Source organism: Panthera pardus, unplaced genomic scaffold, assembly GCF_024362965.1.
Source record: "Panthera pardus isolate Hobbes unplaced genomic scaffold, ASM2436296v1 HiC_scaffold_10, whole genome shotgun sequence".
NCBI lineage: Eukaryota > Metazoa > Chordata > Mammalia > Carnivora > Felidae > Panthera > Panthera pardus.
The window spans coordinates 60,559,726-60,631,814 of NW_026526655.1; positions in this window are offsets into that span (position 1 = coordinate 60,559,726).

A 72,089-nucleotide genomic window follows, 5' to 3' on the forward strand; every position below is an offset into this window, starting at 1 on the left:
ATAAATAAACGTTAAAAAAAATTTAAAACAAAAACAAAAACAAAACAAAACAAAAAAAGATTACTGGGGGTCCTGTTCAGTGCATCCTATGGAGTTACCTTCGTCTTTCCTTGGTTTTGCGCTATTTTATGTCTCTAATTTGTAGACTATATTTTATTTCGATAAGCTGTAGGCTATTTCATATTTCACTTCTAAAATGTGTACATTCCTGAAAGTGAGGCAAATGATTCTTGGCCATAGAAGTGCATACTGTGTCTCTGGAGATGCAGATTTTTGCCTTGTGGATATTGACCAGCAGCTTTGTATCTATTTGTAAATTATTTTCAGGCCACTTACATATGAATGTTCTTTGAATTATCCTTTGAACCATGTGTAACATCTTTACTGGTTTCCTTATTAATTAATGAGGTAAATGAAATCTTTGATAGACACTCAATTTATAATTCTATGAGAGTCATGATTTTATTCTTTAAAAATTTTTTACCTTTCAATAACTCCTGTGTTTCTCTGATTGGACCATGCTCTTTCTTGCCTCTCTTTTGTACAAGCTGCTGGCACTTTCCAGAGGATTCTTCCCCATCTTTGTCTATTTGGTGAACTCCTAATCATCCTCCAATGCTCAGCTAAAGGTTGCCTCTTCTGTGAAGTCTTCCCTGATTACCCATTGAATACTCCTGAGTTCCCTAGCACTTTTCTGCTTTTCCCACTGAAGTTGGAACCCCTATAAACAGGGGTTGTATTCTCCTAGCATATAACAATGTTACTGAATATTCTGTGCCTTTACCTGGGTTTCCTTTTAATCCTTCATAATGGCCTTATGAGGCAAGTAATATTTGTGTCCCCCTTTTACAGGTAAAGAAACTTAAGAAGAGTAACTTGCCCAGGATGACATCTTTGGGAGGATCTGGTCTAGTGGATGTGTCTTCAGACTCAATGTTCTTAACTGCAGTGTTAACACTCTTTGTTGATTCAGCAAATCCGTGGTCCTCAGTCCCTTTATAAGTTAGACTTCAACAGAACAGCCATGACTGAGAAAACTAAGAGGAAACCTTTGGGTTTTGTGCTATATCAAAGGATGACATATCTTGCCAGCGTGGGACAATGAAGAACAACATGATTTTCAATGCCTTAATTTCTCCGTCCTAAGAAATTAGCCAAAACCTAACAACCAAAGATAAACTAGCTATCCATATGAATTCCTCGTTAATACCATAGACACAGCTTAAATGAAAACTGTAGTTTCTTGCTCACACAGTAAGCACAGCAGCTGGCAAATGCAGGCACCCGGCAGGTATCTGTCTACAGGTATCTTGCACAAGGGATATTTACAATGCAGGGGCCAGCTGCCCCACCGAGGAGCCAGAAGAGCCCTTGCCCCTGTTTTACCGGGTCTGACCCTCCTGGCCAGTGTGCTCCTGCCAAAGGCAGTTCTGCTATCAGGAGTGCACCTTGGGTTTGGAGTTCACGGAAGCCTCTGGAACATTCCAAAAATGCACCCGATTGCTCAATGTTGCTAAGCAGGTGACAAGTGAAATAAATACTGCTTCACTACCTGGATAAGTGCTCAGCCTCCTTCCGCAGGGTACCTTGGGGCGACCTGACCTCCTGCCACTCACAGGGTTGAGATAAACAGTGCATATTGCCATAATAAGGGAAACAAAGGGCAAGGCTGCACTGGGCTTTGATTACCAGGAGGGGTGTGTGATTAGGATATCTTTGATGTTTTTAAGTCGTCCAAGGGCCCTTCCTCTCGGCGCCCCTGTCCTTGGAGGTTTGGGCTCCGGCAAGCCCATGGAATCACTACCTACAGCTCTGGATTGTACCGGAGAGCAAGCTGGAGGACAGCAAGGCCAGGCCGGCCACAGATGCATTTCCCCCCAGTGCCAGGAAAGGTTCTGGTTCAAAAACAAATGTAGTTATCACTTCCAACTGCTCTGCAGGGCAGGGCATCCTGCCTCAGGGTGGAGCGTCAGCGTGCATTGGGAACGGTGGCAGGCGGCCAACGGAAACTTCTCGTTTCACCAAGGTTCCTGCCACTCTGTAGTGATCCTGCAGGCCCGGCGTCACCTGGGAGCATCCAGCCTCTCTGTCCGCCCTAGAGACACAGGCACCCGGCAAGAGCCAGGCCCTACACCCCCAGCCAGTCAACCCTGCCATGGCAGGCTAGACGGTGAGACTCACTGAGACATCCCCACTTGGGGGCTGAGGCCCCTTCTGAACCGGGAGTGTGGGCCAAGGGGGAAGTCCAGGAGCAGGCAAGGGGGGACTTATCCAAACCCCCAGGACACGCGCCCCATGCGGTCCCAAAACCGGAGCTAGGGGATTCTTCTGCTCTAAGGCAATGCCACCTTTGCCTTGTGGTCCAAGGGGCTGGTTGGACATTTTTCAGAGAGAAGAAAAGGAACTGCAGACAGTTGTAGTTTCCCAACGGACCTGGACTCCACACTACCAAGCACTCCTTCCTTCTCCTCTCCAGACTCCACCACTGCTGGAGTTCTTGCTAAAACAGACTAGACCTTGTCGCTGCCCCACTGAAAACTCCCCTGGAAGAAGTCCACACCCCTGTGGGTGCCACACCAGCTTCTTCCTGGTCGTTTCTGTACCAACCTGTCCTGTCTAACACTTTCTCTTTCATGTGCTCTGCTCACCAGCCCACGGCTCCCCAAACAAGCCCTTTGCTCTCACTGGAGAAGGCTCTCCTCCCCTGTCTGCCCTCCTCCAGACAGAACGTGAGTGCCTTCCTCCCTTCACGGCGTTCAGAGCCTTGTATACTTACCATCACTGTAACATTCAACCACATGGCAGCTGGCTTATTTGAATTTATGTCGATCTCTATGACCTGATGATGAGCTCAGTCCAAGAAAGGGCTCCTTTTCTAATTCATCTCTTCTCAGTGACCAGTGCAGTCCCTGGCATACAGGGGGTGCTCCACAAGTAAAAAGAATGAATGAACACATGCCCAAAATTATCCCCTTCTCCGGAGAATCTCTTTCCTTAGGAGGAAGCAATCCAATTCTGAGTCTCCTAGGGGTCAAAGGACATGTATCTGTGGAAAACCATTTGCTCTGGACAAATTCTGCTTTTCCCACATCCCTAGGGAAAGTCCAAAGCAAAGAAGGCAATGTGCAAACTAACCGCTTCCAGATAAAAGTACTCCCAGATGCTAACAGTCTTACTGTGTATGAAGAGCAAAGCCAAACCACACACAGAAGCGAAACTTCCTGAACGTCCCACGCCAGGCATTTAGTTTACTTCTCTGTTGGAATTTTGATGACAATAGACATCTGAGTGAAGATGCCCTGTGTAAGAACAGAGAGACTGTACCAGTTCTTTCATGCAAAATATCTCTGTCCTTTAACTTCTGGATGCATTGTGCCCTATGAGAAGGTAAAATGGCGTGATATCCTTGGCTTACCACCTGGGCTGTAACCATTCCTATAACGTGGTGAACCTTCGGTGTCAGAACTGTTACTCCCTTCAGATTTCTTTTGCTTTAAAAAGGACTGTTATCACAATGATCCTTATTAAGATTGCTGTTACTGAAAATCACCTCCTCTAAAAAAAAAAAAAAATAGGCTAAAATCTGAAGCAAATATTCCAATTTTCCCAAACATGGAATTTATAATTGCGATATTCTTATACAAAGATCAAGGGCCAACTGAGCATAATAAATAAAGTGGTATTCATACAGGACCATCACATTTACAAAGCACTTTCATTTATACACTCTCATTGATAAGAATTGTTCTAGGGGCACTGGGTGGCTCAGTCAGTTAAGCAGCCAACTCTCGATTTTGGTTCAGGTCATGATCTCACGGGTTCGTGAGATCGAGCCCCATGTTGGGCTCCGAGCTGACAGCACAGAGCCTGCTTAGATTCTCTCTCTCCTCTTCTCTCTCTGTGCCCCTCCCCCCATCTCAAAATAAATAAATAAAATAAACTTTAAAAAACTTAAAAAAAAAAAAAGAATTGCTCTAGTTCATCAATTCCACACTTGGCAAAAGGGACAAATATTTAAACACGTGTCTCCTACCCCCAATGCTACTGCTGAGCATTTCCTCCCCCTCCACTGCCCATCCCAGATGGAAAGGAAACCCAATATCCATTTCCAACAAAAGGAGGTCAGAGCTCTCCCTCAGCAGAGTGCCCCCTCCCTCCCCAATTCCCAACTCCTTCTCCAGGCAATTTCTCCCCCACTCCTACTAGCCAGTTACAGCCTCCCTGAACTGCTTATAGCTCCCCAAATGCACCACACTCTGTCACCTCCGATACCCCTCACTACCTCACTCTGCACCTCCCTGCTACTCAGCTTTGGGGTCTCAATTAGATATCACCTCCTCCAGGAAGGCTTCCCTTAGCTCCCAAGGCTGACTTAGGGCTCTTTCAAACTGCTCCCAGCTCACCATGTCCTTCCACTATCCCAAAAGTAATCACGTGGCTTTATGGTTGTAATCGGTTATGTGTCTTTCCCACCCTCCAGAGCAGCACTGTCCAATAATAATATAATGTGAGCTTTATATGTGATTTTTAATTTTCTAGCAGACTCATTTTCAAAAGTCACAATAAATAGGTAAAATCAATTTTCATAATGAATTTTAGTTAACCTAACATATCTAAAATACTATGATTTAAACATGCAATCAATATAAAACAATGGTTAATGAGATATTTCACCTGTTTCTTTTTTTTCTCCTGAAGTCTTTCAAATCTGGTGTGTATTTTACATTTCCAGCACATCGCCACTGGAATATTTCAAGTGCTCAGTAGCCTTGAAATACACCAGCACGTGTAGCTGGTGGCTGCCATACTGGACAGTGGGGGGTCTCGATTAAATACTTTGATGGTAGGGCATGTGCTCAACCTCTCACACTAGTGTATCTTGTACAGTGCTTGGCACAGAGGCAACAATGGGTCTTAGCTCAGGTTGCTGTAACAACAGTGCCACAGGCTGCGTGGCTTAAACAACAAACATTTATTTCTCACAGTTCTGAAGGCTGGGAAGTCCAAGATCCAGACGCAGGCAGATTCAGTGTCTGCCAATGGCTTGTTTCCTGGTTCACAGATGGCTATCTTCTTTTTTTTTTTAAGTGTATTTATTAAATATATTTTTTAAGTGTATTTATTTATTTTGAGAGAGGGAGAGAGAGAGAGAGAGAGAGAGAGAGAACAAGGGAGGGACAGAGAGAGAGAGGGAAAGAGAAAATCCCAAGCAGGCTCTACACTGTCAGTGCAGAGCCTGACGCAGGGCTCGAGCCCACAAACCACGAGATCATGATCTGAGCTGAAATCAAGAGTCGGACACAACCAACTGAGCCACCCATGCACCCACATAGACGGCCATCTTCTTGATGAGTCCTCACAGTGGGCAAGGGGCAATGGAGTTCTCTGGGATCTCTTTCATAATCCCCATTCATGAGGGCTCTACTCTCATGACCTAATTGCCTCCCAAAGGCCCCAGTTCCAAGGACCATCACGATGGAGGTTGAGATTTAACATATGAATTTTGAGGGGACACAAGCATTCCCTCTACAGTAGTGAACAATGTCTATGAATGATGTCACCCCCCAAGGGATGGAGGCTGAGTTGTATAAGCACTGTGGTCCCAAGCAATGGGTATCTGCACATGTGGGCTCAGCTAAAATTCCGCTCCAGTGAAACTCTCTAAATAAAAGAAGGGTGGCCAGATATGGGCAATCACATTCATATTTCAAGCATTACTCAAAATGACAGAAATACCAGTTCAACAAAGCAAGCTCATCAGCCCCTTGGAATTTAGGATAATGTAACTTAACCTTCACATAAGATGGAAGCTGAAATGGAAACAGAGTGTCTCCAGAAGACTTCCTTGAAAGGGATTCAGCCTGAAACACTCTACCACAGGACTAGGAGGCAGGAAATGAGCCTGAGGCTGAGGAGGAAGGACAAGTGTGGCATTATGAGTCCGACCCACTCTTTGTTTCAAGATTCCTAGAGTTTTTATCCTAAAAGCTGATACTTTTAAAAGTGCTTTTTAGAAACAGCAAAGCAGTGGTGCCAGAAAAAACAATGACATCAGCCCTTAGCCCCAGAGAAGCAGCCTTCAGGAAGGCTTCAAGGACACACGAGATGACACTGTAGAGCTCAGAGAAGCCATGGTCTGTTTTTCCTCTGTCCAGTCAGATAGCCCTAGATTCCCAAATATGGCAGATCCCAAGGACTTCTGACAGAACAGCTGCTAAGCCAGCAATTCGTGGGCTTCGGTGGGCATTAGAAACATCTAGGGGGCTGGTTAAAAATCCCGATTGCTGGGCCCCACCCGCTCTTCAGAGAGTTTAATTCAGTTGTTCTGAGGTGGGTCCCAGGAATATGCGTTCTTGTCAAGTACTTGAGGGGAGGCTGATAGGGCGCTCTGCACTTTGAGGAAAACTACCCTAAATAATGGTAGAGCCATCAGCTATCAATTCACTTTTCTTTCACCTCTGCTTTCTAAATTTCCCCAACATTATGCCTTCTGGGCCACAGGTATGGTTGCACAATTCATGTGCTGCATCATGGATCCCAGCTGAGAAGCGAAGTGGGAGCTGAGATCTAGAGGTCTGGCCTGGCGATGTGCCCACCCAGAGTAATGAACACTCTTTCTTTGGACGGAGGCACCTCCAACTTGCAAGGCTTGTGCCCAAGTGTGGGGCTGTGTCAGCCCAGAAGGGGCGCTTTTCTCCTGATTCATACAAAGACACTACATAGCCTAGGAGCAGCCCTGAATCTGTTGACCAACATCAGAGACACCGCATCTTCCTCAGACAGACCCCAACACGAGCATCTTCAACCAACCACTGCTCTTGAAGGCCGAAACCAGAAATGGGTCTGCTGGCTCATCATTTTCCTTATGCATCATTAGCCAGGTCTTTTCCTGTGATGTCCCAGCAGTGGCTGACCCGGCAGTGGGTCAGCTCTTCCCTGAGCAAGCCCAGCCAGCTTTTCTGAACGAGGAGTTCACTGTTGCCTCACCACGTCTCTTTCCTGGAAAGATACTGCCTCATTGATTTTCTGTGCAGATGGCAGATTTCTCCTGGGCCAGGTAATCATTTACCAGGAATGAAGGCTCTGTGGAAATAGCTCTTGTTCAAGTCTCCAGGTTACCGGGCTTACCAAGTGGACAGACTGCTGGACGGAACAGATGTGCAAGACTATATTTTACGATATAGACACATTGCATATATACGTACACGTATACAGACAAATGCTCTTCTCTCTTTCCTATGCTTCCCAGCTTTCTCAATTTATAAACTGGATGAACACTTCATGACAGACTGCATACGTAGCAGGGCAGACAAAGAGCAGGTCATTGGACCTGCTGTGAATCTCAGATGCATCCCTGGTGAAGTGAAAGAGGACTCTGTTGAGCTACTAAGAGTGAGGAAATGCAATCTGTTCTGGGCTCGAAACTCTCACTCTGCTACAACCTGGCTAAATGCTACTAGGCAGAGAGATAAAAGAATAAATGAGAATTTGCAGCTGCGAGAGAACGGAAATCTGAAAGGGAAAGCACAACCTAGCAAAAAGACAGCTGGTATCTGAACTTATCTCCATTTGTTCTTGGAAAAGCTATGAGGTGCCTCTTCCAATCATGTCACTGGCACTGACCGTCCTAGATCCAGTCAATGGTCTCAAAGAGTTCACTCACAGATAAGCAAACAATTACAATAAACTGTGGTAGGTAGCAAGACAGGGAAAAGCACAAGGCCTGTTGACGTTCCCAAGAAAGAAGGCCCCAGAGGATGACAATAGTCCTTTGTGGAGTATGGGGAAGAGCAGAACAGCATGTGCAAAGGCCCAGAAGCCAACACGCATGCTTTGTAGGATAAACCTCTGACAAACCTGCCTTGTTGAAATGCAGCATGAAGGGAGGGAGCAGCCAGAGACAAGGAGAGATGGCAGCAGAGGCCAGTTGTAACCTTTGCATGATGTGCTCAAGTATCTAGAATTTCTCCATGAGGAGTAGTTAAAGGGTTTTTTGTTTGTTTTTTGTTTTGTTTTGTTTTAAGCAAGGGAGTAACTAAGATCAAACCTGTGTTTTGGTTTGCTTTCTTATTTAAATGAAGGTTTTGAAAAAGTAATTTGCATACACAGTAGCAAAATTCAAACACCCCTCAAGTGCAGTACAGAAGGACAAGACTCCTTTCTGCCCACTACCACCAAACTCTGAGTCTTCTCTTCCCATAAGTAACGTTTATTTCTAGTTTTCCATATACTCTACCAGAGATCTAGACATCTAGACATCTATTGATCTATATACATCTATTGATCAATACATCTATATTGTTGTATAGGTTGTGTACTGCACAAAGCCACCAAACCCAGGGGATAAGTCCACTCACTGACCAAGTTGCTCCCCGGCATGCACCAGATGCACCAGAGAGGGTATTGTTTCCTAATTTGTTCAAAGACACTGCACCGGCTAGCTGAGACCACTTATACACATGACACACAGACACACAGACACACACATACACACACACACAGGCACTTACTCTCACAGACTTTTGTTTATGTAGAAGGGAATATAGTCTATATTCATTGTTTAACCTTCATTTCACAAAGTATCACAGAGATAATTCCACATGGACGAAAGTAGATCAACCTCATTTTCTTCCATGGCTGTTCAGCATTCTTTAGCACTGAGGATCATTATCGTTGCAAATAAAAGACAACTTACCTCAAACCAGCTCAGACAAGTCACCTAGATTGCCATCAGTAGACTCCTTCCTCCAGCCACAAATCCTTGGATTAGCACCTTCAGCAGGTCCCCCAGAAGCTCCAGGCTTTCCTCTCACGGGTACAGCTATTCCAAGCTTCATATTCATTCTGATGGGACAAGATTTCCTTTTACACGAAACAGTCCTGAGGGCAGGGAAATGTGATGAACTGATTTGCTTCCACCAATTGGGTTCACCCTCGGAGGTGGGAGTGGGGCCAATACCAACCACCCATTAGGAGGGGGCGAAAAGGAATGGATTCTAGGGTAGCAACCAGCAAATGGCCCTTACAAACTCCATCATCCAGTTACCATCATCCATTTCAATGGCTCCTGCCAATGGTCCTTTAGCTCATGTCTAGTACCCTGTCCTTATAAACAATGCCTTGATTGACATCCTCACACATACATCTTTGCATATGCAAAGATGTCTATAGGATAAATCCCTGGAGGTGGAATTTCAAGTCAAAGCGTATGTTTTCATAACTCTGATAGATACGACCATATTGCCCTTCCAAGGGGCTGCACCATCCACACCACAGCATCTCTGAGATAACTCAATTGTACACACCCTTGCCCACGTGTTGTCAACTTTCTTAGACCTGTAGTTTCAAAATTCAGTTTGACAACCGTGTGGCTGATGAATAGGAGGGGGAATAAGAATGAAGGTAAGAAAAGCAGTTATGTAATTATAATAATAAAAGGGAGAGATGATAAGGATCCCACCTACTGTGGCAGCCATGCATTTGAAAAAGTAGAGGCAAGGTCACATGCACATTCCGATGTGGCAACAGAAAATACAGCTGCTTTGCGAAAAATTTACCATTGTGTAGGGCTTCGTTTTGACAAAAAGAAAAAAAGATTCTGTTATTAAGACTTTTCCAGCTAGAAATATAAAGTAAACATGCTAAGTAGCAAAGGCCTAAACACAGACCCTACACAGAGAATTTGAGTTAAACATGCTTAGATCCTAAAAATACACGAACCTTGAAATGAAATAATGTTACCAGAGCACACATTAAATGACATTCTAAAGACACATTTTGTAAACTAAGTAGTCTACACTGTAAAAAAAAAAAAAAAATATGGCAAGAATGGTCTCACTAAAGCAGAATAAGGCACTGAATTCTAAGGACTGCCGTTCAACTCTTTTAAAAAATCTTTCCTCTCTGGATCCTTCCCCTTGGATGCTACAGACCAGAGCATTCTCAGCTCTGTCATCAAGATGCCTTGTACACTGCAGGCATCATAGTAAATGCTAGTTGTAGCAGTCCAAGGTCAATCTGACACCCTTCCCTGATTCAAAATTATATTCTTGATTATGTATAAAATCTTGTGAATATAAAGTACTATACATGATGCACTTTCCTACCAAGGTGCATTAAATCCTTTCAATGCTCACACTTCTTGGAATGGCTGAAAGTATTTCCCAACTGGATGCAGTGACAAGGGAAAAGAAGTCTTTCTTCTTCTAGATCCCCTGACCCTGTAACTACCCATCCAATCCTGCTTTTCTCATTATTTGCACCAACCATTCTGAGATTCTTCTTTGCTATAAAATTCTTGAAGGAGAAAACAAAAAGGAGAACATTCTTTGAAACAGTTGCAAAGTGCGATGGGGGAGGAGGTTAAATACGCCCATGGGACAGAGTCAGGTCAACAAGGTGGGGTGGGCATTGGTCTTGGGTAGAAGAGTCCAGATCACATGATGCTGTATCTGGTGGACGTCCCTGGAGGAGGGGCCAGGAGGTTTGCGGACTTGAACGTCAGAACCAGAAAGGGTACCAGGCTCTGCAGACCCCTGTTCTCTGTCGGCTGTAACTCTTGGGGCTGCGCTCCCAAGTAGGCACCATGCTTATTTCTCCAACCAGCAAAACCTCCCTGAGCTTGTCCAGGGTCTCCCTCAGTTCAATTTCCCTTATTTCCCAGTACATATGTATCACTGGGGCTTCTTTGCCAGGATGCCAAAGAGCCCAGAGTCCAGAGACTTCCCAGAGTCCCAGATCCAGTCCTTCATACTGACTGGTCAGGGGCCAGTAATCCCTGGCAGGAAGGAGGATCTGAAGGCAGGGAAGAGTTTTCCCTCAAAGACTGTACTACAGCCGGGTTGAAAAGCCAGCTGTGGAATGTTGTGTGCTTGGCCCAACCCCAACTCCCACTCCCTGCTTCTGTCCTGTCGTCCCTCAGGGCCAGGAGATCTGCCTCCTCCATGGCTCCTCCCTGGAACATCACCTACAAGAGGCTCTTGCTGCTCCTTAGATGCTGCTGTTTTTGATCGTAATTACAGGCACACCACCCCTGCAGCAGCAACACATTTTTCGATCTCTCCTGGGCAGGAAGCACGGTGCCAGCACGTGGCAAGCACTTGGGCCACTGCATTAAGGTAGACGATGCTGTTTACCCTCCCCTAAAACAGTCCAGTTCCAGAAAGGATCCAGTGTTTCTCACAGCTGATCGCAGGTAGCTGGGAGTCCAGAGAATGACAAAATCATCTATTTACTGCCAATAAAGTCATTTGGCAGACCCTACAGAGTCAAACTCTATATGTGACTACGTTCCCGCTTTCGCAGTTTCCCTCCCTCTTGCCTTCCACCCTCTGCCTTGTACCTCCATTGCCAGCATTGCTAAGGCTCCAGAGCCATGAGACCTCTGGCGCCTGCCCTTCATTGTCAAAGAGATGCATGAATTTCTTTTTCGAAGGGCAGCCCTCATTAGACAAACCTCATTCTTGCTACTACCATAACCTTTCACAGCATAATTGTGATGCATCAGTATGCCTTAAAAACCCCTGCCACCACAGATGACGGTGACTGGAATGAAGTTAGTAAAGAAATAGATAGTTCTTCACAAACAGGCAAATTTCTTCTCAAAATTACTTAAGCAGCTGAAAGGCTTAGAAGAGTTAATGGCCCTCCCTAAAAAGTACCCGGTGCGCCCAGGAGGTGGTGTCCATAAGGCTGGCGCCTCTGAAGGGCCTGGAGTAACACAGCTGGCCCTAAGCCCATGCAGGGCGGGCACTTGGCACTGAATTAGAAGGCAATTTGTAGGTGGCCACTTGGACTCCGTCAGGCCCACGGAGGACCTTGCCTAACCCATGTTTTCCCTTTCCTTACAAAGCTGTTTCCTCAGCGGGTTCAGTGAGGAAACCCCTGAGTAAACAGAGCGTGTGCTGTTGGCCCCAAGGTTTCTCTGAGTGTACCCCAGGGACACAACCCCGGGCTAAGACCACTTCCAGCCCCCCGGCCCGTCACCACTGTTGTTTCCATGAAGTAGTTGCTTTCAACTACATTCACCTCAGCCTCTGAAGGAAAAGCTTACATCTCCCAACAGCAAGGCAGAGGAAATCTCTGAGGCAGATGTCTGCTGAAGCCACTGAAGCCCTCTGCCTGCTTCCCCTGCCAGGGGGCCCTCCCCAGTGGCAGAACAATGGCTCCAATCGTGCCGGGGAACTCCACATGCTTTTTGGCTCATTTTCAGCATCTGTGTGGTTCAGGGGCCTCATCGTTGAGGGGGGTGGGGTGAGCAAGAAGTAGCTGACGTGTGAGGCCACAGAGGCATAGGTACGGCTGTTATCCCTATTTCTTAGGTTCAGAGAACCTCTTATGGCTCAGAGGTCAACGGCTAAGAATGGATGGGACCAGAAGTGCAGCCCACGGCTGTCTAATTTGAAATCCCATGTCTTAACCATTGCTCTTTATCCACGCTGGGCTGTTTGAGTACCTGGGGCCAGGGCCACAAGCCAGGCTTACCATCTGTACGGGAAGGCTCTCAACGTACCGCCAAGATCAAGGACCGGCTCAAGAAATAAATGGACGGCACCACAGGAAAGGGGCCAAGGAAAGCGGTTTGGGCAGTAGCCAAAGACCCTATTCTTTCCCAGTATTACTGTTGCTGTTTTTTGGTCCAGAAACCCAAGAAATAGCAGATGATGTCCACCCCTTCCTAGTATAATCTTGAGCAACTTATCTGGTTTCTGTAGGCCTGAATCTTCTCATCTATAAAATGGAAATAATAAGAGCCCCTACTTCATGGGGTGGTTGTGAGGATTGAGTGAGTTGCTATGTATAAAGCACCCAGGAGAATGCCTGGCACGTGGTAAGCACCGTATATTGGTAAGCAGCGTCATCACCATCCTCGTCCTCAACATCACCATCATCTTGCTCTGACACCTCTCTCCACTTGTCTCCGGGCAGAGGTGAGCCTTCTCGCCCGTAGCTCCCATAGCCCTTAATGACACCTTCATCATAGTCCTTACACTTTGTAGCAATGCCTCCAACCTGAGCAGCAATCGTGACTTCTCATCTGTGTACTTCAGTGTCTTCTACCATCTTCCACGGGCCCGTGATAGATATGCGATAAATGTGTGTTGAATGAATGAAAAATGGTGCTAATTCTAAAACTAAGCTTTCAGATAAATCACAAAGGCTATCTGACTTTTATAAGATTTTTAAATATGGCCCCCCAGATCATGTCTTGGAGATCAGAACGTAATAAGTGACTAGAAAACTGAAAGGGCTTTAAATTGTGTCATGTTAGACACGTGTAAGAGATTTCCACTGTGACAATCATCGTATCAAATAGTAGTAACAAACTCCATCTGAGACACGGAGTGCCCCTGATGCCCTAGAGACCCCCTGCTCCCTTCAGCTTTGGAAGACTCAGAAACAGGCAATCCCCAGAAGTATCCCCATGAGTCTTGCCCTAAATTAAAACTTTTCCAAGGAGTCACCTTTTTTTTTTTGGAAGGTTTCACAATGAACTTTCAAAGATAGACTCCAAAAATAGGTTCATGAAATACTGATTGAACACTTCCTATGGGCCAAACACTGGATCTACAAATACGAGTTAAGATAGGGTGTCCAGGAAGGGAAACTGACACATGAACAGATAACTCCTATATGGTGAGTAGTACACAGAGGCATGCCCCATGTTCAAAAAGTGCAGAGGATGGGCCAATGTAGGGGGTTGAGATTTTTAAGTGGTGGCAGGGACCGACCTAGAACAGTGGATGCATTTTCAGGTTCTTTCCAGGGCAGCTATGGTGCAGAAATACCAAGCACTGCCAAGCACATTGCTGCACCTTCTAAGAAGGTGCAACTACCACTCGTGTAACCCATATTTAAAGGCTGGGAAGAGAAAGCCCCCCCCCAACCCCCGCCCCGGGCAGACCACCGCCAGAGCTGCTGGTCTGCCTGGAGTCCTGGGGGGGGCATGCCCTCCCACCACCTGGCACAGAGTCCCCTTTGCTCAAAGCCAATGCTGTCCCTGACTGGCTCAGGCATCGGCGGCTTCCCCACTGAGCCTGCAAGTAATGCTCAATGTCCTTCACCTCACCTTGAAAATGCTGACCACCTTCAGGACCCTGGGAGGAGCATGAGGAGGAGCTTTATCCTGTTTTGGTGGCTTCCTTTCTTCAAGTCCAGGCCTGTGCACGCACTGGTCGTTGTGGGTGTGCTTCTGGTTTTCAAGAGATGGCTACTCTTTGTACTTGGATAATTTTTTTTTTTTTTAAATGAGGTGCTATGAGAAGCGAAGCCAAGTGCCTGTTTGTGAGTGCTAATCTTTCATTCACCTCATGCAGCTAGGTACTCCAGACTAAAGGTACGCATGAGAGTACAAACAAGGTTTGGGACACAGAGTAACCCTCCTTCCAAAGAAAGAATCTTACAGCTCAGGCCCCTGTGGGTCCATATGACTGCAGGGCCATGGCTTCCTCACAGCACTAGCAGCCCGCCCCCCCCCTGCAGGTGGAACTCGGGAGCTAGGCCCTACAGTTAGGTCTCATAAGGGGATTAACAAGCCAGCCTACCAAACCAGGTTTCTCTGGTTCTTGGCTAATGACTCCCAAGTAACCTTTTCTTCCCCTTGGAGGCCCAAGGACCTGTGACAGGCCACTCCCTCAGGCCTCCAGGCACCTGGCAGTGCAGGGCCCAGGAAGGAACTCGAGGAAGAGTCTGGGCTGGGAGGAGGGGGAGGGGGAGAAGGAAGGGTGACGAGGAGGAGGAGGTGGAGGAGGAGGTGGAGGAGGAGGAGGGGGAAGAGGAAGAGGGGGAGGAGAAGGGAGGCTTGGCAATTCTCAGGCTGGCACCGGGCCAAGGACATGGGATGTGGAGTAATACATTGCTGTTGTAAACTGAAAAGTGCCCCCAAAGTAATTCCTCGTCACTGAGGTGCTTGTTGCAGTGGAAGGCAGAGAGGAAGGAAATACCAGGAGGCAGTCAGTAGCTGATAAAATATAGCCCTGTGGAAGAGTCACTAGGTTTGTAAAGTGGAAAAAGTGAGAACTTTAAAAAAAAAAAAAAAAGAAAGAAAATCCTTCTATGCTTTGGAACATTTGGCCGGCTAGGGTATTGAGTGATTTTAAAACTCATGGAATTTTGAAGTAATAACAACACATTATCATAACATATGTTTATGGCAAATAGTTGCAAAAACACAGCAAAGCTTAAAGAGGTAACAAAAGTCACCAGTAGGCTGGACACACAACAATAACCACAGTTAATATCTGGTGGGCCACATCCTCATCCTTTAGAGCAGTATCTACCTAAAACCTAAGGTCTCTGTACAAAAGTCATATAATATTGTTACTAGAGTTATTTATTAATCTCACAAATATTTATTGATGACCTACGTACTATTCGCTGGGGATGCACCAATGAGCAAATCAGACAAGTTGCCTCTCCTGCGGCTGGCACTGCTCGTGGGGAAACAAACAATAAATAAACATGAAAATGTGCCATGTGCCAGACAGCAGTAAATGCAATAGAGAACAATCAGGTAGGGTAGGGGATAGGAAGTATGGGGTGGCAGTGAGTGGGGGGAGGGGTGGCCACTATTTTTTTATGGGACAGCCAGGGATGATCTGGCGGACAAGGTGATTCAACCAGAGTATGAAGAAAGGGAAGAAGCAGTTGTGAGGTGTCTCAGGGCAGCGTTTCAGCAGAGGAAAGAGAAAGTGCAAAGTCCTGGAGCTGCAAGTGTCGGAAGAAGATTCAGGGGGCGCCTGGCTGGCTCAGTCAGTTGAGTGTCTGACTTCGGCTCAGGTCATGATCTCAGGGCTCATGAGTTTGAGCCCCACGTCGGGCTCTGTGCTGACAGCTCAGAGCCTGGAGCCTGCTTCAGATTCTGTGTCCCTTTCTTGCTCTGCCCCTCCCTCGCTCATGCTGTGTGTGTGTATCTGTCCTCAAGAATAAATAAAAAACAGTAAAAAAAATATGTAAAAAAAAAAAAGAAGAAGATTCAGGAGTCCAGGGTAGCTGGAGTAGAATGAGGCAGAGGGGTCAGAATGGGGAGTGGGTGGGGGGAGTCAGATTATGGAAGGCCTGTAAGCCATTGTGTATCCTGTTTTGTTTGACTCATCGTTAGATTCTGAGCGTTTTCCTACTTCATCAGGTTTTCTTCAAAAACATACTGTTGTAATGGCAGTATAAAATTCCACCATGTGGACCAAGCAAAAGGTATTCAAACAATATCTTTTGTGGCTTTTAAAATTATTTTTTTCTGTGATTAATAGCATGATGCCTAACACATAAATCTTTAGGAGATCCCTGGTTATATCTATACAGTAAATTCCTAGACATGTAATTGTTTCATCAAAGAATATAAATATGCAAAAGATTTTTGATACAAATTGCCAAATTTGTCCAGAAAGGGTCTGATGAGTTATAACTCTATATGTGTAAGAATTTCCATTTCACCACTAGATATGACTTTTTTTATATTAAAAAAAATTTTTTTTATGTTTATTTATTTTGGAGACAGAAAGAGACAGAGCATGAACGGGGGAGGGTCAGAGAAAGAGGGAGACACAGACTCCAAAGCGGGCTCCAGGCTCTGAGCTGTCAGCACAGAGCCTGATGCGGGGCTTGAACTCACAGACCATGAGATTATGACCTGAGCTGAAGTTGGACGCTCAACAGACTGAGCCACCCAGGCGCCCCTAGATATGACTTTTAAAAACTTTGGACAATTTGATAAATGAAGACCTATACTACACTGTTATTTTAATTATCATTTACTTGATCACTAAAAGTTGGAGTTTTTCATATATTAATTGGCTGTTACAAATTATCTAATCAGGTCCCTTGTCCATTTTTATGGTGTTTTTTCTTATTGCTTTGAAGAGCTCTTTACATGGAAAGGCTCTTAGTTGCCGGGTTTTGGGGGTTTTTTTTTCTCAATTGTCAATTATCTTTTAGGTTTGCTTATGGTTTTTTTTTACTTAAATTTTTAAATTCTTGGGTAGTCAAATATATCAACTATTTCTCTTATGATTTTATCTTTTGCTTTCTTGCTGCAAGATCAGATAAATATTTACCTATAGTTTCTTTATTTTAAAAATGTTTTTTAAAAATATCAGTCTTATTTTTAATGGGGATCAATATGTAACTTTTTTTCTATTTAGTCAACCAATTATCATCCCATGATCATTAATTGAGCAATGTTACTTTTTCCTACTAATATAGAGCATACATTTATAATGTGCAAAACTCATATAAATGTGTATGCATGTGTACACAATTATCAGGATTTTCTCTTATATCCATTAACTTGCAAGTCTATTCTTGAAACAATGTCAGATTGACTTATATATTATAGCATTTTAATAATGTTGATGTTTGGTAGGGAAAACCTTCCCCCAAATTCTTATTTTTCTATATTTTCTTGGTTATTCTTTTCCATTTATTCTTCTTACAACTTTAAATCATTGTTATTACAATCCATAAACAATCTCATAGAAATTTTCATTAGAATGACTTAACACTTGCAATTTAATTGGCAGAGAAAGTACATCTTCAGAATTGGATCTTTCATAATGTGCTATGTCTCTAAATTCAGCCTCTCTGATGCACCTCAAAAAATTGACCATTTCCACATGTAAATTCTGTACATTTCTTTTAAGATGCTTCTTCCAAAGTACTTTACTTTTTATCACTACTTGGAATTCTTTTGGGCTGGAGGGGGATCGTTTTTTTTTTTTTTTTTTTAAAGAATGCAATTGAAAAAGCTGGACAGAAATATGTTTGTGAGGTAGGTCACAAAGAACAACTTCATTCTCTGCTGGTGGATTAGAGCACGCAACCCTGATCAATAACTTCCCTACCCATGGTCCCACGCTTGGGGGCTGCAGAGACCCTGTGGGAAGTGTAGATTAGTTAAGCTAAAAGGCTAGCTTACTATATCCAAAAGACCTAACAATAGAGTAGAGTAGAGAGCAAAGAAGTTTCTTTCCCTCTCATGTGATAGTCAGAGATGAGCACACCAGCCTGGTGGGTAGCTCTTGTCTAGGAGATAAGACACAGAGACAGTCTTCTTGTTTGCCACTCCCTAAGGCATTATTGTTGTCTATTTGGTCAAAGCGAGGTTGCCACTGGTACAAAGGGAGGAGAGAGTGTTGGAGGGGCACCCAAACTCTTTGGGTCTAGGCCTGGGAATGACACACAATGCTCAGAATTTGGTCACACTGCCACACATACGTCTAAGGTGGGTGGAAAGTACAGTCTAGTCACGTACCCAGGAAGAAAGGGAGGACAGCTTTGGTAGACAACTACCAATAGTGACCCCCTCAAACAGAAAACGTGCTAAGACAGGGCCTGATCACTTAAACAGGGACATGTCCAACCACACAATTACACGAGTCTGGTGCACTATTTCTCCCCTTCACATCACTATTGCTCTTATGCTCGTGACGCAGAGGCATGTTTGATCGGCCACTTCCTCTCTTAGAAGCAGACGGAAGATTTATAATGTCCAAAGCAAACTCATGAAAACATGCCACTGTTCTTTGCATTTGAAAACAATGCTCATTTTCACGCTGTCCTCACGTAATTGCAGGCTGTGGCTTTTAGCATCAATGTTGACACATCTGTTCAAAATAAATCCTTTCTATTTGTGAATCACCAGGTTCTTCTGTCTGCAATTGTGTCTCACATCTGTGCTACATTATATGGCAGAAATAGCAAGCTGTTCGCCAATATCTAGTCTCTCTTTCTATAGCTAAGATAATAATTAACTCGGCACTGGCTGTCAGAATAGACCGCACATTTCCAACTTCCTTTGCAGCTAGGTATGGCCAAGTGACTAGGTTCTGGCTAATGGGATGTGAGAAGGCATACGTGCCACTTTCAAGCTGTGCCCTTAAACACAAGGAGCAAGCAAGGCGCCTGGGTGGCTCAGTCGGCTGAGCATCTTGCTCTTGAGTTCAGCTTGGGTCATGATCCCGCATTTTGTAGGTTTGAGCCCGTGTCCAGCTCTGCACTGACAGTGCAGAACCTGCTTGGGATTCTTGCCCTCCTTCTTACTCTGCCCTTCCCCTGCTGGTGCGCACTTTCTCTCTCAAAATGAATAAATAAACTTAAAAAAAAAAAACACAGAAGGAGCATGTCCTTTCCTTCCTTCTTTCCCCCTTCCTTCTGCCTAGAATGTGGATGTAATGGGGGATCCGTGGATATGGCAGCACTCTGGGGGGGCCGGGGGAGTGGGGGAACGACAGAGCCCAAGGAGCCTGGGTCTCTGACAATTCTGTAGAACTGAGCACATACTGGCTTGGACTATTACATACGAGAGAAATAAACCTCTATCTTGTATAAGCTGGGTCTCTGTGACAGCAGCTGAGACTGTATCTTCATTGGTCCAGACTTCCAGAAACTCTTTCTGGTCTCTCGCCAACTCAGCGTAAGGCAGCTATCTGGGCACCTTGTCTTGGCTGTCCTGTGCACAGTTGTGCCGTGACAGCCACCGTGTGCAGCTACAGGGAATTCATTCTTTCATTTCCTTCCAACGTCCACTCACTCATCCCCCAAATGTGTGTGGAGCACCTGCCTTGTGCCAGGCATGGGGCCAGGCTCTGGGAACATAACCATGAACAAGGCAGGGCCTCCATCCCTGAAGTACTTTGGAGAAGACTGGTCACATTAAGAAGCGTATAAGCATGAGCTGCTGGAGAAATTCAGAGAGCCAAGAAATTCTGCTGAGAGTAGTTGATACCAAGCTGGAGACCAACAGCCATGTCTCTCAGGGTCTGTACACAGGCACACGCCGTGCCAACTCCACAAGAGGGGAAAGTGGCTCTGGAAGAGAAATCCTCAGCTAATACATTTTTTTTGCAACCTCCTAAATTGCCTGTGATATGAGGTTCTGCAAAGTTCAGAAACCTGGCCAGAATACAGGGATATAGACTTCACGTTAACATTTTCAAAGATAGTTAAAGCAGGAATGATTTTAACTGACTCCCCCCAAGTTTTCCCCCTGCATTCCCTGCACTCAGCGCACGCGCACGCACACACACACACACACACACACGCGCGCGCGCAAACACATACACACACACGCGCGCTGCGCGCGCGAGCTCACCCCACACCTCTGGTGGCCATTACTGCTCTTTCCCAGAAACACTCCAGCCTGGACTGGTGCAGCGTTATCTGCTACAACCTCACACCTGACCTTGCTCCAGTCAAACTCAAGGTCAGTCTGGCTGTGTCCTAAACGCAGCTGTACTTTCCAGCTTGTGTGCTTTTGTTCAGGCCGTCCTTGCTCCTAGAAAGCCCTTCCTCCCGGGCTGCCTGGTAGAATCCCAAATATTACAGAGATTTTCCTGATACCCTAAGTGGACGCACACATCAACACATAGGACTCCACCTTGTCCCCTGGCCAGATTGTAAGCTCCTCAGCCCAGGGTCTGTGTCGCTGTGTCTTACTCATCCTGGTGTGTACTTAGCACAGAGCTTTGCGTGTGGGAGGTGCTTGATAAATATTTGCTGGATTTGATTCGGCTGAATTTTCTCTCTTAAGGCACGGTCCTAAAGGAAAAGGGCATAGCAGGAGGAGCTACGGCATGGAGACGAGGTACTCGCCCTGGCAGTGTAACACTGAATTTTCTCGTGGGTGAAATTGGGATGGTTATGATACTTCCCACTTCATAGGGGAATATTCTTTCGGGAAGAATATTGTAAACCCTAGCTCTTCACACAACCTATAATTCACTGATTAGCTGTGTGAACTTGATCCAGTCTCTTGATTTCTCTGAGATTCGTTCACGTAGGGAATTAAAAAAAGAAAACGGTGGGGTATCACAACGGTTTATCCATTTGCAAAAAAGACTGTATGACTTGTGACCATCATAACAGTCACTGCCCAGCAGATTAAAGATCTAAATGTGAAAAGGAAACCTTGGACACTTTTGGAAGAAAACGCAGACAATGTCGGCGTGACGTCATGAGTCTAGGCAGCTAACCGGAGCGCTGCAGGTGCTGGGAGAGCCAGCCTAGCGGCAGCTCCAGCGACCTCAGGGTGAGGCTCCCCGGGCTCTCTGGTTGGCACCGTGCTGGCCTGCTCCAGGGGGAGGCGTGGACATCCAGAAACAAAGGTTTTCTCGGAAGCAAGTGAGGCAGGTGCTGCCCATATCACTTGTAGAAGCACTCCACAGCACCACCAGCACAGAAAAGAAAGAAGATGCGGATGTTGGCAGGCAGCTGGCAGTCTCCACCAGATTAAACGCGAAGTCCAACCGACACATTTGATCATATGAACTTAAAAATTCTGTTCGACAGGGGCGCCTGGATGGCTCAGTTGGTTAAGGGTCCCATTCTTGATTTCGGCTCAGGTCATGATCTCACAGTCAAGGGATCGAGCCCCACGTCAGGCTTTGAGCTGAGTGTGGAACCTGCTTGGGATTCTCTCTGTGCACCTCTCTCTGTCCCTCCTCTGCTCTCTCGCTCTCTCTCTCAAAATAAAGAAAAAGCATTAAAAAATATCTCTGTTCAACAAAGAGGAGCACCTGGGTGGCTACATTAGTTAAGTGTCTGACTCTTGATTTCAACTCATGTCATGATCACACGGTTGTGGGATTGAGCCCCATGTCGGGCTCTGCACTGAGTGTGGAGCCTGCTTGGGAATCTCTCTCTCTCTCTCTCTCTCTCTCTCTCTCTCTGTCTCTCTCCCACTTGTTCTGCCTCTCTCTCTCTCTGTCTCTCAAAATAAATAAATAAACTTTTTAAAAAATTCTGTTCGACAAAGACAACAGAAAGGTAAAAAAGACAAATATTAGGCAGGAAAAAAATGTCAGCGACATGTATGATTAATAAAAGTTAGTATTCAGAACCTCTGAGGAACTCTTTCAAGTCAATAAGAAAAAGAGTAGTAACTTGATAGAAAAATTAGCAAAAGAGGGGCACCTGGGTGGCTCAGTCGGTTAAGCGTCCAACTTCGGCTCAGGTCATGATCTCACTGCTGGTGAGTTCAAGCCTCTTGTCAGGCTCTGTGCTGACAGCTCACAGCCTGGAGTCTGCTTTGGAATCTGTGACTCCCTCTCTCTCTGTCCCTTTCCCCTTCACGCTCTATCTCTCTCTGTCTCTCAAAAAATAAATAAATGTTAAAAATTTTTTTAATAAAAAACATTAGCAAAAGATATAAATAAGCAGTGCTCAGAAGAAGGAAACCAAACATGTTTTTTAAAAAATGATAAACCTCCATGGGTAGTCAAGGAACGGCAAATTAAAACCATAAATGGACATCATTTCACATCCATCAGCTTGGCCTGAAATTTTTAATTTGATAGTATAGAATAAAGAATAACTACTAACAATCATTGTTAGTAGTCATATAAATTAATCCAGCTGTTTTAGAGAATTTGACACTAGTGAATAAAGTTGAAATGTGCATACCATACATGTGATCTATCCATGCTACTTTTGGATTTATACCCTGGAAAAACTTTTTTTACCCTGGAAAAACCTTTGCATCTGGGCACAAGGAGAGTTTGCAAGAACTGTCATAACAACATTGTGTAATAGCCAGACAAAACAAAACAAAACAAAAAAACAAGCTGAATGCCCATCAACTGGAGAATGGATAAACAGATTGGGATGTATTAACATGATGGAGTGCTACACAGTGACTAAAATAAATGAATTGGAGCTATGCAGATGAATATAGATGGATCTCACAAATACAACTCTGAAAACAAAAGAGCAGGTTGCAAAAGAATCCTACAGGATGATGCCATACATGAAGTTTGAAAATATGCCAAACAACTCCACATGTTGTTTAAGGACACGTAAATTTGTAGTGGAAATATAAAAGAATGCATGGAAGGATAAACATGAAATTCAGAATACCAGTGTTTTAAGGACAGTGGGACAGGGGAGGAAGATATGCACTCGGGGTGAGTCAATGCCCAGGGGATGTCAATTGAATTGATAGTATTTTATTTCCTGAACTGGGTGGTAGGTACATAAGTATCCACTTAGTTGTTTTTATTCTTTTTATATGTCTGAAAATATTTCATGATAAACTTTGGTCACGTTCTAAGAGAAGGGGTTTGTGGTAGTCAGGATCTGAGGTAAGTCCCCGTGATCCTGGCCACATGGTATTCATGCCATGTTCTCTTGCATCATTTGTTCTAGGGGACGCCGTCTGCCATGCTGGAGGACACTCATCCATCTCTGCAAAGAGGCCCACGTGGAGAGGACCTAAAACTTTCCACCAAGGGCCTGCACCAACTCGCCAGCCATGTGAGCAAGCCACCTGGGAATCAGACCTTCCAGCTCCAGTCACCTCTCTGGATGACCGCAGCCCAGGTGACATTTGACTGCAACTGTATGAGAGACCCCCAGCCAGGAGCACCCAGCCAGGTTGGGTCTAAACTCCTGACCCACAGAAACTATGAGAAAAAATAAATGATTACTGCGTTAGGCCACTGAGAATTGGAGCAATCTGGTATGCATCGTAGACAGCTAATACAGGATTTTACTGAACGATCACCAGGTTCCCTTGCACATCTAGCACTCTAGTCTCCTAGGATTGTTCTCTCTTCACTCCATTCATCCATTTCCTCAGTCATTCAGCTACTAGTATGAGAAAGTTCAAAAGTCTCAGGATCACTTCTGGCTCCCTTTGGGATCCAGCCCTGGGCTAGAAATACTCTAAATAGGTTAATCATTCAGGGGTTCAATAATTCTCAGTTTGATCTGGAAAAGATCTGGCTCACAAAAGAGATTCCCCCATCCTTAATTTAATGCCATTGCAGAAGGTACAAGAACAGTCTCAAGAGGGAGAGAGGGCCTATACTTTAATATGGGATTATGAGTTCCCAGAGGTAAAATGCTGGAATTTTATGTAGTATGAAGAAGGAAAAAGCTGGATTCTATGTTTTAGCACATATACTGCACCCAAAAGTTTTCTCCTACCTGTCAAAATTTTACCAGCTACTGAATTTTTACTAGCCACACCCACCGACCTCACTACCCTCGCCATCTGAACTATACCAGCTACTTCTAGTTTGCCAAATCAGTAGGGTCTAGAAAATGCAAAGATATACCCGTAGGCAAATACACTGAAGAATCAGCCTACCAACGAAGGCACATCCAGCAATAATAAAACAAGAATAAAATTTAAAAAAAAAATTTTTTTTAATGTTTATTTATTTTTGAGAGAGAGACAGAGCATGAGCAGGGGAGGGGCAGAGGGACAGGGAGACATAGAATCTGAAGCAGGCTCCAGGCTCTGAGTTATCAGCACAGAGCCCGATCTGGGGCTTGAATCTACAAACTGGAAGATCATGACCTGAGCCAAAGTCGGATGCTTAACCAACTGAGCCACCCAGGTGCCCCCTAAAACAAGAACAATATTTAAAAGAGGCGTGGCCTAACCGGGTCGGTGGTGGGCGAATGCGGGTGTGTGCCAGCTACATAAGCACAATTAAACTTGGGCTGCGTTCCCCAGAATGGGTCCTGATGTGATGCAATTGGGAAAGATGTACAGCTTCGCGGGCTTACAGAAAACCTTCAGAGCTGGCACTGCTCCACTTGTTCTCCCCGCTTAATGACGCTGTGCATCTTTGCATCTACTTGGTGTGATGAGAACTCTCTGACTTGGAATGAGAAGTCCTGGGCTTGCCTCCCAGCAATTTGCAGCTTCGGGGTGTTTACAACGTGGGCTTCTTTGGTGGACTCTAGCAAACACAAACTAAAGACAACTATTGGAAGGAAGCGAAAAGAACTCACAGGATGGAAGACAGAACTGAACAGCCCAGCTTTGGGCCATCCTGGGAATCTTGGTGATAAGAGTCCGCAGGCAATTCTCTTTGCACAACTTAACCTCTTCCCCAGGGAATCTCCCCAAAGCACAAAGAGTCCAGTGGCTCAGCCAGAGCCATATGCCTGGCCTTGGAGGTGGGGAGTGGAAGGGATTGGAAAGGGGTACAGTCCTGTGATTAGCAGCCCCACTGGAATGCAATGGTTGAAGAAAAGTCGGTTTCCCAGAGAAAGCGATGCTGGGCTGGCAAAAGAAGAGGCGTCCGTTCACCATCTAGCCTTACGTGTTTGTCATAAGGCTTAAATATGGTCAAGTTCCAATGAGAGTTTAAGTCTCTGTAAATGTACAGTCTTATTCACTTTCTTTTTTTAAAAATTTTTAAATGTTTGTTTATTTTTGAGAGAGAGAGTGTGTGTGTGAGTGGGGTAGGGTAGAGAGAGAAGGAAACACAGAATTCGAAGCAGGATCCAGGTTCTGAGTTGTCAGCACAGAACCTGACGCAGGGCTTGAACCCATGAACCATGAGATCAGGACCTGAGTTGAAGTGGACACTTAACTGACTGAGCCACCCAGGTGCCCCTCTCTTTCTTGAATTTTGAGGTAAGCAAGAGCCTCTCCTTCTGACACCTTTACTGCTCAGAGGCCAGGAGGGAGTTGCAGCAGCCTTGGGGGGCACCAGATCCCCCAGGCCCAGGGCTCTGAGCTCTGGAGATGCAGCTATCATCAGGAGGGGAAACCGGCAAATGTTTCCAGGAGTGTTGTCTGTGCCGCTAATCAGAGGCTTAGAAGAAATAGTTGCTTGGCCTCTACAGGAGAAGTGTCTCTGAAGTGACCATGGGCATCTCCGTCATGGTCTGTGAGACTCCCCCCCACACCCCGCCCCGAGTGGAACCCCCATGTCATAATGTAGGACGACGCAGTCCCCAGCTTCCGCTGCAGTCTGGTAGCAGCTGTCTGTGCTGCCAGAGGAATTACAAAGAAATCACAGCAAACCTATCATCGGGTCATGAAGTACAGACTGCTCTTTTCCCCTCCTTTCCCTCAAATGTTACTTCCAGAGTGTTGGCAGACTGACTTCTCTCCCCCACCCCGCCCACCTCCACTCCCTTCTGAGGTCCTCAGTTTGCAACGGCTTTTTCAGTTTTCTCCCCCCCCCCCCCCCTTAGCATTTGGCTATTGGCTCCATTTCCTCTCACTCACAAACAGAACTTGGCAGAGGAGCTGAGGAACCCACGTCCTGGGGACAAGTGTAGAGTAGGAAGCCAGACACGGGCTTGAATACCCCCATGTTCCGCAGCTTCCTGGGGAACTGTGAACTGCGTGGAGAAAGGTGGCCAGACTGGGTCACGGCCCCACCTGAAAGTTTCCCTTCGGACCCCAGGAACACAGGTGTAGCATCCCCGTGCCGATCTTGCCAACATGTACCTGCTCTGTGACCCCCATCTCCTCCTCTGTGTCCTGGAGGGGAGTTTTCTTTGTTCCCCGGTTCTTGAAACGGTAATGATTTTCCTTGTCACCTCTGAAACTTGCAATGTTGTCATGGGAGACAAATGCGTCAGGGCTAGTAATCCTTAGATGAAAGCGCTTTATACGTGTGAAAGAATTATCTTTAATTTTGTCTCTTGGGTGTACGGTGAGGATTAATCAGTTAATCTCGGCAAAGTGCTATAATTGGCAGGAGGAATTATCAAAACCCTGGGGAAGGAGTAGCTTTGAGAGTAGTCACTTAAAACAGTTCTGCTGTTAATAGCGGCAGTGCTAGTGTCTCAGATGTCACAAGCTGGCTTGGTTTCCGGCAACATCCGAGACCACACCTGCCTGGCCAGGGGTGAAAAGGTGAAAATGACTTTGAATGGGGTGAGGACAGATATCAACGTGCCAAGAAAACTCAGGACCTGGGTCAGTCTCAGATTTTGTTCTTGCCATTGACCCTCACCTGGGTCCCCGAGGCATGTGTGTGAAATGGAGTGGGAGGAAGAGAATCCCCACAGAGTTGCTGTGTGGGTGCCCATCCAGCATAGAGCCGCCCCCAGGGGGTAGGGAGGGCAAGAAAGACTCCCAACCCAGACCCCGAAGCACACAGACCCTGAATCTCTCAAAGTCTCCATGCCCTCCTTTGTAAGGTAAAGAGCATGAGCCAGATGTCTAGGTGCCGTAGGAAGGCATCGTCACAGCAAAATGCTTACATGCACTTACTACCTGCCAGACACTGTACTGAGCCCTTCCCTGCATTAACTCAGTACTCATGGCAGCTAGTAGGTTATTTTTCCCACCTCACACAGCTTACAGAACCTCTCTGTTCATGAAGAACCCAGAGGCGAGCATTTCAAGTGTACCAAATGTGAAAATCGTTGAGACTCTCCACAATTTAAGCTTGGGCTCCTAGAAGTAAATAGCTCTGTTATTCTCCCAGGTATCTGGACAACTACAGGATATAAAGAGATTGAAAGCACAACGGCTCTCTCTCCTCTGAGCTTTTAACAATCTTGAAGTGAGTCACATGTTGGCTTTTAAACCCAGATTGTATCCTTAAACCAAAAGAGTTGTTTAGACAACGGTGTTTTGGCAGCCTCTTAGCAAAACTGGCCAATTATGTGAACCCCAAATGCCAAGCTTATTTGGTTTGCAAAAGCCATTTGAAGATTTAAGTGCACAGATTTGGGTAATTTTTCCAGGGCATCTTAAGAAATCTAAGCATGAAAAATTTTTATCTACTTTTGTCTGGTTCTCCCTTCTAATACATCAACCAGTCAATGAACTGTTGACATTTACATGATGCACTGGGTAGACAGAGGTCCAAAAATGGCAATTATTTATGTCAGTACCTGATTTTGACTTGCTCTCTTTTTCTTAGTCTAGTTTCTTTTAAAGAGAGCAATGTATTTAATAAGTAAGCTCTTACTTAGGTGAATTTCTTCAATTCATGATCACTTAAAATTCTGCATCTCTGTTGACCTAAGTTAGAGCTTTGGCGGCCTGTGATGTGCCATGTTAAATAGGATTCTGATTCAGAAGGTGTAAGGTCGTGTCTGAGGTCCTACATTTCTAACAATTCCTAGATGATCCTGATGCTGCTGGTCCCCTACACAGTTTGAGTGTCTAGCTCTTAGACTGCACTGAACGGACAAGAAGAGGAGGGAATGGCAGCTCCCAGCAGTGGCTTTGGTGACAAGACAGACTGAATAGGAGTCAACAGTCGTCGTGCCTGGTTTTAAGGGCTTTGCTTAGGAAGGATCTCCCACTTCCGAAAAGGAAAAGCAAAAAACTCATCTTAACTTTTATAGTAAGAAAGTTACTCCTTCGTTTTCTTAACTATGAACACTCCAAGAAGAGAGATACCAATTTATTCCAGGATTTAGTAAGGGAGGACAGCATTTGAGAACACTGTGGGGTATTTGGGAACACCATGGAGGGAGCTAAGGGATGCAGAAATGGGGAGGGACCAAAGATGACCGCAGCACAGAGGAGACCCCCACAGGTGTTCTGTGCCTTCCTGGTGACAATATTCCTTGATATAGAGCAGCTGGGCCTCGAGCTCACAGCCCTACCCGACTTCCCCACATTTTGGAGGTGGTTGAACATCAAGCTTCAATAAGGGGCTTTTCTGACACAGAAAGAGAATGAAAGCTTAGGGCTGAAGGCTGCGTGAAGCCAATGCCAGGGGAAAGAAGCAGCACGGGAATTCAAGGGAGGACCATAGAGCACAGCACAGAAGACCACAGGCTCTGGAGGCAGGTGCACTAGCTCCAAATCCTGCCTCATTCACCAACAACTCTATGTCGTAGTACTTTAACCACCCTGTGCCCTGCTTGCTCGCCGCTCAAACGTGATGTGAAGAAACTTAGAATTCACTCCGGTATCCTCTCTCAACTTTTTCCTTATAACAGAACTCAAATATTTACATTGCTGGCTGGGACACAGTAGGACTCTCTCTCCTAGCCTCCCTTGCAGCTAGGGGTCAACGTGTAACCAAGTGCTGACCAATGAATTGCGATCAGAAGTATTGTTAGGATCTCTAGGAACAAAATAAGGTGGCCCTTTTAGCCTCTCTTCCTGCTTCCAGCTGCCTGAAACAGACATGGAGCTATTGCAGCTGTCTTGGACCTTGAAGGGACCTTGAAGCCTTGTGCTGAGGATGGTGGAGGAAAAAGATGACATCTTGATGATGTCACGGAGCCACCATAACAATAGTGGCCCGGCCTACTTCCAGATGTCTTATTTTGTGCACAGGAGGAAAATAAACTTCTGCCTTCATTAAGCCATATTGCTTAGGACATGTCTGTATAAGCAGCTGAACTGAATAGTAACTGATTCATGGGGCATTATTAACTACCTCAACATGTTTCTGTGAGAACTAAATGAGAGCATGTATACAACAGTCTTACCCGCCACTTCAAGCACACAGGAAGTCTCAATAATTGTTCATCATCATCACTCTTATTAAGTGACTGAGAGAGCATAGAATGAGAGCTCAGAGCTTAACTGATAGCTAGCTATGAGAGCTGAAAGGAGCTCAGTCACCAATCCTGAGTCCCATATTTTAAAGATGAGATGACTGACGCCCAGAGAGGCAAGGGCACTTGAACAGGGCACCCAGCCTGATAGAAAGAGCCCACGTCTCCTCATATCACATGTTCCAAAGCCCTTCTCAACGCCGAGTGGGGAGGACCGGCACAGGAGAGGATCCGTGAAGTCCAGACATGACCTCCGGATAATAGGACACGCACATGTCCTGAGGGGGACCAACCATTTCATTCCAAGGCTTTCATTCAAACAAAATCAATCCATGTTTGATTATTTACTTAGTATCAGGAAACAGGGAAGAGGCAGGAGGGAATGAACAAGGGGGTCGAGTTTGGGTCTACAGCTGACTGCACTATTTGTACCTGCACTGCTGTGGGTGGAGAGCCAAGACTGGGAGTAAAAGAAGCAGGCTTCTCTGATGGCTTTTCCTCAGCTGGGCCCCGCCCAGGACCCAGGAAGTAATGCTTTCCGGACCCTCTGAAGAGTCCCCTTCAGGCCTAACTCCAGAGGCCTCTGACGGCTCACCCCCTCACCTTCCCAACTGTGACCCAGAAGAATCACTTACCCAAGCCTTTAAAGTAAATAAGGGGCTGGGGCGCCTTGGTGGTTCAGTCGGTTAAGCGACCGACTTCAACTCAGGTCACGATCTTGCAGTTTCTGTGTTTGAGCCTCACATAGGCCTCCTGTGCTGCCAGCTCAGAGCCTGGAGCCTGCTTCAGAGTCAGTGTCTCCCTCTCTCTCTCTGCCCCTCCCCTCTTGCTCACGCTCTCTCTCTCTCTCTCTCTCAAAAATAAATAAGCATTAAGAAAAAAAACAACTAAATAAGAGGCAACTTGTGTCTGTTTGAGGTCTCTGAGAGCAGAGGGCATAGACCGGAATCCTTGGGTTTGTAGCAAGACCACACGTGGCGGAGTTACCTTGATGACCTGAGACCATCCTGCTCTCGTCTGCTCAGAACAGCAGTTCCCATCCAAACTCTCACAGGTGCCAATAAAATGCTGGCCCCAGCAGCTCAAGGAGGCTGCATGATAAGTCCCCCAGAGAGCTTTTGGGCTTTTTTTTTTTTTTTTTTTTTTTTTTTCCTGTTCTACCTCCTTAGGGCTGCCTTCCTGGACAGCTGGATCGAGAAGGATTCTGCCGCTTAGCAGCAAGGAATTCTGCAACATTATCAGCAATGTCTGCCATGGGCCAGGCAAGAGAAAGAATCACAGGCTCACACGTTTGCCATCCTTTGCCTGGGATTTCAGATGTGTGAGACCATCAGCCTCAACCTAGATCACTACAGATCTGTGTCCTACATGGAACTTTGGAGAACCAGCCTGTGGCTCATAAACACATCCCCACTCCTTTCTCACAGACACCGCTCACATAAAGAATAAAATTCAAATTGCACTCCTTTTTGCCATTTTTGTACTTGGCAGCATTTAATCTGCAGAATTCACGGAACGGGACATTTTTGGTTGTTTACTGTAATAATTAAGCCTTCCATAAAATATAAAATGTTCACAATATCACTTTGATTCAACAGCTGGCACTGCAGTGTCGTGCTTTCCAGAAGCAATTCCTCTTCTCTGGAAATCTCCACTCTCCATCTCCAGGGATGGGCCCCCAGCAGGTGCTCAACCACACCTGTCCTCTAGTCACAGTACTTAGTGCTGAGGTGGCCACTTGCCTGAGGTTGAGACAATCTGATCCATTCTTCTGGGAATGTCATGTTTGAACCAGAAGTTATGGAGGTGGGGAGCTAGAAGTAGAGTTTAGCACAGAACTAGAGAAGGTATCTCAAAATCAGTAACCTCCAGGGGTTAGTTGGGCAAGCAGGCCACGTGTAATAAAAGCAACAGCTTTTATTATGGCAACGAACACTCAGTAAGGGAGTGGTGGGGACTATGGCCAACAGGAGACACATCCCCAGTCTAAAGGGGAAGCTTCTACTCAGCTCCAGCCAATTGTTGCCCTGTAGGAGAGGGGCCTCATGTTGCCCTATTATTTGACTTTTCTGTTGTTGTTATTCAAGAGAAACCAGACATCTCAATTTTTATGTGAAGGCCTTCCAATTTTTTAAACTTGTCAACTGAACTTCAAAACTTAACTGGTCATAGGGGGCACCTGGATGGATCAGTTGGTTGAGAGTCCAACTCTTGATTTTGGCTCAGGTCATGATCTCACAGTTTCATGAGTTTGAGTCCTGCTTGAGATTCTCCCTCTCTTTCTGCCCTCCCCGGCTCACACTCTCTCTGTATCTCTCAAAATAAATAAACATTCAAAAAATTTTAAAAACTGTACTGGTCATATAAATCATGTCTTTGGTAAAATACTGTGGGAGAGCCAACAATTTACAATCTATGTTTTTGAGAAGGTATCTAAATCAGTCAGGGTCCTATCAACACACATTGCTTGCTCAGAGAGGAGGGTTTTATAATAGGACACTTTACCAAAATGTAATGCAGGGTTAGCCCTAGGGTAAACTGAGTGAGTCACTGGCCTCAGGTGTAATATTTAAGGGGACACCAAAAATCTCAGTAAGTAAAACAAATAATATTTTAATGCAGTAATTTAAAAAAATCGAAATTAATGCCAAAAACACCTATGATGAACAAAATGTCAACACGTCAAGTAAAGATGGGCTCAGTATTCCTGATATTTCCTTCCTCAAGTTCCAATATGTCCCAGCACAGCATGTGAACCAAGATGTAAGGAAACCACAAGTGGTAGTGCAGCTCCCTGGGGGTGGTAAAAACAGAGCCGTTACCACAGCTAAGGTCAAAGAAATGAAGGGAAAGAGGGGTTACTAGAACTTAAAAGGAGAGAGTCAGCTGAGAAGGCCACTTTAAGATGACCTGTGAATGTTGGCTAAGAGATTTGGCCATTCCAAGGCATTCCCCAAGGTAGGATTTAGGGAGAGGAACATCCTAACCTCACTCTCCTTTCTTCCTCTGATCTTCTGACAGGATACACCATTGGCCAAACTCAATCAAAAGTCAAGGAAATAGGAGCTCATTGATGTAGTCCATAGAGGCACAAAGCAGGATAAGAAGGGTGGAAAATGTACTGGAAGGGCAAATGGAAAAGCACAGGCCTAGAACTCCTGCCTTGGTCTCCAGCCCTGAAACCTGAGAACTCAGTGATTTCTGGGACTCCATGAGTTTTCCTAGTATCATCCCAATATAGCCCTTTTTCTGCTTAAGCCAACTGGAATTGGTTTCTGTTATTTGCCACCCAAAGAATCTTACCTAACACACCCAGCTTGTGTGAAACTGACTGATCTATAGAGATTGGAAACCCAAGTAAATTCCACCAGCCTTCAGCCATGCCTGAACAGTCCCAGCTCACACACCGATGTACCTCTTCATGTCAGCCATCAGCATTTGGCAACTTGACTGACACGGTATTTCCTAACTAATAACAACCCATTGACATAGTGATTGCTCATGGTTAATTATCAATCTCAGACTTGTAGCTTCCATACTTGTGAGAAAATTAATTTCCATTATTTAAGCCAACCATTCTGTGGCACTTTGTTATAGTACCCTGAAAAACCACTACAGGCACCATAACAGCAACAACAGCAAATACTTATCAAGGGCATGCTAAAGGTAGGCATTGTTTTGAATGCTGCATATATTAACTCATTTAATCTTCACAACTTCTGTGGAAGGTTAAGCATCATATTTATTATCCCCATTTCATCAATGAGGAGACTGAGGCATCAAGAGGTTAAGCAACATGCCTAATGTCACACAAGAAACAAGTAGGAGAATTTGGATGACAAGCCTCAGTCTGAACCCAAAATTATGGATCCCAATTCTGTGCTTGTAAGCACCGTCCTTATTGCCTCTTGGGTGTAGAACTTTTCTACGGAGGAAGATTCCTTCCCCTCCTCCAACTCCTAAGCTGTTACCAGCCAGACAGAATGGAAAGCCAGGTCAAATGGGTGTATCCATACTCAAGTACTGAAGTACCTTTGATTAATCTAATATGCTCAGAGACATTGAAACCAAATCATTCTGGTTTAATGTTTGTGTTCGCACCGAAATTTGTATGTTGAAATCCTAACCCTCTAGTGTGATGGTGTTAGGAGCTGGAGCATTGAGAGATAATTAGGTCATGAGAATGAAGGCCTCATGCATGGGCTTACACTGCTATAAAAAGAAACACAAGAGAGATGAATTTTTTGTTGGCCATGTGAGGCTACAACAGGAAGATGTTGTCTGCAAACCAAGGAGCCCTCACCAGAAACTAGATGTGTCAGCACCTTATTCTTAGACTTCCCAGTCTCCATAATGATGAGAAGTAAGTATTTGTTGTTTAAGCCAGCAGTCTGTAGTATTCTATCATAGCAGCTGAAACTAAGATGCAGGTCTTAAAAAATCATGGGGTCAGGATGCCTGGGTGGCCCAGTCGGTTAAGCGTCCAACTTTGGCTCAGGTCACGATCTCGTGGTTTGTGAGTTCAAGCCCCGTGTCAGACTTTGTGCTGACAGCTCAGAGCCTGGAGCTGCTTCAGATTCTGTGTGTCATTCTCTCTCTGCTCCGACCCCACTTGTGCTCTGTCTCTCAAAAATAAATAAATGTAAAAAAAAATGTATTTTTTAAATCATGGTATCATCATACGACATGGGTGATTGAACCAACCATGTCCCACAACCTAGGCATGCAATTTATTTCAAAATCATTTTAATGGAGTTAGTTACACAGTGTACTTTCCAAGTGCTTATGGAGAGTCATGTTGGTTCCGCTCGCCATCAGAGTCCTGTTGGTTATAACCACTAACAAGGGATGACTCCCAGGACAATTAAATGTCCTGCAGCTCAGATATTGCTTTTGAAAACCCTTCCTTAACTACTTGCCAGCATCAGCATCCACTACCACCAGCACCTCTTGGCACAACTCCCAGAGGGGTAAGGGTGAAACAAAAATAGTACCTGTTTCGTATGAGCCTGGCACATAGGGGGCTTTCAGTAAAGGTTAGCTCTTCCCCCCTTTGCAACCAGTTGCAAAGCCTTGTTCAATGAAGATGAAACTGTTGGTGATAAACTTGTGTTGTGTTTACATTTCAATTCATTTTATTAAGTCGAACCTCCTCTCCTGACTTTTCCAGAGTTAGTAACAAATCATCCTTGTGTGCATGCTGATTGGAAAGATACAGGCTTCGCCCGATCTGCACAGTCAGCATGTGGACGGGAGTAGGACGCAGGAACACCTTCATCTCAGCAGCTGCTTGTAAGGGAAGGGAACTCACGGCGTATTACAAACAGATAAGAGGCATCCTCCCCCACCAAAATCACCATTCTAAAAGGATGACCCTGTCCCACCCCAGTCCTGTTTTGGCCAGACTTTCCTATCCATTAAAAGCGCTCATGTTCACCTGTTCTAAAATACAGAAGTTGTGATTTATTTTGCAGCACACTGTGCCAGGCCAGCCCAGAGCATGCTTCAAAATCCTGGTTTTCCTCTTTGTACAAAAGAGTTTGGACAAAACAAAGCTGGGATGAGCCAGGTCACAGGCTTTAGAACCCTATTGGCCGATGAATAGGAGACAAAGGCAAAATAGAGACTGGCTGTCCAAAGCTTTGTGGACTGTGGGAAGTGGCGTTGCCAAGGCAATGATTTAGAGCCAGACCGGAGAAGCTGGTGTTAACGAGGATAGGAGACCTGAGCCACATTTCCTGAAAGGGAAGAGAGAAACTCAGAGGGAATTCACCACCAATTGGTAGCATTTCCATGTTTTGTCTAAAATATGTATTTCTAGCCTGCCTTATGTTGGAAAATTGTGTTCAGAACTCTGAACTCTGAACACAGTAGACTTATCATATCCTGACTGTCAAAGATAATTTAAAATCAGATGAGAGGGAAGGAAGGAAAGTTGAGAGTCATGGTTGTTGTCCAATTCAAGCCTGATAAAAAGCATTCAATAATGGTCTATTTATAGAGACATATGGGATGGTCATTAGGGGCCGAGTCCAGGCATTGGACCTCAGTTCAAATGATGGGTTTTGTAAGAGACACTCACCAGTTAGGGAAATCATTTAATCTCTTGGTTCTTCAGATTAGATCACCAACAAGAATGAGTAAGACATGTAGAATTTCATATTGGGGGAGAAAGAGCAGGAAGAGAGCCTGACTCCACACATTTAGTTTGAAATAATTAAATTATTCCCCTTTTATTTTATTTTTTAATGTTTGTATTTATTTTTGCGACACAGAGAGACAGAGCATGACTGGGGGAGGGGCAGAGAGAGAAGGAGATAGAATCCGAAATAGGCTCCAGGCTCTGAGCTGTCAGCACAGAGCCCGAGGCGGGGCTCGAACTCACGGACTGCGAGATCATGACCTGAACCGAAATCGGATGCTCAACGGACTGAGCCACCCAGGCGCCCCTCCCCTTTTATTTTAAAACCAGACTACGTTGTCAGAGGACACCAAATCAACATGTTTGTTTCTTTAGGCCAATTCATTGACATGCCTACTGAGGATCACCAGGTGTTCTGATTTCTGAGCCAAAACTGTATTTGAATGAAAGATTGGGTTTTCCTGAGAGAAAGTCAACTCTAGGCAGGTCTGTCCTCAACCCCAAACTCACCTCTCCACCCCACAAGTCATTTGCTCAGTTCCCTTGTTATAGAAACAACAGAAGTTATTTATTAGCAAGTGAGGTGAGTTGTGTAATAAAATCAGTGGACTGTGTCTACTATTGATCCACACACAGTTAGCACTAGGAGGGCATAGAGGAAAGAGAGAGCCAGTGGGGACAGCCAAGGAGCACAGTTATTTCTAGCATAAAATCAGATCTAAATAGTTTGAGAGTTTGTTACAAACACAGCCCAGAATTTCACAAGCTAAATACAGGCTTATGGTTTAACATCACCAAAACAGCAAAATCTTTTACATAGCACACTAATGGCTATCCAAGTGCTCTTAGCTATTTTCCTTTGTTTGATTCTTATACCATTTTGAAAAGTCAACAGATAAGGTACTAGTATCTCCATTTTATGGAAGGGGGAAAACAGAAGCTCATAGAGAGTAAAGTGCCCAAGGCAGCTTTATACACAGGAATGATGTAGCCTATGAGGGTTTTTTTGGCTACCAAATCCAGATCCTCTGATTGCTAGCTTCATCCTATCAAATCTCAAGACATGACCACCACCCCCCGCCAACTTCCAAAAGAAAACTTCCTATTCAAACATGAAGACCCCACTAATAGTCACGACAGCATTTAAAGGCAAACTCCTTTCTCTGTAGAATTTCACTCGGACACTACTCTACAGCGTCACAAAATCCTAGACATGAGAATCATCTCTAGTCTAATAGTCTTGTTTTATAAGCAGATGAAGAAACTGAGACACAGAGAGGTTAAGTAACTTGCCCAAAATCACACAGCTGAATTATTTGTTGTATTGGTCAACTAAAATTTTAAGATCAATTCAGTCATATCACGGTTTGCAAGAAATAATTAGAAGGTGTCTATTTATATGGTGTGACCCTGACTAACACCATATTGAAGAGAGAGTTAAGTGGCCTTAATTTAATTTTAGTGGTTCCCAGGTGAGTCAAAGTTAAAAATAGCTCCAGCACATGCTCCAGAAGCAAGAGACAGGTAGACCAGTCTATCGTTTGAGATATAACGGAGACGCCAACTAAAAGAAGCCTAAATGATAAGAAAAAACACATTATTTCATATAACTGGTCCAGAAGTGGGGCAATCCCAAAGTTGGTTAATTCAGTGGCTCAGAATTCATCAGGAAACCTGGCTCTTCCTTCCCATCACCCTCTATGATGGCCAAGTTGGGGTCTGCATATTATATTACCATATTTAATTTTGGTTGGGTCCCAGGTCCAGGCTTAGGGTCAGAAAAAGGAATGCCTCTTCCTCCTGCACCATTTTTAGATCAGGGCCATTCCCAGGAGCTCCACTGAAGATGTCCCTTCTCATCTCATTGGCTGGATTGTGTCACATGTCTACCTCTAAATCAACAATCAAAGGGGATGGAATTCAGGACTGGCTTAGAATCATCAAGATCCAGGCCCACTCCTGCCCTCCCTGAGTGGTCACCTTCCTACACTCCCATAAAGTTTTCCCAAGGGCTCCTGCCAGCCCTAGGCATATGGAAGATCAGAGTCAGTATTTTTCAAACTGAAGGTTGTGATGCATAAGTAGGCATAAAATCAATTTAGTGAGTCACCATCAGCATTTTTAATGCAACAAAATAGCATAAAAATATCATAGTGCTTTGTATGCAAGGGCAAATATTGTTTCAAGAAACTTTCGTTCCAGTTTTCATATAAATACTGTGTATATGAGTGTGTACTGTGATATTTCCTACCATGGGTCACAGTTAAAACCCACTATGCCAAAAGGTACTTCTACTAAAGGCAGAGCTCTGCCTTATTCATTTCTGAGTCCTCAGTGCCTGGCATATAAGACACTGGAAACACATGTCAGATAAACTGAATTGATGAAAAATTTGAGATTGATACTGCTTCCAATTTCCTTTAACAAAATTAACATATCAAGGTGTCTTCCAGCAAATATCAACCAGCTGAGCAGATGATCTTTCCCCATGGCCAAAGTGATCAGGTGCTTACTTTTGGCCACACATATAAGATGGCCACGTAGCATACCTTATTTCATTTAATCTTCTCAGCAATTCCACAAAGTCAGTTATTATAACCCCCATTTTCCTACTGAAGAAATGATAGTTCAAAAAAAGCTAAGGGGCACCAGGGTGGCTCAGTCAGTTAAGATTAAGCATCTAACTTCAGCCCAGGTCATGATCTCACAGTTCCCGGGTTCGAGCCCAGGGTCAAGCTCTGCACTGACAATGCAGAGCCTGCTTGGGATTCTCTATCTCCTCTCTCTCTCTGCCCCTCCCCCGCACATTCTCTTTCTCTCTCTCTCTCTCTCTCTCTCTCAAAAATAAGTATTTTTTTTAAGTTAAGTAATTTGCTGAGGTCAAAGAATAAATGGGGGTGGGGCGCAGCAGGATTTGAAATTAGGTTGATCTGATATCACCCACCATTAACACTGTGTTATGTCAATGACCCTTTGTGCCTCTCTGAAAGAGCAGAAGAGTCACAGCTCTGCCTACGTTAAGGTGAGTATTTCTTGCCTACACATCAACACCATGTACTTGACTATATCCAGCCTCGCCTAATCCAAAAGGGGTGGACTTCAAAGCCCAGAGGATCCACTGCTTCCCAGCAGCCCCAGCATTCGGAGACACTGCCAAACACTTCCATTGAGCAGTCCACAACACAGGGAGCCGAGGTTCCGGTGCTGAGCAGGGTCACACACATTGAAACTGGGACTCCTGGCAGGCCTCACTGGCCTTCTCAAAGGCCCCCACGCTCCCAGGCCTGGAAGAAAACTATTGGAGGGATCATTACAGAAGGCCTGCTCTGGCCCATAGTTACCGCAGCTGATGGGTTCCCAACCCCCTGTCCACCACATCCTTAGTAACCGTGGTGGTTCAGGGCGCTCTGTCCCAGGGTCATCAGCCATTGAAATTCAGGAGTCATTTCATTAAACTGGTTTCAAGTTACATGCTCTTATAGGACTGGGGGGAAATTAAGCCTGCCGGCTTTTATCTGTGCCGTAAATAAACACTTCTTTCTTGGTAAAATTTCTCCCAGCTCTTGTGTCCTTCTACTGAGTGGGGATGGGGGGGAGGAGCTAAAGCATTGGTTTTACCAAGTGGGGTTTAAAATGTCTCTGCTTTCTGAGTATCTTGTTTTCTGGTGCTCTGCACATTTATAGCCTCAACCTTTTCTCTTTTTTTTGCAAAATCCACATGGTGCTTTTCTTCTGTGTATCCAGAAGAAAAGACACCTCAGAAGAGTGTCTCCTGTTTTCAGTTTCAGAAGAGGAACAAGGAGAAACACAGGCATGCACAAACACCTTAGTGTGGCCCAAAGTAGGTTTGCCCTCTTTTTCTTTCCTTTTTAAAAACTTAGATATTTGGATGATGGTTGAAATTGACTGGAGAAGAATGTGTTTTCTCTATGCTAAATGCCTTACCTCCCAGCTAAGTAGCTGGATGCTAAGTTTCTGGATTTTTGAGCAGGTCAGTGCAAACGTAATAAAAAAATCCCTCTCCTGTGGAATTTCCTAAGTCTCCTGACAGCCAATATGTGTACAGGGAGAGGGCACGTGCCCCTTAGGAACAGCCTTGGAGTGCAGAGGGTACCCTGAGGGTACTGAAGACCCCTGTCACTTTCCTGTGACCCCTGCCACCACCGCTGCATGCTGATATCACTGGGAGAGACAGCAGGAACAGGATGAAATGGAGTCAGGGAACTGGGGTGCGAGTCCCATCTCCACTGCTTACTCTGTAAGCAACATGTAACATATGTGCAAACCTCTCTGTGCCTCAGTTTAAACATCTGTAAAATGGGAATAATGATACCTGCTGTACAATATGCCTTGTAAATAAGGCATAATAATTTATAATAGTGGTGACATTAAGGATATTGTAAGGATTTTTTCAGATTTCTCCCAGTGCTGCTCCGTCTACTACATTTAAGGGGAAATTGAAGATAAATTTCATCACCGATGTCACAATAGTCACCTTCACTAGTCAACCCCAGAAGTAGACTCGGCATCAGATGAAATACAGTAGCCAACATCAGCCCTAAATGGCCAGTTGGGCAAGACATTTCAGACATCAAGAACATGGCCCCTTCCCCAACCCTCAGCTTACACTTGCCTTCAGACCACACAGTACCTTAGCATAAATTTAAGCTTTTTCTACCCACTGCCTCATACTATCTGGATTGCACACTTGGGCAGCCTGGTTCCTGTCTGGCAAACCACATCAAAACCAAGGGAATAAGAGCTAATGTAATTGGTTGAAGTCATTTCCAGAAATACAGTATTGGGGACATATCAAGTAGGTATCTGGGTTCTAAACAGGAAATCATAATAATTAGAACAAACATAGCATCCCAATTACTTTAAGGAAAACAAGTGTTACAAAATCAGATTATAGACACACCAAGCTACTTGTTGAAAATTGAAAGAAGTCTTGCTTTTTTATTATACCCCTTTATTCCAGTAAATTCCTTTCTCATTTTAGAATGAGTCTTAACTATTCACGATCCCTATAGTTGTGCATGAAATAACACCGTTATAATTATACCTACTCTGAAATACAGCTTGACCCAGGGTATGGGATAAACGTATTTAAGAGCAGCATTAACATACAGTCTTACATGAAACATGTAGGCAGCCTCAGAATTACAGTAAATTTAAACTGGTGCCACAGGAAGAAAACACATATGCCTTTTAACTGACACAGAAATGGACCTTCCCAGACCCATTGTACATGTGTGTGTGTGTGTGTGTGTATTATATATATATAGTATATATATAGTGTATATATATATATATATTATATATATGTATATATATAGTGTATATATGTATGTGTATATATATATCATATATACTATATATATACACATACATATACATATATACATATATATGTATATATATATACATATATATACATACATATATATACATATATATACATATATATATACATACATCTGACTCCCCACCCCTCAAAGCTATCCATCCGTGTGCACACGGATGGATAGCTTTGAGGGGTGGGGAGTCAGATCACATACTTAAGAGCGCTAACACACAATGAAAAATGGAATCTTTTTTCTTTTTTCAGAAAGTGACAAGTAAGCACTTTAGAAAATGTGGGAAAAATGGAGGAAAGGAAAATGTGAAAGCGAAGATGAAGAAGGTGGTAGGAAAGAAAACAACACGTGGCTTTCATTGTGTCCTGACTGGGCTTGAGCTCAGATTGTCCTCATGTGCCCTCAGGAAGGTGGAGGGGCAGTGTCGAGGCCAATTCTGGGGGAAATTCTCCTTCACTCTGCAAAAGTCGGGTGTCTTCAATACATTGTAGTCCATTTTTCTCCTATTTCTTAGCAATGGGCTTGCCTTATTAGTGATTGGCTGGAAGCAAGTACATTACCATCGACCACTGACAAAGCAACAGAACTTCTTCCATCCCTGGGCACTCTCTGGTTCCCTATCAATCATTTTTTATTGACTTTGAACTAGGACTCATGGATTCAAAACCTGCAATTTAAAATTTTTATAGGCAAACCAGTGGTATATCAACATATATAAAGCTGCTTCTTCACTAATGCTCTTGAAAGGCATAGCCCCCTGCCACTGACGGAGCTCTGGGTTTTGGTAGGAACACTTACCAATCCCCTGGTGTATGCCAGCCACTGTGTGGGATGCTCTACTCATACTATACAGGATCTAAGTCTCTACCAATTGCAACACACCCATTATATCATGTGCCACAAGGAAAGCAAAAACACTATCAACAAATTGAAGGATGCCTGCCATCCAGGCTGTGTTTACTGTGAAGCTAAGGATGTATAATAAGCCTCAAGGCCCATATTTGCATGGACCCTTCCAAGGTTCCCAGAGGGGACCCAGCAATGTGTTCACATGGCCATCTGTTCTTGCAAAATTTGCAAAAAGATATTCTAACTGCACTCAGACCACCATCTCCTTCTAGTCTGACTTTCCCTCTGTCACACTCCCCCTTGTGTTGGGTGGCACTGGTGTGGCCATGGGCAATGCAGGGATCTTCCAAGAGGGGGGGTTTCTTTGGGGATACATTTAGTCTGGGTGCAGGGTGATAAGTGTATGTGGTCATAGTCACATCCCTACAGTTGAGTTATTGCTGGCCAGCCTGGTATGCATTAGTTTCCAGTATTTCTACCTTCCACCATGCCAGCTTTCCTCAAAATGGGACTCTCAGGTGCAGGGTTCAAGGTCGTATCTTGTACGTCCCACTGCACTCACCAGAAGTATATGGCATGCTTAGTGGCAAAGAAACAAAGTGGCAAAGGTTTGAAGCGTGTGAAGCCAAAAATTCGTCTGTGGAAAATTCTTCCAAATCTTACAGCTCACGTAGAAAAGAAACTTCATAGAGGCTTTCCCAAATTTGACAATCTCAAAAATTCATCTGGCATTACTTAAAATAAGTGGTGAAGGTGGAAAACAGTTTTCTAAATTGTGTATAGTAAAAAATAAATCTCACCAACCATAGAGAAGGAAGGCTGAATTTGCCTACCTATTCTCCATAGAAAATGACATGAGGGGCGCCTGGATGGCTCAGTCCGTTGAGCGTCTGACTTCGGCTCAGGTCATGATTTCGCAGTCCGTGAGTTCGTGCCCCGCATCGGGCTCCGTGCTGACAGCTCAGAGCCTGGAGTCAGTTTCGGATTCTGTGTCTCCCTCTCTCTGCCCCTCCCCCCGCTCATGCTCTGTCTCTGAAAAATGAATAAACCTTAAAAAAAAAAAAGAGAGAGAGAACAAAAGAAAGAAAATGACACGGTGGGGCGCCTGGGTGGCTCAGTCGATTAAACGGCTGATCTTGATTTCGGCTTAGATCATGATCTCACGGTTCTTGAGTTCAAGCCCAGCATCCAGCTCTGCACTGACAGTGTGGAGCCTGCTTGGGATTCTCTTCCTCTCTCTCTCTCTCTCTCTCTCTCTGCCCGTGCCACACTCTCTTTCTCTCTCTCTCTCTCTCTCTCTCAAAATAAATAAACTTAAAAAAAAAAAAGAAAAGAAAATGGCATGGCAAAATCACTGTTCATACAGCAAAAAAAAAAGGCGGGGGAAAGACAAAGAAGTATCAAAGAAGTGTATCAGAAGTGTGAATTTAATAAAAATATTATGGTGTTTTGTGGAGTTTTATGGTGTTTGTGATTTATGTCAGCTTTCTAAAATTTCTAAATTTGTTGTAATTTTTTCTCATCTCAAAAAAATATTCACATGCTTACTTAATTTTGCATTCATTACTTTACATTCTCTTTTTTAAAAAGGTCCCCAAATAATATAAGGCTCAGGACACATAAAACCTGGACCCATTCCTGGTGGCCATCTCAATTTCAGAGAACTTTTTAGAGTTGAGGGTTGGGCAGAATGGCGAAGAATATGTGTCTTAGAATTGATGAAATACATAGCATGTATTATCTCATTTAATTCCATGTAACAACACTGTGAGGTAGGTGTCGCATCATTTTACAGATGAGGCCACCGGGTTCAGGAAGTTGAGAAAGTTGCCCAAAATTATCCTTGCAGGGTTAACACTACTCCTGTCATGATTTCACCAGCAACGTCCAGAGCTTGACGGCACAAAATGAGGCCTGTGTGCACTTGGATGGAATCACTTTTTGAGGATCCTCAAAGCTCCCCTACCCACACTAACTTGATAAGATAGAGGGGCAGGATTTGAACCACATTTTTTACTCTAAATTCTGAAGTCTTGCCAGGACACCGCACCACAGCGTCTTTGAAGAACAGAGGCTATCAGCCACTTCCTCTGTGTAGAAATTTATATTTCCTGATAATGGCCCCAAAAGGTACTTCATTTTCATGCATACGTGTAATTTTGCAATTAAAAGGCTTTGTCTTCTGTTCAGGAGTTTTAGGAATTCGACCGAGGGACCTTCCCCAAACTGTGCTATCAGCCTCTGCTCCACCAACCAGACCTGTCAGAGAGGACACATCTTTGGGTTAAGACATTAAAGTCCCCTTCCTTTCAAAATGCACATGCCTAACCTGGAAGTAGAAACTCCATAAGGAAGCTATTCTCCGTCACTAAGAAGCTAACAAGGCGGTATTAGTCAAAAGTGTTAGGGCGCCTGGGTGGCTCAGTTGGTTAAGCATCCGACTTTGGCTCAGGTCATGATCTCGCGGTCCGTGAGTTCGAGCTCCACATTGGGCTCTGCGCTGACAGCTCAGAGCCTGGAGCCTGTTTCGGATTCTGTGTCTCCTTCTCTCTCTGACCCTCCCCCGTTCATGCTCTGTCTCTCCCTGTCTCAGAAATAAATAAACGTTAAAAAAAAAAAAAAAGTGTTAACACCTGCAGTATGCCTGTGAGGAAGCCATAGTTTTCATGCTGAGTAGCCAAAGGGCAACAGTGCTCTGGTCTTTTCATTTTCATTCTACCTAGCCTGTTGCAGTTCATAAAAACTGATTAGTTCCTAGTGCAATATTCCTCTTAGCCATGAAGCCATAAGTATTTCAGGGGACTACCTACAAGGAGGCCTACTGCCATTGCCATTATGGCGGACATCATCACCCAGCACCTGAGCTTGCTGTCTCCCTTCCCTATGATTTGTGGAAAGAAAGCCAGGGTTTAAATCCGGACTTTAACTTGGGATCCTTGAACGTCCTTGAAGTCCACACCAATCTGTTGCGGAAATAAGGTGAGACTGCACTGCTTTGGGGAAAGAGTCCATAACTTTCATCAGGTACTAAAAGGATCCATGAGCCCCCAAAAACTAAAGAACCACTGTTTTAGGAGAAGAGCACTGAAACCAAAGTTAGTACAAGTCCCAGGGAGATGCTGATAACAAAAACACAGCCAAACTGCTTTTTTTCTTCTTAGACCACAAGAGCACTCTTTAAAAAAACGATGCGTATACGAATGTGACTAAGAACAGGCTCATTATGTTTAACCGGCCTGTAATATTTTTACCTCGTTTGTAATTTCTTTAACTTGTTAATCAGTTAAGAATTTCTGATTAGGATGAAGTCATTAAAGTAATAATTTAAGATTTCCTTCTTTAAAATGGCTTGTATTATCCTAGAAGATTGATCAATCTTCCATTTTGAAAGTACTGCACCATTTTATTTTGAACAACACAACTGAGAACCCTATTTTGGCCCTGTCAGACTGCTAAACAGAAAATATTGAGCTGCATGGAAGCCATCCTGCCCAGTTTTATTTTGACCTTCTTTTCCTTAGCATATATATATATATATATATATATATATATATATATATATATTTCCTCTGTGTTTAGAAATGCATTATTTATTACTCAGACTAAAGCAGTAATTTGTGTCTTTTAATGTAAAAAAGCTCTGCCAACTCAACTAGCGTCCTGAATCAACGAAAATGATATCATTAGGTGTTACTTTAAAAAAAAAAGAAAAAAAAGCAGCTTCTTTTAAGAAAGCAGCTTCTCTGTTCAACCTTCACCTTGTTTCCTTATCCATCTATCTCCCTCTGACATGCAAATGCTTTCATCTCATATTTCTGTACCTTCAGGTCCTTCCAGTCCTTGACCCATAACCCCATAGAAAAACTAATTTTGGCATGTGAGTCAGGCCTTTCCAGGTTGTAACTTTGAGGGAAACAGCCCACAACTGGCCTGAGAGAAACTGTAAGCTGGAATGACATACCCTTCTGTTGGGATGTCTGTCCAGAGCTGGTGGAACATACATCCAAGCTCACGCATTATTAGCTCCTTCAATACCAACTCTTAAAAGAGGTTTGTTAAATTTATCATTAATAGAAGGACATAGTTTTCAGGAGGTAGTAATTTTTTCATTTCTTTCTTTTTTGAGAGAGAGAGAGAAAGAGAGAGAGAGAGAGAGAGAGAGAAGCACAAGTGGGGGAGGGGCAGAGAGAGGGAGAGAGAGAACCCCAAGCAGGTCCCTCACTGTCAGCACAGAGCCTGACACAGGGTTCATTTTCACAAACTGTGAGATCATGACCTGAGCTGAAATGAAGAGTCAGATGCTTAAGTGACTGAGCCACCCAGGCACCCCCAATTTTTTCATTTCTTAAATGGTCACCTTTGAGGTTTGGTTGTTTGAGGTTTGTTTTTACCCTTCCATTTCTGCAAAGAACATTGAATCTCTCTGCCTTTCCAATTCTACTGACCATAGCAAAGCAAACACCTGATGATGTGAAAGCAGGTAAGTCCAAAACCCCTTGACATCATTCCTACATCTCAGGCACGTCCCACCTTAGGAGTGCTCACCTCCTCTCAATAGAAGCCCAAAAACTTTCCCTGTTCCCTTTGCAGCTAGGCCTCACCCATGTGATCTGGGATCCACCAGTTAGGTGGTCTCACACAAGGCTTCATTTGGAAATGCATCACAGAGGAAGCCAACTGGGCAGAATCCATTTACTAGAAAGGGTCGTGGTGAGTGTCCAGCTTTCAGGGGCACCAGCGGCATGAGCTAGACCTAGAGGCAACAACAGAGGCCTTCTGCTGCTTCCCTCTTGGGATGTGGTTGGTCTGAGCCTTCTTCTGGTTTCCTGTCCTCCACACTTGACTCTCTGGCCCTCCTCGAGATTTTAAGAGTGTCTACATACCCTTAATAAAGTCCTTTTCTGCTTCAACTGCTGTGAGTGGGTTCTGTCGTTGGTAACCAAGATCCTTGACAGATACTGTGCCCATAGAGCCCCACATGATCTCCAGGCAGCCTGCCTCTCTCATTGTATCTGGCAGTGTCCTTCCCTTCTCACGGGACTTCATCCCCCTCTTCGAATGAGCTAAGCTCTTTCCTGCCCCAGGCCTTCACTCAGGCTCACCCCTCAGCTGAGAACACTCTGTCCCTGCTCTAAACCCTAGCTCCTCGCTAAAAGGAGAACACAGCTCAAACCGACAGGTCAGGTCCCCTTTGTGCACGTCCTCCTCGCACCCTATACTTGCCCTTCATGACACTTACCACAATTGAAATTAAGTACTTAGTTGGCTAATTAATGTTTTTCTCCCCAAATAGACTGCAATAATTATAATAATAACTAACATTTGTTGAGCTCTTTCCAAATACCTGGAAGCCTTCTAAGCATTTGACATAGATTATCTCATTAATTGCCACCGCAGCTCTGGGGAAAGTATTATTACACCACCCATTTTACAAATGGGGAAACTGAGGCTTAGAGAAATTAAATAAAAAAAATCCAGGGCCACACAAAAAAGTATGTTCTGGAGCCAGGAAATCTGACTCCAGGTCACGCTCTTAATCCCATCTGTGGTCTCTGTAGTGGGTGCCTCCTCCAGAAGCTGTGCAAGATAAGGGATGCCTGGGTGACTCAGTCGGTTGAGCGTCCGACTTTGGCTCAGGTCAGGATCTCACAGTTTGTGAGTTCAAGCCCTGTGTCAGGCCCTGCGCTGACAGCTCAGAGCCTGGAGCCTGTTTCAGATTCTGTGTCTCCCTCTCTCTGCCCCTTCCCCACTCATGCTCTGTCTCTGTCTCTCAAAAATGTATAAACATTAAAAAAAAAAATTTTAGAAGCTGTGCAAGATAAGCCATTGGAAGTGGGGGAGAAAATATGGAATTTATCTCTCTATATGTATTTGTATATTTATTTACCTCATCCTAATTAATTTATTTTGTATGCCCATTTTATAATGTATATAATACATTTTATAATGTCCATAACAGCAATATATTACGTAATTTATAAGTAAATAAAAACAACATAAATAGGCTCAATTTTTTTCCTACAAGGGTGAGCAAAGACTCAAGTTTGGAGGCCACTGCTCTCATCTCTGAGAAAACAGGACTCTTACTCACCAGTGGAGTCCCAGCAGCTAACGCAGGGCCCAACACATGGGAGATAGCCAATAAATATGTGTTGACTGAATAGTTGTCTGTCTGACAGGGACACAACAGTAACTAAGAGGAAGAAAGTGCCGATGTCCATTTGTAAGTTAGGATTTCCAATATTTTTGAATCTCTGAAGACTTCCTTGCTCCTTCTCAGATTCTGAATCTGAGGCCAGTTTTCATCCATGCTGGTAGATTGTCCACTCCTAGCACAGAATAATTTTCAGTTGAGCCACAGGTCTTGGCAGTCCCTCGGTCAGCCTGTGGTTTTTTCCTTTTTTGGATTTTTATGTTTTATTTTATATTTTAGGGGCGGGGGGAGAGCATGCAAGCAGGGGAAGGGCAGAGGGGGGCAGAGAGAGAGAGAATCTCAAGCGGCTCCATACTCAGTGCAAGACCCTGGGATCATGACCTGAGCTGAATCAAGAGTCAGACGCTCAACCGACTGAGCCACCTGTGGTTTCCTTGATTATTTTGCACTGACCCGCTGTCATTGACAGTGAAGCCTGGACGGGGGCTGGTGGTGCAGGGTGCAGCTCGGGGACATGCCAAGTCACCTGTGGAAAGTCTGCACCCAGTTCCTCTCTCTGCCTCTGCTAACCTCCCACTCAAACTCTCTGAGCTCCTCCCTTCCCTGCAGTTACAAAGGCTCATGGGGATGTGGGGTGTGGGGGGCTGGACCTGAGCAAGGAAGGAACAGACAACTGGGCTTTTATCAAAGAGTGCCAGGGACCAACAATATGAGAACATGGCCTTCTACCCGCTCTGATAAAGGGGTGGTTGAAGTGAAACATCACTGAACAAATTCTTGTTAAATTAAAAACTAATTAAAATCACCATCTAATGTGGGAAAGATGCAACCAGCCAGACGCATGGGTGTGGATTTCCCACAAGGCCCTTGAAAGCTCTGCTGTGGACATAGGTTCATACCCCGTAAATGTTATTCTTCAGTCATTTTTAGAATTCTGCAACCGTTGAACTGTTTTTAGATGTTTGTGGGTTGTTTCTTCTTTAAAAACCTAAGAAATGGGAGGCTGTGTGGGGTGGAGGGGCAGCATAAACAGCCTGCGGAAACATCAGAGCTAACCACCAAAAGAAGAATCGGGGGTCAGAGATCTCAAGGTCAGGGAAGGTGAGCCTGGTGAATAAGCCAAGGGCTATATTTACAGTCATAAGTGCGCCCCCCAACACAAGGCATCCCCATGGGGTCAACTGACTGGTGAAATCATTCCTGAGGCCCCACAGACCAGGTTCCCACTGGCAGCCTTGCCATGGGCTGGCTTCTTGGATCTCCACCACCTTACACGCTGCCTGTGGGGTGCAAGCACTTGTCTCAGTCCTTTGTGCTGCCCTCTCTAGTGAGACAGGAAGCAGCTAGTAACTGCCACAGCGTGGAACTGGGTGTTGACAAAGGCCACTCCTGCAGCTGCACCCCTCCTGTGTGTCAGAAAACCAGTGAGCTTTGCCTTCCAAGTCTTCTGTGCAGAGAGATCTCTGAAGCCGGCATTCTGCACAGGGCCACCTGCCAGACTCCTTTGAAGCAAATTTCTCATTTATTTAAAACATATGAAATTTGATGGAAACCTTCAATGCATTTTATTTTTATTTTTTTAAGTTTATTTTATTTTAATTTTCAGAGAGAGCTTGAGCGGAGGAGGGGCAGAGAGAGAGAGAGAGAGAGAGAGAGAGAGAGAACCTGAAGCAGGCTCCGGGCTGTCAGCACAGAGCCCAACTTGGGGCTTGATCTCACGAACTGTGAGGCGGATGCTTAACCGGCTGAGCCACCCAGGCGCCCCACCTTCAATACATTTTAAAAGAAATTTTAGGGGCCCCTGGGTAGCTCAATTGGTTAAGCGTCTGACTTTGACCCTGGTCATGACCTCACGGTTCATGAGCTCCAGCCCCACATCGGGTTCCGTGATGACAGTTCAGAGCCTAGAGCCTGATTTGGATTCTGCGTCTCCCTTTCTCTCTCTAACCCTCCCCCACTCGTGCTCTGTCTCCTTCTCTCAAAAAAAAAGTAATAAACATTAAAACTAAATAATAAATAAATAAATAAATAAATAAATAAATAAATAAATAAAATGTATTTGAAAGATGTCTCAAAAAACATGTTATGGAATACATTTGAAGATAATTTCTCTCCAAATATGTATTCCATATGCATAGTTATCAATTCAGTAATCATTTAGTTAGAGCTTTCTATGTGCCAGGCAGTGTGGTAATTGCTGGGAATGCAAAATGCAACAAGTACACACACACATATAACATATGTGTGTATATATATATATATATATATACACACACACACATATATATATATATATATGTATATTCACACACACACAAATTCATACCCTGTTAAGTTTGAACGGAAATATTAGCCATCTAATCTTGACATCAAATAAATTAATTGGTTAATACCCAAAATGATAGTATTCTTATAGGAAGATATAGGAAAATATCTGTTCCACTCATTGCCAAGCTAGTGGCTCTTAATCAAGTGTATGCACTTGAATCACTGTGGGAGCTTTTTTAAGGTACTAAGGCCAAAGCCCCACCTCAGACCCACTAAATCAGAATTTCTGAAAATGGACCCCAACAATGCATCCTTTGAAAATACTCCCAGGTTGTTTTGAAGCTCTCCTCTTTTGCAGAGCCACTGATCTAAATGATTAGTGACAACAGCGGAACAGGTGAGATCCACATCAGCTAGTTACAAGTAGCCGCTTCAAAACCGAGTTTCTTTGTGATTTTTAAGTAATTGCCATTCAGTGTGATCGCATTTAATAAGCAGGGGCTATGTGGTGGGTGGAAGGTGCTTTCGGCTAAAGGGTGCATCCGAAGGATGGCAGACACCATGACTGAGACGTCCAGGACAAAGAAGACAGGGAGTCTAGGCAGGACACGAGGGAACTAGGACAGGGGGACTACATCCAGTGCTTAGGTGGTGCCCCAGAAATAAAATCCATCCCAGTCACCTCGAGAGGGGCATGGGGGAACCACAGGTCGTGTCCAAACCTTCTCACTAGGACAAGGGTCTATATTCCACCATCGGTTCAAGTACCGGTTCTGGCAGACCCAAGCCATGCCAGGCCCTACTAGCTGGTAGATAGGCAAGGAAGGGCCACTATTCTCCACACTAAAAAACTGGGGCAAAAACAAAGAAATATTAGTGCCAGGGAAACCCACTTATTTAAAGAGTTTCATTTTCACACAAGAAAAGGATGCAAAATAACAAATGTTTATAAAGCGTTTACCATGGGCACTGTTTTGAGTACCTTGAGAGAATGAACCCAACGCCACGATTAGATGCCCTCACATTGGGGAGCTTGGTCTCAGTTAAAGCAGCTCCAGAAAGAAAGGTTTTTTAAAAAAAACCTTGTTTTTGTCAACAAAATTCTCTGTTTCTGCTCTGGTGGTGCCCCCCGCCCTTCAGTACATTGAGTTTTGGACATTCCATCCATGCCACAGGTCAGTGTTAGACATGCTTGGGCCAATGTCAACATTAACCCCCTTAAGCACGATCATCCTGTGATTAGCAAAGGACTCTAAACAAGGCTTTCTAATAAGAATAGAATGTGAGCTACAAATGTAAGTTACATAGGTAATTTTTACATTTTCTAGTAGCCACATTAAAATAAGTAAAAGGGGACCTTAACATTGTTGTTTAGCCCCATACATCTAAAATATTATCACTTTAATATATCTATATGAAAAGATATTTATGTATTTTTATAGTTTATATTCTTTTTTCATGGTAAGTCTTTGAAATCCAGTATGCATTTTATACATAGCACATCTCAATTCAAACCAGCTGCATTTATTTGTTTTTTAACTTTATTGAGGAATAACTGGGAATAATTGATAAATAATTATTAATTTGATAAGTTTAATTTGATAAATTAAATCAAATAATTAATTTGATAAATTATATATATTATTGATATATACTTTAAGCATAAAACTAGCTACATCTCAAGTTCCTAATAGCCACATATAGCCAATGGCTTCCATAATGGACAGCACAGCTCTAGAGGAAGGTAAAAAGTAGCTGCAGGGTCAGGGTCAGTATCCAGAATCATCTCCCAGGGCTAACTTTGGAGAAGGTAAGGGTTTTTTTTTTCTCTTAATGGAAGCTATTTTCCTTATACTCTCATCCTTAGAAGATAGGAATCGATCACCCATGGCTTGAATGTTTTCTTTTTCAACGTGCTTTAATTACTTCGGATAATTCTTTTATATTTTAGTTGTCTTATGCAGAAGCTTTTCTTTAAATGGGCCAAAGCTAGTCCCATCAGTACTTCCTTGTATCGATCTCTGGAATTTGGTGAATCAGAGCTTTGAGGTACCTCGGACTCCCTAATGAGGCCTTCAAGCTGTCCCAGGAAGGGGCCCAATCTTTCAAGGACCCAAGATTTTAAACATACAGTTGCTTTTGTACATCCTGAAGCCCCTTTTGGTCTCAGTGTTTGCCTTTTTCTGCAGGTTTTCTCAGTCTTTTTTTTTTTAATTTTTTTAAAAAAAATTTTAATGTTTATTTATTCCTGAGAGTGAAAGAGAGAGACAGACAGACAGACAGAGAGCAGATGGGGGAGGGACAGAGAGAGAGGGAAACACAGAATCCGAAGCAGGCTCCAGGCTCTGAGCGGACAGCACAGAGCCCAAAGCAGGGCTGGAGCCCACGAACCATGAGATCATGACCTGAGCCGAAGTTGGATGCTTAAACGACACAGCCACCCAGGCTCCCTTCGGTCTCTTTTGATGTACAAGGACCAAGGTAGCTCTCAGCATTCCAACTGTAGATGGCACACGATTTAGTGCAGAAATTACTTTTATTTTTTTTAATGTTTATTTATATTTGAGAGAGAGAGAGTGAGAGAGCATGTATAAGTGGGGGAAGGGGCAGAGAGACAAAGACAAAACCTGAAGCAGGCTCCAGGCTCCTGGCTGTGAGCTGTCAGCACAGAGCCCAACTTGGGGCTCGAACTCAGGAGCAGTGAGATCATGACCTGAGCCGAAGTCAGACGCTTATTCGACAGAGCCACCCAGTCGCCCCAGTGCAGAGATTACTTTTAGAGTTTATATCTATTTCAATCATGCCTACCTTTTCTGCACTCCCCTGCCTTCCTTTTTTTTTTTTTTTAAACTGTTGTCACACCTCAATAAGGAAATCACAGTCATAAAATCCAGGATCCTTCTCAGTGGGCCTTCTTACTTTTGAAGAACAAATTCTTTGAGAAGGCAGATCAGAATTCCAAAACCTCAAGCATCAACAGGGAGCGGCCAGTCTGACAGTTATTACCATGTACAAACTTGCCTAATATTTTTTTTTATCCTGAAACTCACTTTGGGTGACTAATATCCCCTGGGATAGGCCAGACATTTGGTTCCTACCTACCCCACCCAAATTCCCAAGTGGGTCTCAAAAACATTCGGTAAGAAAGCCTGTTCTGTTCATTTTTTGTGTTCTAGAACCTTCAAAGCCAAAGCTATACGGTGGGCAAAATACTTCCCTCCTACTGCACCAGCTGGCCTTGATGGAGAGGCCTTGGAAGGACAGCTGATGTGAGGCTTGATGTTTCAGTCGTGGGCAGCCATGGTCCATGAAGAAGGAAAGCCCAACCTGCTGGTACAAGGCCATAGACAGGGAGGGGTGTCGCTGTTAGGATTCTGAGAGGGACACAGAAGGAAAAGAAGGGGAGGACAAATGAAAAGAGAGAGAAATGGGAGTGGGTGAGGAGAAATCAGCTGGCTGGTGGAAGAGAAACAGTCTGTGGAACAGCAGGATTTACACGCAGAAAATATGGAAGGCAGACATTGGAGCATTCCTTCAGGATGCCCCTGTTTGCTCCCTGCAGGATGCCCTTTCCTGTTGAAGTGTTTAAAATGCTAAGTATGGGAAAGACTGAGCAAAGCTGGGAGGGGGAGAGGGGAAATTGGTTATTCCTCTTCGCATTTGATCAGTTAGACAATGCTCGGTGCCACCGAGGGATCAGCAATTTGACATTACCTTCCTGCTCTCTGGGACTGTATTTCCTTCTCTTCCCCCCCACCCCCCACTGTAGGGCTAAAGACTTTAATTATAGGGAAGGTGAAGGGCTTGCATCTGTCTGGAAAACAAGGCGGGCATTTTTTTCTCTGCTCCTTTTAAATCCTGGGATTTTCCATCATTAGCCATCAAATGAATTCTTAAGGAGTTTCTTGCTAATCCTTGTCTGGGTGATTCTAGACACACACACACACACACACACACACACACACACACACACAGCGTAAATTCAGGCTGGAGTACACAGCAGGCAGTCCATTATTGACAGCAGAAATTCTGAAATCTTTTGTTCAAAGAGGAGGACTTTTCCTGGGGTTTTTCAAGTAATAAGCAGACAAGAAGCAAGGGAAGCAGTTTTCGGCGGTGACGGGGCTGCTGGCATCAACTGTGGTGCTTGTGGCTGCCTGGTCCCTAAGGCGCCCTGTGGGGAATGACTGATCTACTCCAGCTGACTCATGACTCAGGCCATTATCTGAGTAGTGTGTTGGTCTCCGGGGCCTATCACCCAATGGGGGCTGCAGTAGAAGGGCTCACAGAATCAGAAGGCAGATAATTTGTCACAAACCCTACAGGCTCTATTTTCTGGTCAAAAGTCATTCTCTCTCCTACCTTTCAGAGACCATTAGCTGTTAGCACAGACCTGATGATTTTTCAACAATTTATTTGGCCTACTAAACTCTTGATCTAAGAAAATTACTGACATAGTTCATGGCTTTTACAATTTAAAATAGTCCCACGCAGGAGAGCCCCTTCAATCCAAGGTTTGCAGCAATATTTATAAATGGGCCATTGGGCACTGGTTGGGATGAGCACTGGGTGTTCTATGTAAGTGATGAATCACTAGAATCTACTCCTGAAGCCAAGACTACACTGTATGTTAACTAATTTGAGAATAAATAATTTTTAAAAAGGGGGCCATCAGGCACTTGGGGGTCTCAGTCAGTTAAGCGTCCAACTCTTGGTTTCTACTCAGGTCATGACCTCGCATCAAATCCCCTGCCTAGGATTCTCTCTCCCCATCTTTTTCTGCCCCTCTTTCACTCATGCTCTCTCTCTGTCTCTCTTTCAAAAAATAAATAAAAATGGGCCATCAACTGGGGCGCTTGGAAGGCTCAGTAGGTTAAGTGTCTGACCTCAGCTCAGGTCATGATCTCATGGTTCATGGGTTTGAGCCCTGCAGCAGGCTCTGTGCTGACAGCTCAGAGCCTGGAGCCTGCTTCGGATTCTGTGTCTCCCTCTCTCTTCCCCTCCCCTGCTCACACTCTGTGTGTCTCTCTCTCTCAAAAATATATAAACATTAAAAAAAAATTTTTTAATGGGCCATCAACTGATAAATGGACATTTTTAAGTGTGGTCATCCCCACAATGAATATTATTCAGTCACGTGAAGGAATGAAGTGCTAAGACTTGCAACAACATGGACAAAGTTTGAAAACCTCATGCTAAGTGAAAGAAGCCACAAAAGGCCACCTGTTGTATGATCCCACCTATATGAAATATCCCAAACAGGCAAATTCATAGAGAGAGGAAGCAGATTATCGGTTCCCAGGGACTGAGGAGAGAAGGAAGAAAGGAGCGACTGCTGAAGAATACAGGGTGTCCTTGTGGGGTGAAGAAAATGTTTTGGAACTAGATAGTGTGACTGTTGCACCACATTGTGAATTGATGAAATGTCGCTAATGGTCAATTTTATGTTACACGAATTTTACCGCATTTTTTAAAGAGCCAATGAGTTTAAAAAAAAAAAAAAAAAGGAAGCCATATTAACCATCATCTTTAGCAGAGGACTTCATTCTCTTCATTCCTGAATTCAGCCTTGTTAAAAGCTCTCCTGAGTGAATCAACCACCAATTTTCCCAATCAACCCCATAAAGGAAGTATTTGATTAAGTGGGCCAATGCCAGACAACTACTGTGTACAATGACCTTGGTCTGTATTAATCATCAAAATGCTGCTGTCTCAATGCAAGCCCCCAAAGGCTTCTCACAAAAGTGATGGAAAGCAGTCACATGGAGATTTTCTTCAAACCAGGGAACAACCCGAAGATTCATTTCACCCTGAGAACTTCCCTTCACTGAAACACAAAGGTGGTTCGAAGATCTGAGCTTTTCATTGCATGCCTTCTTTTGTGTAAACAAAACAGCACATGTGAACATGGATATGGATATGGCGGTGTATGCACAGATGTGTTTCAGGACCAAAACAGAAACTTGTCAACAGTGTCCCCTGAGGGAGAGAGACTGGGGCAGGGGAACATCATTTGTTATGCCGTACTTTTTATTTTTTTCTTAATGTTTATTTATTTTTAAGACAGAGAGAGACAGAGCAGGAGTGAGGGAGGGGCAGAGAGAGAGGGAGACACAGAATCCGAAGCAAACTCCAGGCCCTGAGCTGTCAGCACAGAGCCCAACGTGGGGCTTGAACCCACGAACCATGAGATCGTGACCTGAGCTAAAGTCAGACGCTTGACCCACTGAGCCACCCAGGTGCCCCTGTGTTGTACTTTTTAAAGTCATTTAAGTTCTCTGGTTATGTAGTTATATGACCTTAATAACCTATATTTCTATATTATATTTGCACATAAATATAGATAATATATAAATATAATATAAAAATATATCAGCTGGGTCACTGGACTCTTTCAACTGGGTCTCATTAATTTAATCATTAGAAAGCAGTCTATTGAATTCAAATTGACAGACATGCTCACAAAACAACTCATGTGGACACTTCAAAAATGTCAATGACATAAAGAGTGGGGAAAAAAATTGCTGAGGAACTGTACCACATTAAAGGATGCTACAGAGAACTGGCAATGCCGTGCACGAGCCTTGTGGGATCCTGGGTCAGAAAGTCTTAACAAACTCTATAAAGGACGTTATTGGAACAATTGGGAAATTTCAATTTGGACTGCATATTGGATAATGGTACTCCTGATAGATCAATGTTTAAATTCCTGGAGGTGATCAATGTAAGAGATGGTAAGAGAATGAGTTTGCCTTTAGGAGATAAATGATGAAGGGGAGAGGGTTTAACATGTCTACGGTCAACTCCCGAGCGTGATTTTTGTTACATTAGTTGCAGCAACAATCAAAAAGCAGGAAGCCGTGGTGTGAAGTTTAAGTTCTCAGCCACCGAGCAGAAATTTCAGTAAAGCTTCCCTTACCCTTAATTTAATTACAAAACCAACATTCCCAATGCGGCAGTTTGCTCTTCCCAGGGGCCTCCAGGAGGCCAGCGCCAGGCACTCTTCAGAGAGAAGCTGCCTGTTGCAGTCACCCTGTGCGGGTCAGTCCGTGCCCAGGCAGAAACAAGTCCTGGGAGAGAGCTTTCCGTGAAAGTTCGGTAAGTTCACCAGATGCCCGTTCTTCTCACCCCATCCATCCTTCACATTTTTACACATATGTGCATGCATGCACACACTTTTTACCACATATACCTCTGATGTTGCTGGGGGGTGATGTGACCTATAATAAATCCAGACCCTTTCAGTGCTTAGGCTCATAATAGACATCTCTAGCTCTTGGAGCAACCAGACAGATACTTTGTTTCCTAAGTAGACAGACCTGGCTTTGAATCTCACGTCTGCCATTTATGTAGTTCGCTCATTTGACCAATGACTTAACCTCTCTAAGCCTCAACTTTTTTCATCTCTAAAATGGGGTGATAATCATCATTATCACTCTATTGGGCTGCTTGCGGATTGTGCGTGCACGTGGCCCAGCACATAGAAAGTACGCCATAAACGAGAATGTAATTACTTTTTAAAAATCTGTTGTTTTGAAGGGGACTGACTCTAATGTATGAAAATCAAAGATCATTTTAAGAAGTCACCTCAATTGTAGAGAAAGGATTATTTAGTGAGGGATGTAATTTTTCATGAACTATTCACTATGAGCAAAATCATTGAAAAATGATACTTTTAAAGGGCAAACTTATTACACAATGACACTTCCAAGGTTTATTATTCTTAGTATTTAACTACTTATCTCTTCAATTTTAACACAAAGCTAATCATTAATATTATCGTATTCTAGAAGTAATTATTTTAAAAGCTTTTGCTGTTAATAGCTGAAGCCAACCTGGCTATTCCCAGCACCAAAGAAAGTAAAAGTGTTTATTTTTTTTTAGGACTGACGTGAAAGAGATTGATTTTTGATGCCAAGAAATCACTTAGTATTCATGTGACTTCAACTTCACAGCATCTTGGAATATGTTTATCGTTAATCAAAATTCTTCCTAGAGGCAAAATGCCAACACCTTCTCTTCTCTTGTAACTTCCCTAACAAAACCCAAAGAGAAGTTAAAGACAAGGTCATGACCTACTGCTCATCAGCAGTGCAGGTGAACACTTTGCAGTGTCATAAACTACCATGAGCTGTAACCACTTTGAGTCCATTTCTTCTGGGTACCTCTTGCCTGGTGGATAATACCGTACCTAGCTTTCTGGTAGAGAAACGGAGGCACAGAAGTGGAATTAAAAGGCTAAGATCAGAATATCCATTATGATATAGGCCCCAGGACCCATCATTCATTGTACGAAATATGAAGGATCAATAGAGGATAACACATACTTTCAAAACAACCTCTTAACTAAATTTCAACTTGCAGGCTAGGGGTGGGGAGTGGGTATTTTTTTACAATCAGTCTTGAGTTCAGCACAAATGAAGACAAACAATTTTTTTTTTAATTTTTAAACTGTTATCCAATAAGCATTCATTCAGTAAAATATATTTCTATAAGATTTACTGTGAGCTTAATCATAGAAAAGTGCTGACACTATTTTAAGCACTTTATAAATATTAACTAATTCAGTCCTTATAATAGTCCTATGTTAAAAAAAAAAAAGAGTCCTATATTATTATCCCAATTTACAGATGAGGAAATTAAGGCATGAAGAGATTAAATAACATGCCAGAAGTCATGGAATATCCCTAAAGCACATCATTAAAGAAAATTGCAGAATATTTTATATTTCTGTTAGAAAAAATGTAATATGCGCGCGTGTGTGTGTAAGTGCATAGAAAGAGGCCTAGACAGATACGCTTCAATCACTGTCAGTGATTACTTCTGGAGAGGGGAGGAGTGGGGTGCAGGAGATAAGGAGGACTTTCATAGTTTGCTCTCTTTACTTCTCTATCATTTGCATATTTTATAATGGGATTATTCCAGGCATTAACATTCATTAATTTTTACCTTAGAAAAATCAAAGTTCTAGTTCTAACAAAGCCACCACAGAAATAAGCTTATCCTTCCTTTGAAGGCACATAAAACTCCATCTGTGATTTACTATCTGTGATTACTGCAGTAATCTCCATCAAAATTCTCAAACAAGAACTTTTGCATCAGGCTGGGTGCTGCTATATATACTGTCTCATTGGATCTCTACAAAATCATCATAAGGGATAGATTCAAATTTCTATTAAATTTTTTAAGTATTTGGCGGTGGGTGGGGGGCACCTGGGTGGCTCAATCGGTTGGGCGTCCGACTTCAGCTCAGGTCATGATCTCACGGTCCGTGAGTTCAAGCCCCGCATCGGGCTCTGTGCTGACAGTTCAGAGCCCGGAGCCTGTGTCAGATTCTGTGTCTCCCTCTCTCTCTCCCCGACTCACTCTCTGTCTCTGTCTGTCTCAAAACTAAATACACATTAACGAATTTTTTAAAAAAGTATTTGGGGGCACTTGTGTCAAAAATGGAATGATTTATGTAGCACATTACAAAGTACTTTCCTCATACCTCTTTCATCATTTCCTTCTCCCAAAATATGGTGAAATAGAAGTTCAAGAGATTATTATTCCCAGTTTATGCATGTGGAATCTAAAACTCAAAAAAGGATAAATACACTCACCCACGATCACAAGCAAATTAGGAGTATAAACTAGAAACAAGAACCAGGTCTCCTGACTCAACTGGTCCAATCACGTCTGCCATCTTAATTCCAACACTTGTTGGTACAGTGATTGGATGTGAGCTCCGGAGGGGACCTTAGTGATTATCTAACCCCGTGGCCCTCAGTCCTGGCTATGAAACAGAATCACCTGGAGAGCTTTTAAAATATATCATCCTAGACTGACTCAATCTGAACCCATATGGGTAGGGTTTAGACATTTGTATTTTTTATACACTCTTCGGTGATTTTAATGTGTAGTCTGAATTGAGAACCAACAATTTAGCCTTTAAGATGGCAAATCGGTGTCATTTGAAACATTAACTCTGATTCAACGAAATGACAGGAAAAGCTGTCTGAGCAGGACCATGAGCTGGCATCTGGGCTCAGGGGGAGAGAGTACTGTGATCAGTGAGCCGTGTCTGCTGTGAGCACAGGAGGGGTAGGCCATGTGGGAGCTGATCCTGATCTAGGAGGAAACCGAGAGAAGCCAGAGAGCTTACATGACTTACCAAGGAAATGAAACTAGCAAGTGTCCCAGCCAAGTCTAAACCCAGGTCTCCTAACATCTAGCTCAGCCCTCCATTTTTTCATATAACTGAGTAGCTGACTCACAACCATCAAGGTGTCAAACCAGACCCGTGGTTAACCTGACCATTAACCGTGGGGCACCCACCACCCACCTGCTGTTTAGTATACCTACATCCAGTGTCGCTCACACAGAACTGAAAAGAGACCCCTGAAACAGGCGTGGCCACAGTGGTCAAGTGGGCACCAGGCGCTTCTGGTACCAACTGCTTTCCACTGCTTTTGCCATTCAGGCTGGCCTTAAAGAGAGACAGAGGGAGAGAGGTAATGCCGAGTGAGCCTGGGGTTGAGACATAATGCCATAGCTTCGGTTTACTACTAAGCCACAGAGAGCCTGCTCAGGAGCATGCCTGGCAACAGACATCAAATACCTCCTGCAATGTTCCAGATACATCTCTCTGGCATCCAAATCACTGCCTGTCTTAGCAGCCTGTGGGGGTGGGGGAGGTGACTCGTGTGTGTGTGTGTGTGTGTGTGTGTGTGTGTGTGCGCGTGTGTGTATGTGTGTGTGACTCAGAGATCTGTCATAAAGGCCCCATGAGTCATCCACTTCCTGACCAACACACAGTGGAGACAGCTTCAGGATGCACAAAAGCACAGGAAAAGAGCCTCTTGGCCAGAAGTAGGTTATATGTTTTCAGGAAACTGGTTACTTTTAATATAAACACACACACAGCACCCAAGCTAAAAGGCAACAAGTTTAGTGTCTCCTCATTGAGACAATGCTGTCCAAATGGTTTTGTCCCATTGTTTTTAATGGTGGCAAAATAAGCATTACTTAAAATTTACCATTTTTGTTTTAACCATTTTTAGTGTCCAGTTCAGGGGCATTAAGGTACCTTCACATTATTGCGCAGGCATCACCACCATCCGTCTCCAGAACTTTTCCATCTTCTCAAACTGAAACTCTGTACCCATTAAACACCAACCCTCCATTCTCTCTCCCCCTCAGCCCTGGTAACCACCATTCTACTTTCTCTCCGTATGAATTTCACTAAGCTATCTGTCCATAACGTTTTACTTCATTAGTCATTTATCACTCCATTATTATCTTTGGCTTCTTGGGCTCTTTTTCTCAGAATCCCCTGAATATAAATAGAAATGGTTCTCTGAAGTTTCTATTCCTATTAGGTAGCCATAGATGGGGAAGCAGAGATGACCAGGGGGTATTCAAGATGAACAAAGAAGTAAGCTTCAGGGTACCAAACCCAACACATTCTGGTCGCTTCTGCAAAGAGATACCAGTTTGCTACAATCCATTGCTTTCCCCAGGTGGGGAACAGTGGCTTTGAAAGACAGCCAGCATGGGAGCCACATCACGTCTATCGGGCTCCTACCTTGGCAATTTTTCTGGGAAACCAATGAAAGAAAAGGAGGGCAAGCAATAGACATCGATGTCGTTGGCCCACACATTTAAATGGTTGTTAACACTCTGCCTCAAAATGCACCTGCAGACCAACGCTCGCTCTACACAGCTCTGCAGGAAGAGGGAGGCCATGTCTACAAGGACTGCAGCTGCTTCCACTCAGCATCCCAGGGGCAATCTCACAGCATCGGTGGTATAGTGGTGAGCATCACTGCCCTCCAGGGGGAATCTCTCACAAAGCACACTGCCTGCGCACAGACACGGGTCTCAGGACCAATGTGGACAACCACGCAGGATATAGGCTTTGGGAGAATCAGAAAGAAGTTTACTTCTGAAAGAAGCCCTGTTGAGAATTTAAAGGTTTTTAACCTGGGGTCCATGGACACCCCACCCCACAGCCATGACCTGAAGAAAGTCAAAAATCTCCTGACTGGTGACTGTTTTGAATTCAGACCATGAACTGACCAAGACGAATGTTGTAAGAAACACAACAATATATGAAAGGTGAGATCCCTTCCAGCAAGGAGCCCCCAGCCTGGTTAGGAAGCTGGGGCTCAGAGCGCGGGTCTCCGTCCAACTGAGACTATGCCTGCTGGACACCGCAGCCATACCCCCTGGAGGAAGGTGCTAGCAGAGCTGGGTCCTTGTGGGAAGAAAGGCTCTGGAGAAAGTTGAGTCTCAGGGGCCAATTGTTTTAAAATCAGTGGCCTTTTTGGAGCACAGTCACATCTGACAGTTTTTTTAAGTTTCTGTGCTTTGATCTCTGAAGGCAAGCCCCCGAGTTGCTGATCGGTGAGAGGAGACCCACCCCCCACCAACCCTATTGTTGCCGAGAGGCCACAGAAGCACCCCACTCAACCATTTCTAGAGGACCAGAGGCACCTCAGGGGCCTCACCTGTTGAACGCCACCCACAGAACAACTTGCAGAAGCGTTTCAAACGAACGCCCTTCCTCACATCCTAGAGCAGAGACAAATGAAATGAATGGTTGCCCCAGAGGCTTTTATTTGTACAGATGTTAAAAAAAAAAAACAAAACTGTAAATACCTTCCCAGATTTGTAGACAACTTGCTGTTGGTTTCTTCTCCTGTTGCCTGGAATGAAAGAACGGGAATGATGCAGAAATAAACCGCCTTAGGAAAATAAGAGAGTGGTAGCTTGATGGCAAATTGTGGCCCCTAGTAAGCGAATACAGGCACGACATTGGGACACACTGCAGCCAGTGACCTTTTCAAAATTAAATATGACCATGTACCAAGCACACCTCCACCAACCTTCCCCTCCGGAAAACTTTTGAGTGGCTTCCCATTACTCTTAGGACAAAAGCCAAATCCCTCAAAGGGGCCTCCAGGGCTTGCCTGCCTGTCCCTGCGCCTCTCCAGCCTCATTCCACTCCCTCCTCTCCCTGCCCCGCACGCACACCCCTTCCTCCTTTCAGTTCTGTCCTGCATCTGCAGCACGCTCACTCCAGACTCTGAACCTTTACGCACGTCATTCCTCCTGCCGGGAATGCTGCTCCTGCTTGGTCCCTCAACGAGGGTAGGCACTTGTATTCTTGAGACCTCGACACAGACTTCACTGGCTCCTCTCCCTGGTGTGATTCTCTCTGTAACCACACCATCATGCCCCTGTCTTCACGCACCCCGTGAGGCTACCACCTTTTCCCATCACTTTTCATACTTCCTGTGAGATATGGTATAGGATGGCAGAAATGAAATAGACGTCTATTCCAATTTTCTATGTGCCTTCCTGTCCTGCAAAGCTAAAACCTGGTTTCCTGACTCCCTTGCAGCTATGCCTCCAAACGTGATTTGGGTTCCACAAGTCAGACATCCTTGCGCACAGCAGGAATTTAAAAAGTTAAGAAGGGAGAGAGGTGAGCATGAGGTATGCACTCTGCTAGCACAGATCAAAACTGGAGTCCCAGGGCCACGCGGCCAGCAGCTCTGATCCCCCCTTTACAGCGAAGGCAGTGTTTTCTTGCAGCCAGCATTTCTGGCAATGGCTTCCTGGTTGTGGTAGACGTAGATGCTCTCTGGGAGGGCCACTTCCGGCTCTGGGAGTCATTCCTGGAGGCCCCACCTGAAGCCTGCTCCTTGTGCACCTCATTCTCTGTATTAAATCTCTTTCTGCTCAAACTAAAGTGGGTCTGCTACCTGCACTGAACTCTATCTGCTGTAGGTGGGAAAATGCTTCTGGATCTATAAACTGCTGTGGAAAGGTGAGTTATGGTTAATCATCGGGTCCCTAGGGCTGCCATCTGGAAAAGGGCCACAGATATAGCCACGAGCTATGGCATGTGTCGTTTCAGATAGAGCAGACAAGGGCAACACTCTTGAACAGTCTCCTCCAGGGCCAACAGCCATTTTAAACAGAATGTGCCTCTGAAGCAGGAAGGTGTCTCTAAGTGTCATTCTTGGAATCCAGTTTCCCTTCTGTGGTCTTGTTTGTCCCTATCTGGAAACAGGAACAGGCTGGAGCTGGCGGTGTGTGGCATTTGGGAGGGTTTTCAAGAGTTGAGCATCTCTTAAAGCGTAACCAGGAAGGGCTGACATTCCTTTATCAGGTGGAAACCTCATGAATCATCCTAAACGGCTCACACATACCTCTCTCACTTTGGCAAGTCTTTGCTGTACCCTTGATGCTTGCTCATTCTGCAGTCATTCCCAGCTCGGGAGTGGGGAGACAGAGGCTACAGGCTTTGGGTACTGCTCACTACCCTCACATGGTTCACCACACAGGGCAGACCATTGCAGCACCCGGCCCTATTAGGCCTGGCAGAGGCTACTGGGGTGAGTCCCAACAGGATAGCCGCATGGAGGGCTTGCTTCTTCAGCACATTTTTTCTCCAGCTGTCTACAAACTCTGGCTCAGCTACAGAGAGCTCAGCTGGAATGCCCCGGGTGTGGCATTCATGAGCCTAAATGGAAAACCCAAAGCTCAGAGGGAGGGTGGGTGAGACCGAACAAACATCACCTAAAGCAGCCTTGGGGCTTCTGATTATTTCTCCATATCACTTTACCACTCCTTAAAGGCTTGTGGCGATCACCTGCCAGGATGAAAGGGCCTCAGCTAAAGGAGCTCATGGGGAAGAGGGAGAAGTGAAAGATTAAAGACCCAGAGCATTGGAGATAGGACTCAAGAGAAGTGGCAGGGAGAGAAAGAGAATAAATCACCACCAGGAAAAAACTGCATTTCTTACTGGCCTGTGTAAAAATGAACTTGCATCCCTTATGGGTGGGAAATGTCCCTTTTTTTTTTAAATTTTTTTTTTAACGTTTATTTATTTTTGAGACAGAGAGAGACAGAGCATGAACAGGGGAGGGTCAGAGGAGAGAGGGAGACACAGAATCTGAAACAGGCTCCAGGCTCTGAACTGTCAGCACAGAGCCCCACGCGGGGCTTGAACTCACGACCGCGAGATCATGACCTGAGCCGAAGTCGGACGCTTAACCGACTGAGCCACCCAGGCGCCCCGGAAATGTCCCTTTTTGATGGGACAGGAGCTGGTCTGTGTTTTGGATGATATGGGAGCTCTAGGAGCAGTGTCCTAGGAGTCCCTCCTCAGCCAAAGCTCAGGCAGGGCCCAGCTGCCTTGAAGGGGGCGGCTGAGCCTTGGAACTGCCACATGCTCCTTATTTTCATCTAGAGAAGCTCTAGCCATATTTGTTTTTACATGTTGGGCTTCTCAAATAATTTCATTTGAATAAAGAGACATGCAGAGTTGGGTTTAAAATCAGAAAGAAAGCTGGAAAGCCCCTGATCTGAGGAAGAGTCACTAGATTGGGAGTCAGGAAGCCTGTTCTACCTTAATTTTCTGGGCAACCTTAGCAAGTTATTTCACCCCTCTGGCTTTGGCTGCTTCATCTGAATACAGGAAAAGTACCAACTTCATAAGTTTATTGCAAGGGTTCTATGAGGAAATGGGGCAAAGGCTGTAGCCAGAGACTGTCTATGGCATATTATTACCAAGATGTCTTCCACAAAGAATCTCCCCTAAGAGAAAGAGGGGTAAGAAAATATAATTTGGACCAGTGATCATACCCTAGAATCAGTCCCCATAGACTTCCAGCTGCATTCTAGGGGGAGCGGACAACAAATAAAACGTGAAGAGCTATATGGGAGATAAAAACCCATAAGCCATTAGGAGCAAAGCCCCACTGCTCTAGACTCATGAAACAAAGAACAACACAGAGGCGAAGATCAGGGGCTGCCCCATTTAGCTGAGAGGCCGATTGAGGCCAGCAGTGTGAACAGAAAAGGCAGAGCGGTCTCATTTCGGTGGCCCTGGTGCAAGTGAGCTTTGGCAGACATCCTCAGCAGCAAGTTTCAGGAGCTCTTTGAGCATGGCGGCCTCAACAGGAGCTGTCCCCATTGGCAAGAGTCAATGCAGGAGGTGGGGATGGGGTTCAGGCCATACAGGGGCCACCTGGGAACTCTCAGAAACAACAAGGATGATCTTAAGGGAGAGAGAAGGACCTGCCTCAGCAGGTGAGGACAGAGCCTATGAAAGAAATACAACACTGATTGATACCTTTCCATGAAAGCCTCAGATGGTTATGACCTGGCAAACACCCGTGACAAACACAAGATGTGGTGACAGTTTAAAATCAGAATATGAGAAACAATCCAAGGCAGTCCATGGTTAATGCTTCACCTTCCCCCACTTTCACACATTGGGGTAAGAGAATGGCACTTTCCAGTGGGGTCATTAGAGAGGCTCTCTAGTGGTAAGCTCTCGCTGGGCTTCACAGGGAGAGAAGAACTGAAAAGCTTCCAGGCAAAGCAAAGGGCATGAGCAGGAAGCACAGAAGAACCATGGGAGGCACTTTTAGGGAAGATTTAGAGGCCAGCAAATCAATCGTGTAACCAAGGAGCTAGAAGCCAGAGAAGATGGACCCCAGGGAAAGGATCCTTCCAGAACGGCTTCAGAGCCAGGACAGCACAGCAGGATCCCTCGCCCTGAATCATCTGTGCTTCTCTGGCACTTCCATTCCGTGGTAAGCAAAGTGAGGGCAATGACACTTTCCATTTACCTCTAACTGTAAATTATGAGAAAATCCATGTGCTGATGTCTAGAAAAATGCCTGTAGAGGGCACATGAAAGGTCTATAACTGATTTTCTAAAACAGAACTAAACATTTCTAGGCAGTAGAGTCACAGACAGACCTTTTTGAAATTCTCTATTTCTTTAGTTGACTCCAAAGTCAACGTAATTCAAAACTATTGCAAACATTTTCAGGAATTCCTGGAACCCTGAAGCTTATCATGGGGCCCTTAAGATCCTTGATGGGATCTTAACATGGAAACTCCCATCTTAGGGAAACTATCAATCCTTTATAATACTTTTTTATGCCATTTTTTTTAAGTTTATTTATTTTGAGAGAGAGAGTGAGTGTGTGTGTGTGGCAGAGAGAGAGAGGGAAAGAGAGAATCCCAGGCAGGCTCTGCACTGTCGGCATAGAACCTGATGCAGAGCTCGAACTCACAAACCAAGAGATCATGACCTGAGCCCAAATCAAGAGTCAGACGCTTAACCGACTAGGCCATCCAGGTGCCCCTGCCATTTTATATGGCAATACCCTGAACTGAATAATCAGAAGTGTCCTCAGTCATTTCTATTATCAAGTAGAAAGATGAGGTGGCTGAGAACACAGACTTTGGAGTCAACTAGGCTGAGGTTCTAATTTCAATTTTGCCACAATCTGTGTGATCCCCAAGGCAGTGTGACCATTGAACAATTGCCCTGGATACATACCAGTGGCCTGACACTCTTGGAGGTGGGTGGGAGCTATGTCTCCTCCCACAGCAACCTGCTCCACAGTGTTATGTTTCAGTGAAAGCAACTCTCCGACACGCAGACGTTCCTGGCAAACTGGACAGAAGCAGTCACACAGCCCATTCCTATAAGGTGGATGACACTCCTAGGCGTACCTACGAGATTTTGCATTGATGCTTCACTCAAGGCGAACCCAACCATTGTGAAGTCAGAATCAGCCAACCTTCTCATGGACCCAGGGACAGAGTTTTCCATTAATGTGGAGGTTCCCGAAGTAAGTGTCGGGGTCTTGGGTTTGCTGAGCTACCTCTTATATCTTGTTCCTATGGTGGTAGAAATGACTGTGCAGTCTTTCTATCCTACAAACCTCTTCATGCCACTCATTTCACCAAAGAAAACCTATTTCTTTTCTTTTAAATTTTTTAATGTTTACTTATTTTTGAGAGACAGAGTATGAGTGGGGAAGGGGCAGAGAGAGGGGGGGAGACACAGAATTTGAAGCAGGCTCCAGGCTCTGAGCTGTCAGCACAGAGCCCGACATGGGGCTTGAACCCATGAACTGTGAAATCATGACCTGAGCTAAAGTCAGACGCTTGACCAACTGAGCCTCCCAGGCATCCCGAAAACCTATTTCTAATATGTCTTACACTAATTAACAGAAGCTCTGATGAGGGTATAGGTGATGCTGTTTGAAGCCCCTGCCTGTAGCCACCTTTAAAGGGTGGGTTTCTTATGGAGTGCTTTCAATGTCAACCAACCACCCCTGGGTGGGGGGGGATGAAATTTATCTCACATATGCAAATGCATCATGCTGTTTAAAGTTTATTTATTTATTTGGGGCAGGGGGCAGCGAGAGAAGGACAGAGAGAATCTCAAGCAGGCTCCACGCTGTCAGCACAGAGCCCAACGCGGGGCTCGAACTCACAAACCATGAGATTATGACCTGAGCCAAAATCAAGTCAGATGTTTGGCCAGCTGTGCCACCCAGACTCCCCACATCATGCTGTTTAAAATGAAGTTATAAAAATAAATTATAAACAATATGACAGCAAGTTATTTGACTTTCCAAGTCTTAGTTTACTCATTTCTATAACAGAAACAAAATACCTACCTCACTGCACTCTGTTGAGAAATAAATGAGATACCAGTAGTAACAGCTAACAGGAAGCACCAAGTGTTGCCTGGCATATTGTTCAGTACTATACATACATTACTTCCTTTCATCCAAAGGACAACCCTACATATGAGGTAGACACTCTTTCTGTCTCCTGTTTATAGAAGAATCCACAGATGAGAGTTTAAGTGGTAACAAGATCAATAAAAAGTGTATTTAGGGACCTGGTGTTGTTTAATATATAGCAGGTGCTCGACAAATGGTAGCTCTGATGCTCATTGTCAAAGTGATGAGCTGTTACATTTGTTCCTAGAAATTTGGCTTTGGAGCTTGGTGAACCATATTGCAGCTTTCTAAATTTTGATGCTTGAAATTTGGATCTATAAATATCCTCTTTGAGGAGGAGTTTCATTACTTAATTTTAGAATGGTTCCATTTTAGTATCTTAGCCACCTTCCCACAGTAAAATTATTCCTTATGTTCCCCAAATAAACTTTAGGTTATTGATGAAAGCGTAGTGAAAAATCATGCCAACAGTGCATCAAGTACCACATATTGGTGGGGTGGTGTGGTGTGGTGTGGTTGGGGTTGTAGTCCACCCCAGTTCTGCTCACATTGTGGTCTTCTAAGGACTCCGTTTCCTCACATGTATATCAGGGAATTGGAACTAGATGGTTTCTACAGGTCTTTCCATGTTAACATTCGATGAGCTATACTTTCCTCTTCTTTTCCTATGCCCTGGTTTTTTGGTGTGCGTGTGTGTTTTTTTTAACTAAATAAGGCCTCAACATATACAACAAATCTGGTTTGTCTACTTTCTGAATTCCCTTCATATAGTTCTATAAATAAGACAGTTTTTATTTTAGCCCAGGTTTGCTCTGACCTGACAGTTCTACTTCTAGAATTTATCATACAGATATACAAACAGTGTTAATTAGTAAAGTGTAGTTGTTAATAGCAAAAGATTGAATGCAACCTGGAGACCCACCTGTATTTGGTTTGCTAGGGCTTCCAGAACAAGCACCACAGACAGGGTGGCTTCACAGCAGATATTAATTTTCTTCTGACTCTGGAGGCTAGAAGTCCAAGGTCAAAGTGTCAGCAGGGTTGGTTTCTGCTGAGGCCCCTCTCTTAGCTTGTAGTGATAGTCTTCTCCCTGTGCCTTCACACCATCTTCCCTGTGTGTGTGTGTGTCTGTGTCCTAATCTCCTCTTTTTACAAGAATACTAGTCAGGGGTGCCTGGGTGGCTCAGTCAGTTAAGCATCTGACTTCAGCTCAGGTCATGATCTCACCGTTTGTGGGTTCGAGCCCCACGTCGGGCTCTGTGCCGACAGCTCAGAGCCTAGAGCCTGCCTTGGATTCTGTGTCTCCCTCTCTCTCTGCCCCTCCCTCACTCGTCTCTGTGTGTGTCTCTCTCTCAAGAATGAATAAACATTAAAAAAAAATTTTTTAATAAAAAGATTCTATTGAGTCAATAGATAGATAGCAGTGATTCTGCTGGTGATAGTGAAAGAACCCTCCTCTCTCGTCTCCCACACACCAACCACGAAGGTTTTCAAAGGTAAGTGCAGGTTGTTTATTTTCTTTATATTTTGTATTTTCTTTATTATTTTATATTATATTGCAGTATTGTAATCATTTTTCTATGACTATTTTTGGGTTGTGGAATGAATCATCTGAGTTTCCATTATTTCTTAGGGAAAATTTGCTTTGGATTACAACCATGTTTCCAGAACGAATTATGCTCGCAAACCAAGGTTTTGCTATACACTTTTGCTGGTTGATGCATGGACTATTTTTGTAAGTCAATTAAAAAAAAAAGAACAAACAAACAAACAAACAGAAAGTTGTCTCCAAAGAAAGATCCTGATGCACTGGGGCATAGAAGTGAGAAAGTGATTTTATTTTCACTACGAACTGTCATGTAAATATTAAATGTTGTGCCATAAGCACATTACCTAATTTTTAAAATAAATGAAATGTTAAAAATAAATTTAAAATGCTGGAAAAGCTTAGGTTTAGAAGGGCACATAAGCTACATTTAGACTTATTGTACAAAGCTCAAACATGTTGAAGGGTTTTGCTTTATCCTCAAGTATTTCCCCCACCCTTGGGGTATTTCTGCATAAATGCCTCTTCACGGATGTCTGTCTCCATGGCAGCTGGTCTGGCCAGCGCTGACTGATCTCTCTGTAGCTCCCATTCTCTCTCTCTCTCTCTCTCTCTCTCTCTCTCTCTCTCTCTCTCACACACACACACACACATACACACAAGCATAACTGAAGAAGTGGAACTTTCCAGAACTCTGGAGAACTTTGAGTGGCTGTACCTTGAGAGAGTTCCAATGCACCTTGTCAGGCTATTTCCCACTGCCAAGATGAAGGAAAAGGGGAGGCATTGGAAAAGAAACCATCACCCCAAATAGAATGGAAATGGGAGCGCTGCAAAGTAAATAGCTGAAAATTTCACAAGTGTCATTCACCATTCACAAAGACTGTTTTTAGACAACATAATAATCCACTACAACATTTATTCTGTCTGAGGGACTATTACAGCACAATTTTACCTTTCCATCTTCCCTGGCATAGTGTGATTCTTTAGTAGTCGCTATTTGTCTTCTCCAAGTTTTGGGGTCAGACTAATCTAAATGATGACTTGGGGAAATCCGGGGAGGGGGGGTTGTTGGCAGCCTGAAAAAATGCAAAAGGACCTCGAGCTTCAGTATTCCAGCACAGTCCCAAATCACTGCTCTCTAGCCAGCCTTTTCCTTGGCATGATTTAGGATTGTTCACTGTGCTCTGTCTGTGCCCGGAATATCTCCCCCTCTACTCGTGCCCACCCCTAAAGTTCCAGTTCTTCCAGGAAGCCTTGCTTGACCACAACCATTTACACTGCATTTTCTCTTTTTTAAGTCCCTATGGTGTGATCTAACAAGTGTTAATCGGGCTCCAACTATGGGCCATATTGTTGGAGTGGAAGGAACAGGCATCTGCTCAACCTGAGTAATGGGGGAGAGTGGGGAGTTACTCTAAGAATAAATAAAGGATAAGGAAGGAGACAGGGATGTCACAGGATCTGATATTGAGCCATGGTACAGCAGTCCTCATGGGAACTAAGCTTTCAAAGTGTTCTGGAATTGAGGTGTCTTTAAAGATGTTAGCAGCAGAAAGTCTCAAGCTTTCTTGTGTTGGTGCCCCCACCATTAACAGAGTTGTTACTGTCCCCGTGTCTGCTTCTTTCTCCATCTCCATCAGCTGGCCTCCCCTGCTCACTCACAGTTTTGTTGGCTTCTAAATTCAGCAATTTACCCACGATTTGGCTGGCAAGGGTCCTGGAACTACCACCTAGCATCCTTCCATCTTTTCCCCCCGTCACCAACTGGCAACTTGTTTTAGTGCTTTGAACTTCAAATTTCCAAGTAAGGACACCTGACTGTCCCAGGAAAGCCTTTTGGACCAGGACATGTTGGGCTTTCGGTCATAGCCAGCCAGTGGCTTGGTAGATCTTAGGTGAAATGGCCCATCACTAGCTTGGAGATGCTGAGAGATTCTCAGGGATTTGATGAGGGCTCTGAGGTCATGTTTGGCCTGAAATTCTAAGGATGATT